Source organism: Adiantum capillus-veneris, chromosome 12 (genome assembly GCF_014529385.1).
Source record: "Adiantum capillus-veneris isolate H3 chromosome 12, ASM1452938v2, whole genome shotgun sequence".
NCBI classification, from domain to species: Eukaryota; Viridiplantae; Streptophyta; class Polypodiopsida; order Polypodiales; family Pteridaceae; genus Adiantum; species Adiantum capillus-veneris.
In genome coordinates, this window is record NC_140942.1 from 146,825,337 (window position 1) to 146,897,425 (window position 72,089).

The following is a 72,089-nucleotide window of genomic DNA, read 5'->3' on the forward strand; positions in this document are numbered from 1 at the left end:
CATATGACATAAGGTGTTTAGAGAAATCCATTACAATGAACGTATGTCGTACCTTGTGTCTTAGAACTTTGATCTTAAGATCCTTGAGCATCCCCATAGGTTTGGCTATGGTACCATTTGCCATCTTTACCACAATGTTAGTAACACTGAGGCGGGGTTTTCCCATGGATTCCCAACAATCTTTTGTAACGATGCTAACTCCCGCACCACCATCAAGAATTCCCTTTATAGTTAATCCCTTGGTAGTGATGGGTAGGGTCGCATTAGACTCGTCGCCTTCAAAATACTGCCCTAATTCGTTAATGGGTACCTCGATCATAGACTCGTGTCCATCTAAGTCAAGTGATTGCACATGATTTTCCTCATCAATCATAATCGAGTCAGGCCTATTTGGTTGCGCAAACTGCGGTAATCCCGTTCGTAGCTCTCAATTAAGGAATGCTCGAAGTGCAAGGAATAACTCAGGATCTCCATACAGCTTTGCTATGATCGTGGTTCGGACCTCAGAAGACATGAAGTCCACTAGTTTGGCAACATTCATTGGCGTTTTGCAGGGTGTAGGTCCTTGACTAGGAACTGGTGAGGATGGAATCTCATATTCCTCAATGGGATCAGGTATTCCTTCGTTAAACATCCTTTCCAACAAGAAGGGTGTATGCTCACTTTCTGATGTCCCGTCCTCACTCCCTTCTTGGATGATACTAGATATGGCTAACGGTCTATGGTTCATGTGGGGTGGATGAACTTGCGTGGGAAACACTGTGTCATGAATTTTGACCTGCATGGGTTTTGGTTCTAGTTTCCTTTGAGTCTCCTCCACTAAACCTCTTAGATGTTTCACCTGCTCAATCTCGTCTACTGGGTTTGGGTACATCCCGATCTTCTTTTTACGATTTTTCCCTTTTTGCCCCTGCGGTTTATCTTGGGGGTCTTGGATTGGATTTGGAAACACCTGTGGTGTTTTCAGAGGCTCTTTATGGTTTTCTCTTATTCGGTTTTCATTTGGTTCCATGTTACGGTTTTCTTTGTCGGTTTTTCCCTTTGTGGTATGGGTTCTAGTCTCCATTGTCTCGATTGAATCTGAATCATCCTCGAGGTCATTCATATACACGGGGTCATCTCCTGTTCCTATGTTTGTTTTGGAACTTGGCTTTGAACTTTCCGTATTCTGTGACTTCTTCCTTCGTGTCTTCTTTTTCTTTGCTTGGATAACTGACGCGGTATCTCTCTCTTCGAGGATATGGCCTGGCCCTTGAAGCATGGACCGTGTAATCGCATAAGCGGGTGCGACGGGTGGTATTGGCGATGTCACACTAGCAATTTCGACCAAATTCAGGGGTGTGATTTTAGGCGCATTTGGGTTATAGGGGCATTGGGCAATCAAGTGATCTATGCCACAACGATTACATGTGAGTATTGGCATTGCAGACGTGCTCCCTTGATTCATTTGCATCTGTGCAGCATTCTTTTGCAGCCTAATAGGGCACTCCGCTACTCGATGTGGTCCACCACACTCGTAGCATTGAAGAGGTGGCCTCCTAGCCTGGGTGTTGATATTTTGACCTCTGGATGCGAGAGCAGCAGCTTGATAAACCGGCTTGACTTGCCCCCAACAATCTTCCATGTAGTATATAGGACACTCTTCCAATGTATCAAGTCCGTAGGCAATACTAGTGTCTATTTCCTCCTCACAGCCATCTGGATAAGCATTTGATGGCTCGCAACCCACTTGGTTCATAGGGGAGACTCTTGGATGCGGGGGCTGCGGTCCTAGCACAGGAGGTGGTAGCGGTGTAGCTTGTACAACATTTTGAGATCTAGGGACCATGTGTTGCGGTAGTTGCTCAAGAGGTGGAGCAGGCATCAATACAGGAGCTCGAGGCGCATCCGTCCAGGCTACAGGTGGTCTATTTGCCATCATGAAGTCGCGGAGCGGAGCGTGGGTCGACTCTCTCTCTCACACACACACAGTGAGCTTACACAGTACAGTACGCAGAGATCTGTTAGAAGGGTTATCTCCCAAATCCTTAGTATTCACAAAGAATATGTTAGCATATACAAAGAGTTAGAGGTAAGTGAGTTAGGCGGGCGGCCGGCCATATCCGCATAAGAGGCCACTTGGGCTTTAATCCCAACAACCTCCCACTTAAAGTCCAATGTGGCACTTTAAGTAACTGTAAATCTATGAACATAAATGTACAAAGATTTACATGGCTGCCATCTATCCAATGCCCAATAACTCACGACAATGCACAAAGCCCTCTCCTGGAAGTCCCTTTGTGAGTAGATCAGCAGGATTGTCCTTGGTGTGGATCTTCAGCAGTTGTATCTGCTTGTCTTCAAGTACTTCCCTAATGAAGTGATACTTCACATCAATATGCTTAGTCTTCGAATGGAACACTGGATTCTTTGCCAATTGTATAGCACTTTGACTATCACAATATAACTCTGGCATATCTGCATTGATTCCCAAGTCTGCAACCAATCTACCAAGCCAAATAGCTTCTTTGCATGCCTCATTTGCTGCAACATACTCAGCTTCTGTAGTAGACTGCGTAACACAATCTTGTAATCGAGATCGCCATGATATGGCACCTCCAGCCAATGTAAAGACATAGCCTGATGTAGATCTCCTCTTATCCAAGTCTCCTGCATAATCTGAGTCAGTGTATCCTCTGACACTCAAATCCTGACTACCATAGCATATGCGCATACTCTTTGTATGTTTTAAGTATCTCATGATACCTTTCACTGCCTCCCAATGTTTCTTGCCGGGATTTGACATATATCTGCTAACCACTCCCACTGCAAATGCAATATCCGGACGTGTAGCAATCATTGCATACATCAAACTACCCACTGCAGACGCATATGGAATCTTATCCATTTCAGCCTTTTCTTCCTCAGACACAGGACAATCTTGTTTGCTAAGTTTCACATATGGTGGCAATGGAACACTCAATGCCTTTCCCTTCTCCATATTGAAACGTTGCAAAACCTTGTCAATATACTCTGTTTGAGATAACCAAATCAACTTCTTTGATCTGTCTCTCTCAATGCGCATACCAAGTATATGACTTGCCTCACCCATGTCTTTCATGTCAAACGATTTTGCCATCTTTGACTTCAAAGCTGAAATTTCTTCCAAGTGTTTGCCAGCAATCAACATGTCATCCACATACAAAATAAGGATCAGCCAACTGCCATCCTTAGCCTTCTTTGTATATAGACAGTGATCGAACTCACTACGTTTGTAGCCTTGAGAAAGCATAAACTGGTGGAACTTATGGTACCATGCCCTCGGTGATTGTTTTAAGCCATAAAGACTCTTTAACAACTGGCATACCAAATGTTCCATGCCTTTCTCAACAAACCCTTCTGGCTGCTGCATGTAAATTTCCACATCTAAATCACCATGCAAGAACGCTGTCTTGACATCCATTTGGTGCAACACCAAATCCAATATAGCAACCAATGCAAGAAAGCATCTCAATGTAGTCATCTTGACCACTGGAGAGAAGACTTCATCAAAGTCAATGCCTTGTTCTTGCTTAAAGCCCTTGGCAACAAGCCTTGCTTTGTACTTTGGCTGACTATCATGAGCGGTGATCTTATACCTGTAAACCCATTTACAAGGTAGAGCCTTTTTGCCCTGTGGTAATTTAACCAACTTCCATGTCTGGTTTTTATGCAGAGCTGTCATCTCTGACTGCATGGCCAACTGCCATTTTTTCGAGTCAACCACTTGTAATGCTTCCTTGTAACAAGATGGTTCTCCGCAATCTGTGAGCATGACATAATTTAGAGATGGCACATAACGATCAGGTGGTTTGGAGACACGCTCAGAACGTCTCACCACAACTGATTCTGCCTCTCTAGCCACTATAGGCTGTTCCTGAGCCTGACCATGCTGTCTTGATGTGCTAGCACTAGGTCCATCTTCCCTGAAGACAACTCTTCTGATCTCCTCTGTCTTCTCTGGCTTAGCGTGAAACTTGGCTTCATTGAAATGCACATCATTGCTACGAATAAGCTTTTTGGACTCAGGATCCCAAAGCCGGTAACCCATCTCGCCCGATTCTCCGTAGCCAAGAAATATACACTTCTTGCTCTTTGGTTCTAACTTATTTCTGAACTCCTTAGGAATATGGCTATAAGCTTCACAACCAAAGACTCTGAGATGCTTATACGAAGGTGCCTTGCCTGTCCATAGCATCTCGGCCACTGCACTCTTATCCAGAACCCTACTAGGAGACCTGTTGATCAAATGGACTGCTGTAGCCACTGCTTCCGCCCAAAATCCATCAGGCAACTCAGCATTTGACAACATGCTTCTGACCTTCTCTTGTATGGTCCTATTCATACGTTCTGCAACCCCATTCTGTGAAGGATTATATGGTGCAGTAAGTTCCCGCTTAATCCCTTTTTCTTGACAAAAGTCTTGAAAAGCTTTGGAAACGTACTCTCCACCATTGTCAGTTCTCAAGCACTTCAGCTTCTGACCACTCTGATTCTCCATCAGCTGCAAGAATGTCTTAAAGACCTTGAGCACCTCATCCTTGTGCTTCAAGAAGTAAACCCATACTTTGCGAGAATAGTCATCTATGAATGTACAAAAGTACGCTGCTCCCCCTAGTGACAAACTAGGCATTGGTCCGCATAGGTCACTGTGTACAAGAGCTAACCGTTCGTCCCTACGATTCCTCTTTGATCTGTGTGGTTCCTGTGTTTTCTTACCATAAACACAATGCTCACAAAACTCGAAATCTTGAAATGAAAAGCCAGGCAAATAACCATAATGAGAAAGTATTTCCATTCCTCTTTTTGACATATGTCCCAACCTACGATGCCACAGTGACACACTTGGCTGCTCAATCACATTAATTACATGGTTTTTAACCTCTGAAACATGTAAAGTGTACAGAGTTCCTGACTTGCTGCCATGTGCTACAGTCATCGAACCTTTGGAGATCTTCCAAGCGCTATTCCCAAAAACTGTCACATAACCCGCATCATCCAACTTCCCTGTACTAATCAAGCTCTTTCGGATTGCTGGAACATGTCTGACATTCTTGAGCCATAAAGAAGAGCCATTCTGAAACTTCAACTGCACATCTCCCACTCCAAGTATGTCACAAACCTGCTCATTGCCAAGTCTGACATAATCTTTAGTAGCCACATATGATGTAAACCACTCTTTGTGCGGAGAAACATGTAAAGATGCCCCTGAGTCGATAATCCAATCACTCATAGCATGTCCATCCTCTGCAGTCAAGAAAACAGAATCAAGATTACTTGTAAGGAAGATGTCACCAGCTGCTATATCAGAATCACTGTCTGAACCAGATCCTGTGACATTCACCTCTTCAATCTTCACTGAACTCTTCTTTTCATCTTGCTCAGAACTCTTTGTTTTGCCTTTTTCTTGTTTCCACTTCGTACAGTCTCGCTTCATGTGACCCTTCTTGCCACAATGGTAGCATTCTATGTCATCCTTTGACTTCGAATCACGAGACTTACTTCGGTTTTGTGCCTTCTTACCCTTCTTCTCTTTAAACTGTTGTCTCCCTCGAACGACCAAAGCACTATTGCCTTTGCCTTTGTCAATGTTCTTCCTGTTCACTTCCTCTGTGAGCAAGCTGCCTTCTACATTGGCACTTGTAAGACCTTCTGGCGCGACAGAATTACTTAACGCTGTACGAAAAGTATCCCAACTGTCTGGCAAAGTGATTAAGAGAAACATAGCCTTCACTGAATCTGGAAAGACTATCTCTTGTGTTGTTAACTGGCTGAAAATTGAGTGAAATTCATTCAGATGATTTGACATGGCTGTCCCTTCCTTCATCTTCAAATCCACCAATTTCTTGAGCCAGTAAATCTAAGAAGCAGCACTTTGTTTCTCGTACATATCACATAGCTTTTGCCATACGCCATACGCTGTAGTCTCTTCTGCTACGTTGAAGTAAACATTTTCTGCCAGTGTCAGCATGATTGTGGAACAAGCTAACTCGTCAAGCTCTTCCCACTCATCTTCAGCCATACCTTCTGGTCTCTCCCCTTTGAGCTTCAGTGGCTTCACTTGTTTTTTCTGCACCAAAACCTGCCAAATCTGCTTCTTCCAGAATGGAAAGTTTGTGCCATCCAGCTTCTTTATGTTGTAAAGAGTCTCACTTTGAGAAGATGCCATATCTGCCAAACTGTTTACTCCTGAGAAAAATCCGGCAGAGTTTCCCCTGTAAACTGGCCTCTGTACACAGTAAACAAGCTATAATCAACAAGCTGAACACCTCTCCTCAGGAACTGTCAGTATTTTTGAAAATTTTTGACAGAGTCTCCCCTGTAAACTGAGCTCTGGGAACCAAAAGATAGCTCAAAAAACAATCATAAATAGCTGACCAGTGACAAATCCTGTAAGCATACACTGTCTCCTCTCTGGGCGATGACAGAACCTGTATCTGTCTCAAGACTGAACCCTGAACAATGCCTCAACGGCCTGACGCATAAGATGCAATCCAGTGTCTACACAAAGTCATACATCCTAAGGGATAAAAGTCGCCGAAGAGGATGCGTGTAGAGGGGAACTCCAGCAACCTAATCCACCTCACACTGGGTAACCCAGCCCCCAGTGCTTGGCTTCAAAAAACCTCACACACGACCCTCTCAGATGGCTCAGCAAACTGCCCAGAACTAGCATACATCCTATAATAGACCAATCACTGTCCTATGACCGCTGCGGCGGTCTGTCTGCTAGCGTGACTCACAACTAGCAGACCCACAATCACAGTACATCAATCTGCAATACATGCCAGTGGTGTCAAGCCGTCGTATGGCCACACCTCCCCTGGAACCTGGCAAGCACAAGAAGTAGCAATGCAGACTGCAATATATATATCTGATGATATATATGTGTACCTGGTCTATAGATGATGCTCTGAAGACGAATAAGTGATGTATGTCGATGTCGATATTGATGTCGACCACCTCCTGCTTGCCAATCTACACAAGACGGATTTCTTTGCGGCTGAAATCTATCTTCTGCTGTAGTGCTCAGAACGAAATTCTGAGGGCATAAACGGCTTCGAAAGTGGGGTAAAACCCCAGGTCGCCTGATGGAAACGCTCCCGGAACGCCGAGTGTGAATTTTCGAACTCCGGATCCAGAATCTGCCGAAAAAGTGCGCGCGCGCGCGATTGCGTAAATCCGCACTGAACCAAGGCTCTGATACCAATTGAAGTCGCGGAGCGGAGCGTGGGTCGACTCTCTCTCTCACACACACACAGTGAGCTTACACAGTACAGTACGCAGAGATCTGTTAGAAGGGTTATCTCCCAAATCCTTAGTATTCACAAAGAATATGTTAGTATATACAAAGAGTTAGAGGTAAGTGAGTTAGGCGGGCGGCCGGCCATATCCGCATAAGAGGCCACTTGGGCTTTAATCCCAACACATCATACGGTTGATCATTAAACAATCCTTAGCTTGGTGACCATACCTACCACATGCGTTGCAAGTTCCATTAAATTTTACTCTAAACGTAGGGCAATCACTAGTGCTATGTGGACCTAAGAAAATGGAACACCATTGTTGCTCCCTTCTTGGATACATGTGACTATTTTGAGGGGGTCGATTATCCTTAAGAGACTCTTGGATTGCCTTGGTGAGGTCTGTCAAGAATGTCTCAAATACCTTTGGCTCATTGGAAATGGGCTTTGCAGTCATGGGTTCATACTCAATGGCTTGTGAGCTAGTGGATCTCGTGTCAGTAGACACCCTCATGCCTGCTATCATCAAGTTGTCCTCTAATTGGATTGCATTGGCAGTGACATCTTCCCAGGTTGTGATACCTCTAATCACTAGTCCATTATAGATTCCTTCATTCCTCAACCCTCGAATGAATCGATCAAGTAGTTGGTTATTGTTGAAGCGCTCATTTACAGGGCAGCGAGAGTTTAAGTGCTTTAGACGACTAATGAAGTCCCTTACTGACTCTCCTTCCTTACGTTCGGCCTTCTGCAGCTGAGATGCTACACCCCAAAGCACACCTTCTCGTATGTACTCCTTTAGAAACAACCTTCGAAGGGTAGGGTAGATTGTTTTCTCGTCCACCCTTAGGGTCCTATACCAATCTCCAGCCTTCCCACTTAATGTCAAGCTTAAGGCATTGCACTTATGTAGTTCGTTGTGTTCCCCTAAGGAATCACATACTTGTTCAAACACTTCAATGTGTTTCCTAGCATCTTCGTCCCCATTGAATTTTTGCGTGAGTTTGGCAATTTGTACTGCCTTACTTCTAGGCTCTCTATCAGATGCGTGACGCATATTTTCCGCGATAGATGGACCTATGGTTTGAGCAAACGCTGCCAAGTCACCTATGTGAGGAGGTAGGGCCGGTGGAGGTACTCTTGGAATCATATGTGGAAGAGGGACGGGTACCGGTCTTGGCATATGTGTGGATGATGCAGGATATGGAACATAACCGGGCATAGGTCCACTCGGATAAGAGCTAGGGAGAAGCACTCGAGGAGCATAAGCAAGTGGTACTATTGGAGGTGTGGGGGCCATGTGTGCATAAGGGGCTAGAGGCACATATGGTCGAGGCCCTATATTAGGTACTACAACACTAGGTAGTGGCACTGCGCTAACCGTAGATGTCATCGGTACATTCTCTGTCAGGCTTATCCCTGGAGTGAGCACTGTGTTTTCCTTAATAGAGGGTTGAGCCAAGTTAGGGAAGCTAAAGTTTTTGCTCGGAGGCTCAGATTGCATAGAGACCCCAGGTGAAATGACGTAAGATGGGTCCATGGGGCTCATTAGAGGAGTCTCCATTTGTGATAGAGTAGGCTGTTGAGCCTTGCTCGTATCCAGAAATCTCATGGGGCCAGTTGAGAGTATATTTACCCCTCGGTTTTGCCTTTCTGATTGAATAATGCCATGGATAACATTACAGATCATTTTCTGTTGATCTTCGATGCTCGTGGCACTAGAGGTGGATTGTACAATCTCTATCCATCCTACATGGTAGGCGTGGCCAGAGTGTAGATCCGTCAACACCTCAGTGTGGAGGTCGTATGTCCAATGATCATTAATGAAAAATCCTTCTAGAGTCGACGTGTTAACGGTTTCTTGTGAGGTAGAAGCAATGTTGCTCCCCGTGGTTTTACTTGTCACCAACGGTACTCTAGAGGGAACTTCTGAAGGAGGCAGCTCAACAGGGCCTTCTTGGTAAGAAGTTGGTAGGATATCCACATGGACACTCTTTGGGGGTGTGGGGTCCACGTGCGATGTGAAAGGAGAGTCCACTTCCCCACCCCCTTCGTGTGCTTCATTTGCATCAGGTTCCGAGCGAGTAGCTCTACCTAATGTTTCCATGAAATGGCTAAACATACTAGTACTAGGCTGTGGAGCTTCGGGAGGTGCATGGCCTTCTCTCTCAGTGTTTTGGGTAGGGTATGCTTCCATGATTTCTGAGTCGGAGGAGGAATCACTAGCGGCTATTTTAGGGTCTTGGGTGGTGCTACCTTGTGTCCCCGCTGAGGGTCTAGAGCTTATCGTGGATGGGTAATGGGTGTCCGTATGAACAAAGGCACTACCAATGTGATCGTGCTCTAACACTCGTCCAGAGCGTAAGTGCATGTGCTTTTGATACCCTAAGGTGTCAAAAAGCTGCTCTAGGAGGCCTTGTGACTAGTTTTTAGCGTGTTTTTTGTTTGTTTTTTTGTTAGATTTTTTAGAGCGTGTCGTGGAATGGGCCGTGTGATAGCTCGAAACGAGCGTATCGGTCAGAGGGTCGTGCCGTGCTTTACAGCCCTCCGTTTGGTCACTCTATGCCCTCGGAATCCCTAAAACTGTCAATTTCCAGTAGGGAACTAGGCCCAAACTAGAAAGTCTAAGGGTGCAAGTGGGAAGAGAAAGGAGGAGAGTGGAGGACTTGTCCCACATCCTCTCATTCCCTCTTGAGGGAGTAGGGTATATATATAAAAGTGAGTCTAGTATATATCTTAAGACTGAGGACTGAGGCTTGGGCCTACGCTTGGGCTTGGGCTTGGGCTTGGGGAAATGATCCCGATCCCGATCTATCTTTTATACAAACTAGCCCGTCCGTTTTAAGAGTCACGTTTTTTATTTCCGAAAAATTTCGCCGCCCGCTTACTCGCGTTTTTATTTCCCGATTTTTTTATTTTTATTTTTTTTTCAGATTTTCTTTTTTTTTAAAAAATAAATTTTATTTATTATTATTATTATTTTTTAAAAATGCAGAAAATACAGAAATTGAAAACGCAGAAATTGAAAATGCAGAAATGCAGAAAATTGAAAAAACGCAGAAATGCAGAAAATTGCAGAAATTGAAAACGTAGAAATTGAAAATGCAGAAATGCAGAAAATTGAAAAAACGCAGAAATGCAGAAAATTGCAGAAATGGAAAAAATGCAAGAAATGCAGAAAATTGAAAAAGCACAGACAATAGCAGAAATTGAAACTTGACAGAAAATGCAAAAAACGCAAAAAACAGAAATCTCCACACACTCCTTCCCTGCCTTTCCTATGATAGAAATTGCACCACAAGGAAGCGTAAAGTGCTAACCGAGCTTAGTGTAGGGCATATCCCCGGCAGCAGCGCCAAAAATGTGCGCTCCTTGCCGCACTGTCGAAGCAAGGGACTTGCCAATACACCGTGTGCGAGCCACAAACGGCTCCAAGCACACAACAAGCCTAAACTAGCAAGCTCAAGGAAGCAAAGGGTGTGTCACTCACCGCTTTACGCTCGCCTTCGTGGTGGATTCCTCGCCGCGATGAAGAAGAAGCTGTAGTCGTGCCGCGCTCAACCGCTTCGCCGCCGTCGTGCCTTCGTAATGCTCGATCGCACACACACTCTCCCTCTCTCTCTCTCTCTCACACACACACACACAAGGAGGTGAAGAAGAAGAAGATGGAGATGGAGCAAGAGCACTCTTCTATTGCACAAATGAGAGAATGAGTAAAAATTAGGTTTAGTTGGCTTTTATATGAGTTCACCCCATTCACACTTGGGCGCCCATGCTTAACCAACTAATCCCTTGAATGTCCAAGTTAAAGTGCGCCTCTCATCGGCGATCACTCTACCTTTCCCTATTGGTCCGACAAGCCCGGTACCTGACTCTAAATAATACAACGTTTATAGATCATAGGGTGTCCGTGTGCCGTGAGGGTTAACAACGGGGATAATTAAAGTTGTGTTTGTTAAGTGTTTTGCTTAGTGCATGAAGCTTTCATCTTCATTGCACTAGCTAGTCTTGAAGGAACACAAAGAATTGTATTGTACAATGTTTCTCTTGATGGGAGAAACCATAATACAAAGCCTTTTGGAGGGGGGACTGGCTCCATGCAAATCCGGTCCTCAACTGTTGTCAATAGCTTAATTTCTCTCTCTTTTGAAAGTATTGTTGATGCTATCTAGCTAGGTGTTATGCTTTTTGTTGCTCTCTCCACCCAAGCACTCTTGTAATTCTCATTAGGAACCTATTCTAATGAAATGCCCACTATGTTCATGCTCATTTCCGCTACACACAAGTTATTAGGCCATTAAATGTTACAGCATGGTTACAACTAGGTGTAGTCTCTTCATGTATAAATCAAGTTCTCAACCTTGAACACTAGTGATGGTGGGGTTGTTTACTACTCCAATTGGAAAACAAGTCAAGGATTTAAACGTGGCTAATACATATATTAGCAAGTTAATTTTATGAAAAGTGAAAAGAGGTACTCTTTAGGGTACATCCTTGTGTGATAACTCGTTTTGAATACTCATGGGTATTCTAAATGGAGTCTACACACAATGATATGATAGGAATCGGTAACACAAGCTGGTTGCAAACGGACAACAATGTGGAAAATCAAGATGTTACTCTTGGTTTCATTGAACCTCCTATGGAACCGTGTTCCGGTCAACCAAAAAGCTGGATCCATGAAGGATGCCACTTGGGAAAACATTAGTGTTCTTACGAAGAAGTTCCACAATTTTGTTTTCAAGGATGAAAACTTTTCTTTAAGGGGGGAGTAATGTCAGGACACTGGCAAGGCCGGACTAGACAAGGGCAGGTCCGGGCTAGGCGGTGTGGAACGGGGAGTCCAACTAGGGCAAAGGGCCAGGGGCTTGCCTATATAATGGGTGGTTGGGTGGTGGACTCTCAGGCTCTGGCTTCCCTTGTCTTACATGGTAGCCATCCAATTTTTTGAATTCTGTGCTTCATCAAAAGACACAGGTTCCTCAACATCATGTAAGCTAGACACATCCAAAGCATAACAATCTGATGCATAAGATGCATGGAGAGAGCCTGAACAAGTATGCCTAGACAAAGGTGCATCCAATTTACTATCGCGCAATGTATGCACCAACCATTTTCTCTAGCCTACTCATTTTCTGCCCTTTCCTCATCAAGTATATCATGTACATTTGCATCAGTAATAGGCTAATCTATAACATTTTTGGAAACCCCCATAGGCTGTACATTTGCCTCATTGGAATTCACATTCAAACTTCCACAACTGAAAAGAGGCAACAAAGTGACATAAATGTCCTGTGAGCTTACATTACTGTCTCTAGTACATGACAGCAATGGCTGAACAGAATCTTCCACAAACACTACATCCCATGAAACCAGAACACACTTTGTTTGCGGATGATACAACCTGTAACCTTTGCTTTCAGCACAAAGTGACATAAATGTCCTGTGAGCTTACATTACTATCTCTAGTACATGATAGCAAGGGCTGAACAGAATCTTCCACAAATACTACATCCCGTGAAACCAGAACACGCTTTGTTTGCGGATGATACAACCCACAACCTTTGCTTTCAGCACTATAACCAACACAAATACATTTGACAGCCTTATCATCCAATTTTCTACATTGTGTTTGTGGCACCAAAGCATATGCCAAACAACCAAAAACATGCATGTGCTCAATAGAAGGCTTTCTATCATGCCATGCTTCATATGGAGTAATAGATTGCAAAGCTTTCATAGGACACGTGTTATGTACATAAGTGGCACACATGATGGCCTCAAGCCAAAAAGAATGCGGCAAAGCTTGACTTTTGACCATACATCGTGCCATTTTCGTAATGTGACCTGTTTTTCCTCGTAGGTAGCAACACCATTTTGCTGAGGCGTATAAGGAATTGTACATTGGTGTTTTATCCCACAACTAGCCAGAAATGCATTAAATTCATGAGACATATAATTCTCCCCTCTATATCAGAATGGAGGGTTCCCATAGTACATTTTGAGACATTTTCAGCCATAGCAAGAAATTGTTTGAAGCACATAAAAACTTCGGACTTCGCTTTAAGCAAACATACCCATGCATGCCTAGAGTAATCATCAATGAAAGTAATGAAGTAAAGGTAATTGCCCAAGGATGGAGTTTGCATGGGCCCACAAAAAACACTATGCACAAGCTGCAATCTACATGTGGCCCTAACTAAACCATCCTTTGGAAACTTCGAACGTTGATCCTAGGTAAACAGAGTGCATCAACAAGTGTGAAAGAACTGCCATTTGCAGCAATAAGCACAATCTTTCCAACTCTCTGAACCAGATAAGAGGCATTGTTGGCACAAGTGATTGAATTCCCATGAGGGACAGACTTGAGAGAGGTGAACAATTCACGATGTGAGGTAATGTGCTTTGTAGCACCAATGTCGAAATACCACACATGTGAATCTACAGCAACTGACATGCATGCATCATGGACAATAGGATTGTAAGTGCACTCTACACTAAAAGCCCATTCTACATCAACATCAGCATCACAGTCTCCTTTCACAGAAGACTCAACAATGGCTGCATTTGTAGTGGAACCAGCATTTGCGGTGGAACCACCTCTTTCTTCTTAGCCTCTTTGGCCTTCAACTTAGGACACTGCTTAAACAAATGATCATTAGCTTTACAATAATGGCAACGCATCTTTCTTCTGCCCTTATCACAAGAAATTTCCAAACGAATTGCTACCAGAGAAAGCATTAGGAACATGTGATTTTTCACTCGTAGAAGAACCATAAGAAGTGGCTACATTGCTGTTACCACCTTTTCTTTGAGAAGCAATAAAAGCATGTTCAATTGCACGTTGTCTAGTTCTGTTTTTCTGGAAAGTGACTCTTACAACAACAATGTGCACAATGCATCACACTTGACAACTTCAGGATTTCCTTGGGTCATAAGTCTCCAAGTACTAGCAAAAGTCTGGTAAGAATCTGGTAAGGCATCAAGAACAGTCTGCACAAGGGAACTCTTTGAAATGACTTCACCTGCAAAAATAAGTTTCTCATTGATATCCTTGACACCAGCAAGGAAAGTGTCCTTATAATCTTCCTCATGAATAATCTTCGACTCTAGCTCTTTACGCAGCAATGCAATTTTTGTCTCATTGCAACTTGCATAAAGACCAGCCAGAATATCCCAAGCCTGTTTTGCTGATTTTGCTGAACGAATGTGAATGGTAATGGTGTGCTTCATAGAAAGCGCAATCAATGCATAAGCCTGTGCATCCTTTACATCCCAACAAGCTTGTTCTACCGTAGGCAAAACAACTCTAATAGAAGCAATCCTTGTAGCAAGACCTACCACATCCTCAACATCGCCTACATCCTCAGAACCAAGACGTACATCAATGCCCTGCACAATATTCCAGATGATCTTCGACACAAGAACATGTTGCATCATGTAAGCCCACATAGGGTAATTGTCCCCATCCAATCTGTCCTCAGCAGCAAACATCTTGAACACGCCATGGAAAATGCATGCACCTGATGTGAAAACTGCCCGAAATGAGGAAAAACTGAGTGAGACTAGCACGTGCTATATAGCACAACCCGCAGTAGACTGTATGGGACATGTTATACAGTATTTGGCACTAACAAAAATTTTGCACAAAATGACAAAACTGTCTGTGCAGACCTGGCTGTAGAGGAAACGGAGGCCGAAATGAGCCCCAATCAAAAATCTAAGCAAAATAAGCTCTACGAGCTTACCCAAATTTTTTGTCGACCTGCAAACGCTTGCCAAAGCTCACTAAAATCGAAGAAAATGAGTAGGCGTGTGCTGGAGCTGCTGGCGACTAAGCCCGGGAGGATGTAACCTGCTCTGATACCAATTGTTGGAATTAGGGTTACAAGAAAACACACACAGCTTGGAGAAGACGAAGGAAGGTCAAGGCACACAATAGAGAGTGTATTTCTTAGTGTGCAATGAAAAGATATATAACCCTAGAGTGATGGGCATATGTACAATGCACGGGGGGAAAAACCTCCTAAAGAGGGAAAAAATGCCGCGGCGGTCCTAGTGTGTTCACACACATCAGTATCACATGTATATGGTAATAGTATTCTTCAGCAAACAAACTCAACCATTATCATAACTATGCTATATAGTGTATTACGTCCCCCAAAACTCAAGGAAGATTAGCTTTATGTTATACATTCCACTGATTTAAAATTGCATTTGGATATCAAGAAAGCCACCAAAAAAATCATCAAAGTGCTAATGTTGGCAAAAAACGAGGTTCATGCAATTCTTGTAAGTTGGTCATAACTTTCAATTTTAACACTTATTTCTCCCTAAAACAATTAGAACATGTTGAGAACTACGAAGGGTTATCATCTAGCAATCTTAACCTCACAAACATGAAGTTTAGAGTGGTATAGTTGCAAAACTTTGAAAAAAAGCCAAAAACAAGACCCAGTTTAGGTTCAAAAATGTCGTGCAAGAGTAAGGTTAATGGTGAGATCAATATTCCAAAAAAAAAGTCAAGTTTTTTTTAGCTCATAAGGCAACTTTGTGGATATATAGCACCTTGAAATTCATTTTCATACTCTTCAAATAATTCAAGCAAAATGGTCACTTAACAAGACACAAAAGTGTCCAATGACATAAAAGTGTTATGTTACCATGACAATATCCCACTTTAATATACTTGGTTTGATAAATTAATGATCATTTTATTCCTTTTAAGTGACTCTCTTTGTAGATATTTTCAAGAGGCTACACTCAAGTAATTTTTTCAACAAGCATACCATCGGACACTTCTAGAAGACAAAGCTCTTTTACTTGTCTACATTCTATTATAAGCTATAAAACCAATTATTTCTAATGTCATGGCTTGTACTTACATTGATTGGGACCTCTACTGAGATGATTTGTTCTACAATGACTTACATGAACTCAAGTGATTTGGGATGATTGTCAATGCTTTCACATACTTCTACGCCAAGTCATTCCAATTTTGTATCAAATAGGTAGTAAATATTTTGTTTTTTTATGTCTTGTCTCGTCTTTTGGTCACATGCACATAGATCTGTCAATTTATACAGTTTGTAAATGCTCATATTGGTGTAGTTTTTTTGGTTTAGGTAATACTAGTTATTCGTGCAGATACGTCGGTTTAGGCAGCACGATTGCAGATTTGTTGATTTAAACAGCACACAAACCAGCTATAAATTCACTACATTAAACAGTATTAAATGTAGATTCACTGATTTAAGCAGCATTAGTGTAGATTTGTTGATTTAGGTAGCAAGTCTCATTGGTGTAGGTTTGTCGATTTAGGAAACACCGATCACAAAATCATACTGTGATGATTGGCCATCATTGTCCTTAGTATGATTTTGTTAACCCAGCCATATAATAAAAGTGATTTGAATTTGGAGTTATATTTGGCTTTGGTATATAACGATTTCCTATCAAGACAGTGTTTATGAAATTGGATTTCAAATTTGTGAGAATTGATTCACTAAATGATGAATGTAACCAATGATATTCGGATAGTGGGCCAAGTTTTTGTCAAAGCAAGAGTTAGTTTGCTCGATCACCTCACTCTTCATGGCAAGCCCTGTCTCTTCCTTTATCATTACACCACAACTCTGCTATAACGCCCCACTGTTAAAGAAACTATCCTTGCAAGTCATAAAGTACAAATGACATTTGCAAGCTTGTTATCTACAACAACCGTCTAGCAGCATCGAGTTGTCGTGGAACTCAGTGTTCCATGTGAGGTGAAAGCGGATTGAGGTGCATGACCATATCATTGATCGCAGAGAGAGTCTTGCTTGCAACATCGACCATAGGTATGTGAGGCGGTTGTAGACATCAAATGAGTAAGATTCAGAGATCTTCACGGAGGCCCCGATAGAAAACAAGCTCAAGCGATTTTGAGCTATGCTTGGAGTACAAAAGATGGCGTTGCTCTTGAGGGGGAGTGTTGAAATATCAAGCTCAAAACATGGTGTGCCTGAATGAATTCTTGCCTACATTTATCACTAGTATGAAATAGAAGCCTGCAGGCAAAATGATCATCGCCAGTGTCACTACGAGTGGAGTTCGCCAGCATGGTCTATGTACCAAGAGTTATTTCCATTTATCTTGCCAACTCACTCACAAGTGGATTTACAATGACGGTTGTATATGGCCTATTATTATGTTGAATTTTCTATGTAATCTTATGATAGTTTTGGGTGGTGAAGAAGAAGCAACAGCTTTGAACCTCCATCTCCATTGGGTGCTCTATTGGCTGTGTGTGTGTACACTCTGTAAAAGTAACTTATTACTTTATTAAGTGTGGACTTCTTTCCACCTACCTGTATTCCCAAAGTCCTTACACATAATTCCCACATGGACCCCTTCCACCTATGTAAGTCTCAACATGTGTCTATTCCCACCAACCTATAATTCACATGTGATGGATAATCCTCACTCCCTCAACTTGTATATAAATCCCATTAGCTTCTCTCATTTGCAACAAGGTGTTCTTTCTTCATTCAAGTGCAATATATTGTCATTGCTCTATTTCTACCTTGCACTCTCTTATGTCTTGACATTAGCATATTAATCAACAATGATATTAATCACATTTAAGTTAATCTCTAAGTTCTCACATGGTATCAGAGCGATAGAACTTAAGGTTAGTTTTTCTAATTAGCGCTAAGAGTATTCCATCTCTCTAGCCCACACTCGAAGCCTCACTCTCCATTCTTTTCAAGGAATCAATACCTCGAAAGATGGCCGAGTTAGCCTCTTCATCTTCCGCATCCACCTACAAGCCCTACTACATTATCGACAAGCTTAACGGCACTAACTACCATTTGTGGAAGATTTGGATGGAACTCTACCTCACGCAGCTACAACTTTGGGACGTCACGTCACGAGTCGAAGAGCAACTTGACCACCCCAAAGACCCTGAAGACAAAGATTCAACATACTTCTTCGACACCTGTAATACTTGGCATAGTAGAAACAATAGTGCCAAGATGGCAACATCGGCAAGTTCAAATGGTGAAAAAGCTAACTACTGCTAGCGCCATTTGGAAGTTCTTCAAGAAGAACTATGAGCACACTGACCTCGTCTACCAAGTTTCCCTGATCAAGAAATCGGTAAACACTACCATGCAAGAGGGTCAGTCACCCTCCAAGTTTTTGGAGACGTGGCAAATACTTCTAGATGAAGTACTTATCTCAGGGCTTGCCATCCCTGAAGAGCTTCAAAGTATGCTCTTATTGGCTTCTTTACCTGCATCATGGAGAGACTTTATCACTACACAAGCCACCACGACTAACTTGCAGCTACAAAATCTTGTAGCCAAGATCCATCAGGAGGAAACGTGTCATAATAATCAATATCTAATTCTCCTAAATGATTTTCTCATATTAAACTGATCATTTAATGTGGGGAAGTGCCAAGGGAGAAAAAGCTAGAATATTGGTTAAGTTAGCAGACCGGCCACAGTAGGGATCCAAAGGAGGGAAAATAGGGATCCAAAGGGGGGGCCATCTGCAAAAGAGCCATGTGAAACAACGGGCTAAAAAGACCCTAAGGTTCAGCCCATTAAGACTTCCAAAATGCTAAGGTTCCAAAATTCAAAGGTTGTGTCCAAAGGTTAACCTTAGGGAAAATTGGATGCTTAGTGTGTACCCAAAAAGTCTTTCTGCATCCCTACATGGGAGGGGGCGAGCCCCAAAGCTAGGGGATGAGAGAGAAAACCACACACACACACACAGGCTCCCTTTACACAAAGGGAATGAGGGACACATGTCAGCTCCCTAGGCCAGATGCCCACAAGGTATACCCAATTCCTATTGGAAGACCCTTGAAGTGGACCAATGAGAATTAGGCTAGAGTAAATCTAGTTTAATTAATTTAAAAACATGTAATAAAAGAAACCAATAAGAATTAAGTGTCCTAGAAGACTATTGGGCAGTCTCCCAAGGGGTCCAATGAGCATTCAGGAGCCCCATGGCTTGCCTGATTCCTATTGGCCAGGAGGCAAAGGGGTCCAATGAGAGTTTAGTTTAATTATTTAATTATCTAAAGCTCTCACAAAAGGGGAAAGGGGGACACATGTCAGAAGGCTATCACTTATGCTGCTTAATCCCTATTGGCTTGACCTGGGGAGGTCCAATGAGGCAAAAGCCAGCCTAACTTAGCAGCTAGGGCTCGCCCAAGAGAGAGGGGGGGCTGATTTTTGCTTGGCATTCACTCTCACATTCTCACACTTGACCATGTGTGAAGGGAAAATACTCTATCTCCTCCCAAGCTTTAATGGAGAGCTCATCACCTACTCCAAGCTTGTGAGATAGAAGCCTACATCAACACTCTCTTGGCATGTGGATGCAAATCCAACCAAGAGCCAAGCTTCAATGCATGCTCATCTTCTCTACCAAGCTAATTACTAAGCTAAGCTATGCTAATATGAGTGATTATGTGAGGAGATGTACTTCTTTCTCGTAAGATACTTCTTTTTCCTCTCAATCTACTCTCATACCCTGCTAGCTCTCACCATCTTCGAAGGTGTGTGAGGTCTTGGGTCTGAGAACGGGGATAATTCAAGTTGTGTTTGATTAAGTGTTTTGCTTGGTGTATGAAGCTTCCATCTTCATTGCACTAGCTCGTCTTGAAGGAACACAAAGAATTGTATTGTACAATGTCTCTCTTGATGGGAGAAACCATAATACAAAGCCTTTTGGAGGGGGGACCGGCTCCATGCAAATCCGGTCCTCAACTGTTGTCAATAGCTTAATTGCTCTCTCTTTTGAAAGTATTGTCGATGCTATCTAACTAGGTGTTATGCTTTTTGTTGCTCTCTCCACCCAAGCACTCTTGTAATTCTCATTATTAAATCAACTCTAATGAAATGCTCACTATGTTCATGCTAATTTCCGCTACACATAAGATTTTAGGCCATTAAATGTTACAAAACGCTTCACGACCACACTAGAAACTCGCAGAAGTCCACAGCACCTGTCACTATGACAAGAAACTCATGCCCTTACAATGGCAAGAAGCCTCAACATTCGGGCCCTCCTCGACAACACAATAATTCTGGAAGAAAGTCGCAATTTCAAAGCCACCACAATCACCAAAATTCAAAGCAATGTGCCAACTGTCATCGCTTTGGACACCTCACAAAGGACTGTCGGCAACCATGCAATCAAGGTAATCGTCATATCTCTCACCCTAATCTATATCCTTCTTACCCTCAAGGGGGGACATGCCATGGCCAGCCATCTCCTTTTATTTATGGTCAAGCTCATTATGCTGACATATCTACTTATGATAGCCCATCTTATCCTTTGCAACTATATGCCACCACTATAGCTACTTCATATCCCAATATATGGCTACTTGATACAGGCGCCACCCATCATATGACATATCACCTACACTGGCTATCCAACATCACTTATCTAGAACACCCTCTAGAAGTATGCCTCGGTGATAATAGCATCCAACTCACCAAAGCCTATGGAGATGCTGTCATTCACCTACCTAATGGCCTACACACCACCATTTCTCACGTATATTATGTCCCTGGTCTCAAGAAAAATCTCATCTCTGTCACTGAGCTAACCGACAATGGCATCATCATCAAATTCATGCGAGAAGGCTGCCACATTTCGGCACTAAACAAAGATGGTCAGTATGTCACACTTTTGGTCCCCAAAACTGGGCGTCTTTATCCATTGGGTGACTCGTCGCCTGCACATGCATCTACATCATCCATAAAAACACAAGAGAACACACTCAAATGAAATTATAGACTAGGACATATTTCTCAACATGTTTTGCACCAACTCACTCATCGCCAACTTGCACTAGGTCTTCCCAAGCACCTCACTCACCTCGGGGGGGTTCACTATGTGTAAAACTACCATATCACGTGTGTTCAAGACATGTTTGTAAAACCCCTTATCTGTGAATTTTATTAAGAATATAATGTACCCTTTTCTTTTCAAATCTGTAATTTTTTTTCAAATTTGAAAAAATATTTCCCTTATGTATATATATTTCTGTAAGTTTCAAGAACTTAAAATACCCTTCTATTGAACTCACGTGATAGGTTACATTTTTTATTAGGTGACCTCCCCGTGTCACTCACATCACACTTTGTGAGGACTGCATTCTTGCTAAAGCACATCATGTCCCATTCCCCACTTCATCATCACGAGCCACTGCACCTCTCAACCTCATCCACTCTGATGTTTGTGGCCCATTACCCGTCAACTCCCTCACTGGAAATAAGTATATGCTTACTTTTATAGATGATTTCTCAAAATACACAACTACTTACTACATGGGCCGAGAAATCCTCAACCTTCTCTCATTTTTGCACATTCAAGGCTTTAGTTGAGACTAAACATGGCTGCCACATTAAAACTCTCCGCACGGATCATGGTGGGGAATACACTTCTCATGCATTCAAAGATCTATGTCTTTCTGCTGGTATTCGACATGAATTCTCCATCACCGAGCACCCACAACAAAACGGTCGTGCCGAGTGCAAGAATCGCACACTATTTGAAGCTGCTCGTGCCATGCTTCTTCAAGCTAGCCTCCCAGACACCTATTGGGAAGAAGCTACCACCATTGCGTGCTACATTCAAAACCGCATTCCATCCACCCGCAATCCTACTACTACACCCTATACCCTCTGGCACGGTCACCCACCTCATCTTGGCCACCTTCACATCTTTGGAAGCATTGCATACCCACTTGTGACGCAACCTTTATCAAAAATATCACCACGTGCTCAACGCACAACTTTTGTCGGCTATGGTGATCGCTTTGGCATCAAGGCATACCGCCTCTATATCCCAGACCATCACAAGTTTATCTTTGCCCGCACCGTCATCTTTGATGAAGAATTCATCATCTCATGCAAATTTTCTCCACCATTGCACCCTACATTCTCATCACCAGTCCACTCTTCTCATCAATCTTTGTTGATGGCCTCACCCACACACACACCCATGCAAATTTTCCACCCTTCTGGGCACAATATTGAGTCTCCCTTCACCATCCAAAGGCCTTTCCTCATTGCCCATCCACCTCCTCGTGTCCCGCATTCTCATGCACAGCCAATCAACAACACTCTTGCACCACCTCTTGCACCCATCTTCTCACAGTTGACACCATCACCAATACCGTCCATCCCGACTACCACTACTTCCATCACACCGCAGACACTCGATGCTCCACCTCGTGAGCTCCCATCACCTTCGCTTCCGGTCTCACCTTCACAATCGCCATCTTTTTTCCGCAACTCCCACGAAGCCTTGCCAGGTACTCCCATCCTAGCAGATGTCGACGAAGTCAAGCCCCATAGCTCTACTTCTGCCACCTCGCCATTGCAACACACTTTGGCTATACACTTGGATCAAGCCGCCTCTAGCTCGCATGGTCGTACCCGCTCTCTTCGCGAGATCTATGAAGCCACCAATTTCTCTGTTGTCCTCAGTGATGAAATGATTCTTGAACATCCACCAGAGCCTCTTGAAGATGCCCTTCCCCTCTTTGTTCTCGATGCCCTCGCTTCTAGCGAGAGTAAGGAGTGGCATGCCGCCATATTGGATGGACTCCAAGCCCTCAAAGAAGCTAACACTTGGGAGCTTGTGCCACCTCCTAAGACTCATAACATTGTCTCTTGCAAATGGCTATTAAAGAAGAAATACCACCCCAATGGATCAGTTGATCGCTACAAGGCACGCCTTGTCGCTTGCGGCACTCAACAACAAGGTGTGGATTACTTTGACACCTATTCGCCAGTACTGGGTATAACTGCATTTTGGCTTCTTATTGCACTTGTTGCTAAGTTTAATCTTCTTTTACATCATCTTGATATAAAAACTGCCTTCTTACATGGCTTGCTCCAACAACTCATCTATATGCTACAACCTCCTCATTTTGAAGACCCTCACCACCCTGATTATGTATGTAAATTTCATAAGCCTATTTATGGCTTAAAACAGTCTGCGCGAGAGTGGTACATCCGCATGCACCACTACTTGCTCAAATGTGGCTGGGAATGTCTTATGGCAGACAACAATATCTACATATGGCAGACCTCTAAAGGCATGGCTATATTAGGCCTCTTTGTGGATGACATTCCTCTCCTTGGCACATCAGAGTACATGTTGCTACAAGCAATTGATTACATCTCTCATGAATTCCCAGTAACCGACAAAGGACCTATGACTTATTTTCTTGGCATTGAAGTCATAAGAGATCCAGCAGGTAAATTTATCCAATTATCCCAATCCAAATACATTGAAGAACTCCTCCTCTTCTATGGTATGTCTGCTTCAACCCTTGAGTTTACCCCTTTGCCTGTCAAGCACAAGCTTGCTCCTGAATTTCATGATTACACTCACATTGATGCACTCTACTGTCCATCCTTTCATTTTTAAAAATACTGCGGACAGTTACGTTATCTTATCTCTTGCACCCGTTTCGATCTTTGCTACACATGCCATATCCTCTCTCGCTCTATGTCAAAGCCTTGTAAAGTGCACAAGCAAGCTGCAAAGCACGCCCTTCGTTACTTACGCACCACTCAACAGTATACCCTCACTTACTATTACGATCCCTCTAGCCCCATCTCTATTTCAAGATATGTTGATGCCAACTGGGCTGGCGACGACCCTCGATGTTTTTCTACAGGGGACTATGTCTTCACTTTGGCTGGTGGTCCTATCTCTTGGCAAACCAAACGAAAATCTTCTATTGCAAGTTCTTCTACTAAAGCGGAATATGTTGATGCTGCTCTTGCCTCCCGCGAGGCTCTTTGGATCTCTGAATTGATCAACGAATTGAAGCTACCCTTCAATATCTCTACTAATCCAATCACTCTTTTTGGTGATAATCAGTCTACCATCGCACTTACAGAATCACCTTCCTTCTCATCCAAGCTCAAACACATTAAGATAAGCTTTCATCTCTTGAAAGAATTAGTCGTAAATGGCTTTATCAAGCTAGTATATGTTCCAACTGCAGAAATTGGGCAGACTTTCTCACCAAGTTTGAGTCCGTCACTAAATAAATAGCCTCATCTCGTAATTTGAGTTTGATCCCTACTGGATGAACTTCTCATTGAGGGGGGATAGCATGTATCTATGACATGGCTACTTCACAAAGCTTTTTTTGTTCATCAATCTCAATGCGTTACAACGAGAAGTTCACCCTTAAGGGGGGATGTAAAAGTAACTTATTATTTTATTAAGTGTGGACTTATTTTCACCTACCTCTATTCTCAAAGTCTTTACACTTAATTTCCACATGGATCCCTTCCACCTATGTAAGTCTCAACATGTGTCTATTCCCACCAACCTATAATTCACATGTGATGGATAATCTTCACTCCCTCAACTTGTATATAAATCCCATTAGCTGCCCTCATTTGCAACAAGGTGTTCTTTTCTCATTCAAGTGCAATCTATTGTCATTGCTCTATTTCTATCTTACACTCTCTTATGTCTCGACATTAGCATATTACTTAACAGTGATATTAATCACATTTAAGTTAATCTCTAAATTCTCACACACTCACACGTGCACTTGCTTGCGTCAGGAGCTCAAACTCTCTCCTTCTCTCTCTCTCTCTCTCTCTCTCTCTCTCTCTCCAAAGTCCTTCACTAAAGAGTTGATATTGCTCACACAGATAACGTATAATATCTACCATACTAGAGGTCAGCGGAAACCACGGCCATGGTTAAGTATCGGCGTGTAGGTGGAGGAACACCTAGTTTATGGGGGAGCCAGCGCAACTACTCACACCTTGCTCGGAAGGGCGAGCGTGCAACGCAGTGGTAGAGGCGCTCTCTCTCATTGGCCAGCTGCTGAGTTCGATTCTGTGTCAGGTGCGTGTTGATTCTGCTTTTGGTCAACCGGTTCTGGCCGTGGGAGGTGGCTGGGGAACCGGGAGGGGTTGCTTGCCACGATGGCAAGCGCCCCGATATCTATCCAACCACTACAGTTCCCAATTCTGCGCTCTTGAGGTAAGGGATAAGGAAAACTTGATAGAATCTCAACTATTACAGCAGATTAGGCCTTTACAGTTATTTATCTTTAAGGGAAATAGGCAACGGGTAGGCAGCTAGAAGCATATTTCTTGTAAACTCTCAAGCCAAGCCACTGAAAATACATTAGAAACAACACTCTTGGAACTATACATAGTTACATTGTACTCAATGTCAGTGAAAAAGAGACATGGAAGCTTCAAAGAGCCTGGGTGGGTTATGTTCAAATGGAAAAGAATAATGGGGTAAAATTCAAGGTGGTGGGTTGGCAGAAGCTAATTGGGATTGCTTGCAATGGGCAATGGCTCCTTGAATTGCAGTGTGAAGATCAGGGGTTGCCTTGTTGACAACAGCAAGGAGGCCACTATGGTGAGGAGAGGACCTCATAGAAGCGGGGCAACTTGCAGCAAACCCCACTTTCTTATTGCTGCTCTTCATTAATATTGCTTTCGAAGAAATCGATGCTGGGAGTCCCGACGCTTCCCCTTGCATGGGGTATAAAGTCCCCTCATATAAGCTCCCATTCAAATTAGTACCCATGTTTATGGTATTTTTGTTACCATACTCTGGCCTCCTCACAGGTGATTTGGCAAGAGGTGTTGAGCTTAGGCTCTTGGCTTTCATCACTCTGTAGATATCCATCTTATCTTCTTCATTCATCATCCTATTGGCACTCTTGCTCATGTTGCTCTCTAGCTCCTTGTAATTTGGGACTAGCTTGCAATTAGCATTAACAGAGAGCTTTGTGCCCTTCTTCATTCTATCGATACACTTACTCCAACTCTCCTTGGCATTCCACACATTGCCCTGTACCTTCCCTTTCGGCTCCCGCTTCGATGTCACCTCTCCTGCACTATCATCAAAGCTAGCTTCCTGCCTCCCCCCGCTTCTCAAACAGTAAATAGTTCCTGCTACTTGGTGTTCTTCACAATCATCTCTTACACCAACAGTGGCTTTTGCAGGCTGAATATTCCCTTTCTTCAATGAGCCTTCTCTGCTTACAAACTGAAAAGTGTTGGCTTGCCACTCCCAATCATGGCCTACACTCCGCCGATATCCGCTCGTTCCGGATTCGCCCATCACACCTGGAAGCTCTTTGAATGTGAAAATTGGCCTCTTGCCCTCTGTAGAACTATCATGGCTTCCAACATCACTTCTTCCATCATCACCCCAAAGCTTGGATGCCTTTCTTAGACCAGTGAAGAGGCCCTTCCAGCTCCATCTTCTTGAGTTCAATCTTGATACAGCCGGTGGCGGTTTACCATGGTTGAGTCCACCGCGGCCATGATTGGGATTTGCACTCGAACTGAACTCGCCCATTATGTCGCATAATTCGCTCTGATTAAAGCTGGAATTAACAATGCTGGGATGAATTCCCTTGGAGAAGTTGTGCAGAGCTTTCTTCTCAACGTGTACAGTACCTTGAACACAAGCATAGTCATGGTAGCTTCCATTAGAACACCTAGATGAGCCACTACTGTCCCTTGAAGAGTCCTTCTCTGTAGAGCTCCAATAAACGTTGCTATGATGGGACCGGAAGCTCGAGGAGCGCGAATCATTCTGAAAGAGATCGAATGTGCCATCCAGCCGGCAGGGTCCATCATGGAGTGAGAAATCAGCAGAGAGTCCCTCCTCATTGGCACGTCTCTGCATTAGAGGAGCATTGAACATCAATCCACCTTGTGAGGGACGATAGTGCGGAGGGAGAGTACTGATCTCTTCATTGTAACATCTTGTAAAGCAACTTTTCTCATTATCAAGTGATCCGAGAGAGGTTTCGGATGGACCCGCTGTGCGGGAAGGCCTTTGATTAAGAGACTGCAAGCTCAAATAATCTCTAAGATGTGTAGATAAGGATTTTCCATTCTCACCATGAACTTCGTCCAATTTTGGGCCTGCCATAATTGGTTGCAGTGATTGAAGCTTTGGGCTCTGCTGCAGAGGCAGGATCTGGCCTTTGAAGAAGAGTTTGTCTGCGGAGGCCGCCTCTGTTGATTGCAGATGAATTAAGTCATCTTTCTTCAACATATCATGAGACATGGTGAATTCAAAGTCCTCATGGGAATCCAAGGACTTCTGCAGCCAGCTACTCCCCCTTGGGCTGTTCAAGCTTCGATGGATCGCAAGATCCATATCAATGTACAAGGACTTGAATTTGATGTTGTGGTCATCCAGCATACATATCTTCCTTGCTGTTGGTGAGAGGTTTTCCATGGCCAACCCACAAGACGATCACATGAAGGCTAGGAGTGACGTAGAGCTAGCTATTCATGGCTCATCAAGGAAACCCAGTCCTGCATGGAAGGAAGCAAAGGTTTCATAATTAGGCTAATCAGAGAATCTCACATTGCAGATAAGTAGGAGCTGCATGCTTCATGGCTTGGAGCAAAAGCAGGCTAAATACTCTTACCTTATTCATGAGGGTAAGAAAGCTTATTCATGATTGTAAAAGATAGAGCTGAACTGGCCAAATCAAAGGGGTAAAAAATGGTTTGCTTACAAAATTAATGTTGTAGCCGAAGCAAAGAATGCACTGCAGAATAGCTTGAAGCATGGTCATCCCCAAGCAAAAGATAGTGCCCAAGAGAGATGCTAAATTCCATGAGCATTGTCCAAGTATACATCTTGATATATGTACAAACAAACACTGGAAAACAAGGAAATCCTTTATGGGAGCTGATCCTGTGATGGCATTTGTATATATACAAGAGCCTTGTGCAAAGCAAGCTCCAGCTTCCAACCTACACCCACGTGCATAAGTACTCTAAAGCACATACAAGATTCCAAACTATAGAGCAAGAGAAACTTCTTGCGCAACAGGAAAAGTGCCCTTTTTCTTTTGGATCAGCATTTGCAATTAGGTGTGCTGTATGCATGTTGAAGGGGAGATCCTGGTACACCGAAGAGTGGACATGACCCATATTTATGTCTAGACATGGACCAAGGCAAGGACCAGCCGTGCGTAGCCAAAACCATCAGTAGCTGTACACTCAAGAGCCCACTCGCCCCCCCCACTCCCCCCCCCAACCCCTCCCCGCCTAGAGCACTTGCACTCGTGGGGTCCCAACCAGCAATATTATGCATGGTGCCCCATCCCCCTTTGTGACACAGCAACACATTATATGCCTTGCTTAACCACATTGCTAACCCCACATTGAAGCATATTGAACCGCCAATGCTGGCCACTTCTTTTCACCATTAATTTTCCCTCTTCACAAATGCTGGTTCCCAACACCGCTGCAGCCTAATTGAAGAGGCTCTCCCAAGAACAATTCTTAGAAGAAATAAGAACAATTAACAGGAGAAAATACACTATCAAGGTATAAGCTCGGCTCATTATCAAGCTTTTAGGATGCTATAGGGAATATATATGGCATCCTGGAACATTCTTAACGACATTTGGGTTCCAAGATCTTGCCTTGACTTGGATGGGCAGGGCGCCGGAACCGGCACCCGACACTCCCGCAACTGGAGGGGTTACCATTTTGGTCACCAATCCGCGGTGCCATGTGGATCGACGGGGAACCATCGATCCCTCAATCTGCCCATGTCACTTACAGTCTAGGCTAAACTCCCTGGTGGTAAGAGAGAGAGAGAGAGAGAGAGAGAGAGAGTACTATTCTTTTGACCTACCTTTCTTGGCTCTTATTTCCAGAGATCTCAAGTCACCAATTATCTATAGTGTGTTCCTCTCATCAACAGTGTCCTTTGTGTTTTTTTGACCTTTTGAAATGTAAGGATGCATCATGCACTGCTTTTCCATTTTTCCCTTAAAGGGTGAGGGTAACATTAAGGTCAAAAAACCCCACACATTCAAGTTGGCACTGTGCAAGCCTCCATAGGTCATAACCACTTGAAAGCTACAAGAAAAGAAAAACATGGGTGGTCGTTGAAGCATGCATTTATGTGTGTCTATCATCCCCCCCCCCCCGCCCCGCCCCCCGGGGGCCCTCCCCTTTCCTCTGATGTGTATAGGAACAAAATTGAAGTGCCCCTTTCCATTTTATACTACTATGCATAACAGAACCACCTCAGCCCCTACTTTGTCTCAAGGAATGTTCAATTATGGAATGTGCAGAAAACAACTTCTTTTCTTGCCTAAGAAAATGGAAAGAACTTCATTTCCTGCAAAATATGCTCATTATTGTGAAACAAGGTGAAAAGTCCGAGGAGTCCACTATGAAAAAATTGCATATAGCATGTGTGAACAAGAGATATTTAATTTTCAAGTATTATATATATCCCTTATGTATGCAGTTTTGTAAAAAAAAAAAACTAGCCCTTATGTATAAGAATTTTAACTTTCTCAATTAAAAAACCCTTTATGTAAGTACGTTTTTCTGTAAATGTGTCTAATTATATTGTTCGCACGTGCTATCTTACATAATTCCTAGTGGACGTCCCGGGGTGAAAAAAGTCACAATGGCCTACATCAGAGGCTGAGAAAGAGTGTGTGTGCAATGCTTAGCTAAGGTCTCTCTTTTAAGGACAAGGAAGACAAGAGTTTGCCATCATTAGCTTTTCATGTGGCACTAATCGACAAGCTTTATCAGACGGTCCATAATTGCTCTCATAGTTCAACAATTTATTATGTATGCCCAAAAAAAAAAAATGCCACCTTTCGAATGCTGTTAAGGTGGTCTTCAAAATCTTGTCTTTGGCAAAACAAGATTAGTTACCAGTACTTTGCAAAGCAATTTGTTAATGAGTCATGGCCTCTACTCCCATCAGTCATTCTCTTAACTTTTGTTTAAGGGATTTGACAAAAGTCAGTGTGTTCAAGTGAGAAAGTTGTTCTTCTTCTGTTGGCCAAGATAAAGGTTGGTTGGCCCTCAACTACTTGACTAAATTTTTTGAGTGAAATTGTACTATATTGTAATTCATCATTCCCCTCCTTACAATTGGTAAGCCTAACCTCTAGGCTAAGTTCAGAAGATTTCCCCTATTTGAGAGCATGAGGTGGGCCCCCATGCACATGGTATTGATTAGCCTTGGATTTTAAAGGCCTTTCGACCTTTTGTGGAGATGGCAAGTAGAAGCCCCTCTTTTCTCATAAAAATTTATGTGTGAGTCTTGTTTTTCTTCAAAAATAAAATAAAATGTGGTGCCTTTATTGAATTGAGCTAGTAAATTTGGAAGGATGGTTTTGGATTTCTCTTGGGTGAATTTCAAGAGTCAAGCTAACGGTGATGTTATTTCCAAAGAAACTTTCCTGGGATTAAAAGAAAACAAAAGGGCATAGTGGAAAACTTCTTGGCTTTTCCCCACGATTTGTTGCTTTTTACAAATTACACCACATTATTGAAAATGCATTAGAGTTTTTTAGTTTAAAAACGAGGTTCTGTATAAGTATATCTTTTAAAATAAAACTAAATGTTGGTTTTTTGTGAACTCATGGACTCTCCGCATGAGTGAACAAATTGAAGATAATGGGTCCTTTTGGGCAGCTTGTGCACTTGATGGAGGACCAATCAATAATGACCCTAAAGCCGCTAAGATGTGTGATGAGGCCCTTTTACATAGTCCACAATGTTAATGGAGGCCCAATGAATGATTAGCTCGATGGTTATAAAGTAATGATGTTTGATAGCTCGATGGTTGTTCCCCTAGCATCTCTACGTACATAAGTTACAGTATTTGAGATGATGGATTTAGACCGCTTGAAAAGTCTACGTTGAAATTTGCAATAAAAACTTTAACGGCACTATGTTGGTAAATTCGCCTCCTTTTTTTAATGTACCTAGTCAAAGCATGCATGCATGTATATACGTCTCTTGTAAATTGTTCTATGCTACTTTTACACTGGTGCAATGCAAATCTGCACATTACCTCATGACTAGTGATCGATATGTTTGCTTCTCTTGAGTCTTCACCTATGAAAAAGATTTTTCAGATGTGCTAACTACTTCATGTACTTCACAAAAGGAGTTGGAAAAAAAAAATGTACTTATCTCTATTATAATCAGGAAGAATTTTCTATTAATTTCTTATGTGAAAGTTTATGGTTAAGGTTTAGTGTAGCATTTATAATGAAAAATTAGAGAGAGCAATTAGAAAATGCTCAAAGTAGAAAACTAATAATAATACTTGATAATTAAGTGATTAATCGACACTATAAGAAAGTATGTACAATGTGTGGTCACTTTAGTCCTAGAAGCATAGGTGCACCTCTCAAGGGTCACTAGCATCTTTCTCAAGGGTCAAGGGGTATCTCCCTAAGACCAAGACTTGCTCCACAAAAGGGGAGTCGATTTTTACAAGTGGGGGTGACTGGGAATAGGTTTAGACTTTCGTGCAGCTCACCATGCCATGTATGTTGGGCCATGTGCCCCCACATGCTTACAAGATGACTAAACTACTGAGTGTACAAGAGGTAGTACCCATAAAGGTAGGAGAGGTCTGGGCCAAAGGCCAAAGGCCATAATTCCAACAATCCTCCCCTTGAAATTTGGACTATGTTGAAAGAAGCTAGATCAATACCCATTTACACGTAGGCTAGTAGTCACACAAACCGGATAGTCATGCAGACAGCAGTCACACAAAGTTGGTCTAAACTAATATGGCATCTTGGATGCCTAAGTATCCTCCCCTCAAACGAAGAAGGCATAGAACCATCCATATCCTCTACAACACATTAGTAAAGTTTCAATAATGGTCAATGGTGGTACAAATGTTAGGACGTTTTGGAGGGCTTCTTAGAAGGGAAAGAAAAAAGAACTCCTTCAATGAGAGAAGAGCCAATATAAAAATAGGTTGTTAATAACAAAAATATGAAAAAGGTGCGATCAAAAATCCTTGCGAACGATCACCTTTTCATTTAGCAAGAGTGTCTTTTTCATGAGGTGGGTTCTGCTTATTCAATATTGGTTTCATCATCAATAAAATGGAAAAAAATCCCAAAACCGTTTAATAGTGGTAGAATTTCAAGCTTTTGATACTTCCATTGCGTCTAGCACGTATAAAATTCTAAAAAACGATTGTCTACTCGCCACCTTCTTACACCCGTAGAGGGAGAAAAGGCCCAAAAACCCCCGAAAAGGGATTTTTGTTGAATGGCACACAAAGGCCATCCCAAAAATTAAAGGGGATTTTGTCAAATGGCGCGAAGAGACCATTCTAAAAGTTTAAGAGTTTTTTGTTGAATAGCGTGCAAAGTGGGATGGCCTTTGTGCGCCATTTGGAAAAAAACCCTTTTTAGGGATTTTTTGGTCCCTTCTTCCTTTCTAGTGTCAGAACGAGAAACGTAGACAACTGCTTCTTAGGTTTTTGGGCGTTTTAAACGCAATGGATGTGTCAAAAGGTTCAAATTCTACCAGTACTTGGCAATTTTAAGAAGTTCTTTCATTCTATTGATGACAAAATCCATATTGAATGAGTGACATCCATCTCATAGAAAAGAAACTTGTATTGAATGAAAAGGTGACCGTTTTCAGAAGTACAAAAAGTTGGGTTTACTTTTTAGAATGTCTAGTTGATTTTTGGATGTACTCAATAAGTATATGAATATATTTTTGGAAAATCTTAATAGAATTTCTTACAAGGCCCTCTAAAAGGCCTCCGAAATGTCATAATGGTGACCATAGACAGGCATAGACAACATAGAGAGGTCGTAGTGGCCAAATTACAATCTGCTAGTGCTTTGTGTCTTGGCAGGCAATATGATACTTAACACTAGATTGGTAACATAACACTTTCATCTCATGGTAACCAAGCAACTTTCTAGAATTATTGGAAGAGATAAAAATTGATTTTTGAAGTGTTCTATATCCAAAGTTTGTGCTATTAGCTTAAAAAACTTGGCACTTTTTGGACATATGGATTCCACTATTACCTTGTGCTTGCAAATGATCTTTAATTGGAGTGTTTTTTATTGACAATATGTCTACCTTTAAAGGTGTGCACATGCCACAGTGACTTTTTTGTTTATGATGATATGGAATACGTAAGTTGCATCCTCCTAGCCATAGTCATTAACATCATTGCCAGCACGTGCTTGCTCACATTCTTTGATTTAAGTGAGCTTTGGTGAGAGTCAGTAGGTCAAAAAATTCTTTGAGAGACCTTGTAGAGCTTGGTTTTCTTGAAATTTTGATTTGGACTCATTTCGGCCTTCGATTCCACTACAGGCAGTACTACACATGCAGTTTTGTCCTTTGTGCAAAATTTATATCGATGCAATTTTCTGCACAACAGGTCCCTTACAATCTTCTTTGGGATGTTCTATAAAGCACATGCTGTCATAATAACTAATATCTAATTCTCCTAAATGATTTTCTCATGTTAAACTGATCAGTTAATATGGGAAAGTGCCAAGGGAGAAAAAGCTAGAATATTGGTTAAGCTGGCAGACCGACCACAATAGGGATCCAAAGGGGGGTGGGGGTATCTGCAAAAGATCTATGTGCAACAATGGGCTCCAAAGACCTTAGGGTTTAGCCCATTAAGACTTCCAAAATGCTAAGGTTCCAAAATTCAAAGGTTGTGTCCAATGGTCAAAGGCTTAGGAAATCGGATGCTTTGTGTGTGTCCCAAAAAGTCTTCACAAACTCCTACATAGGAGGGGGCGAGCCCAAGAAGTAGGGGATGAGAGAGAAACACACACACACACACTCACAAGCTTCCTTTGTACACAAGGGGAAACAGGGGCACATGTCAGCTCCCTAGGCCAGATGCCCACAAGGTGTACTCAAATCCTATTGGATGGCCTTCGAGGTGGACCAATAAGAATTAGGCTAGAGTAAATCTAGTTTAATTAATCTAAAAAAAACTTAATAAAAAGACCAATAGGAATTAAGCTCTCTAGAAGACTATTGGACAGTCTCCCAAGGGGTCCAATGAGCATTCAGCAGCCCAATGGCTTCCCTGATTCCTACTGGCGAGGAGACAAAGGGGTCCAATGAGAGTTTAATTGCATTTATTCATTACCTAAAACGCTCACAAAAGGGGAAAGGGGGACACATGTCAAAAGGCTATCACTTATGCTCCTGAAATCCTATTGGCTAAGCCTAGGAAGGTCCAATGAGGTGCTAGCAAGAGCAATTAGCAAGAGGGGCCGACCAAGAGAGAGGGGGGGGGGGTAATTTTTCAAAGGAATTATCCACACACACCCACACAAGCTCATGTGTAGAGTAAGAAGACTCTCTCTCTCTCTCTTCTCAAGCTTTAATGAAAAGCTTATCACCTACTCCAAGCTTGTGAGAAGGGAGGCCTACACCAACAACTCTTGACTTTGTGATGCAAATCCAACCAAGAGCCAAGCTTCAATGCATGCTCATCTCCTCTACCATGCTAATTACTAAGCTAAGCTATGCTATTATGAGTGATTATGTGAGGAGATGTACATCTTTCTCGTAAGACTACTCCTTCTTCCTCTCAATCTACTCTCATACCCCGCTAGCTCTCACCATCTTTGAAGGTGTGTGAGGTCTTGTGCTACAGTCGGGAGCGTAGAGAGCCCTGCAAAATACTCAAAATAGTGCATAGCAAGACATAAACGACTAATTCTACGTACTTGTCGACTCGCAAAAATCCATAATCGAGCACAATACGAATAGAAAGAGACAGAGAGCGGGAGAAAGCAAAAGAACATGCGTAGGTGCACCTCCTAGAGCGGAGTGCTATGCTTGCACGGTGAGGGAGGAGGGAGGAGAGAAGAGAAGAAGACACAAGCACTGGGTGACCATTTCCCTCTTGCACGTATTTAATTTATAGATTCTTGAATGGTCAAAGTGAGTACAAACTGGCCGGTCGGTCATAAATGGCCAAAGCTCATAAAGAGCACTTGAATAATAAAATATACATAAAACATGATATTCTTTTGCAATAGCTTAGCTCGTCAAGCCTTTTCCACCTGTCACAGCTGCAATAAATAATAATATATCAATTCCATAACATACCTCTCCGTTGGAAAGCAACTGTCCTCAGTTGCGAAGATAAAAATCTGCAAACAATACTAGTCAAAAACAGTGATTAGTATGTTGTGTCAAAAACATCACATAATAAAAGTTTTTTTTTTTTAATTGAAACTAAACAACATTAGCTTATGCCTGCCGTCATCCACATACTACCTATTCTAGTGTCCCAATATACCACTAGAATAAGCAGTATATGTCATACCCTGATGAATCAGGATATCAGTGGTCACACTCATCATTAATCTCATATTGTCAAGTCTCATCACATGAATACTGCCATGATAATCATCAGATACCAAATCCCGATCCAATTCCAATTTCCACAATATAAGTCCAAATCCAAATCACTTTTATTATGTACCCGGGTAACAAAATCATACTAGTTATAGTGGTGGCCAACCACTGCAGCATGAATTTGTGATCGGTGTTGCCTCATCCGGCGAGTCTACACCAATAAAGCGTGCTTCCTAAATCGGTGAATCTGCACTAATGCTGCCTATATCGGCGGATCTTCATTTACCATTGTGAATTTGCAATTTGTCAGTGTGCTGCCTAAATCGTCGGATCTGCACAGATAATTGGTGTTGCCTAAATCGGCGAATCTGCACTAGATGAGCATTGACACACTGCCTAAATCGGCGGATCTGTGTGCTTGTGACCAGTGGACTAGACAAGGCATAAAGGAGAAAAAATAGTTACTATGTTGACATCGCAGTGCAGTATATCAAGGCACTTACAAATTGTTGTGCACTATCCCAAAACACCGTGGCTCACATGAGTAGCTGCAGGGCTTATTGACAAATCATCTTGAGGGTACATTGCATCAAAATTATATGAGCCAGTGTGTTTGTGGAGAGAGATATGATCGTAACTTGCATAGTGTTAGCACTTTGATTCAACAATCGCAAAATAAATTAAATGAAGCTGCATTGTTTTTCATGAATGACATATTGTACGAGAGGATTAGTATACTGAACCAAATAAGTACCAAGCAAAAAGGGTTAAAATAATTTTGCAAAACAAAGAGAGGATTCATGTAAATGGTATACTGAAAACACTTGCATCCTTCTTCTTTTTTTCGACACACCAGAGGGCCCACAGGGGGAGGTGCTTATCCCTTCCAAATATTAGCCATGTTACATGGTCGGGCAAGGGCCGCGTACCATCGGGCAAGAGCCACGCGTAGGCATCACCATGGCCACCTAATTGATGCACCACATGCTGGGAACGACGGAGAGAACTCGTAGCAACCAGCTAGGAAAACACTTGCATCCTTAATGGTGTGCTAATTACAATAAAGTCGAAAATGGGGTAGTTCAGGTGATGGTATGGAGCCGTAAAATTGCGAAAAAATAAAAGAACATAAGGTTTGCAGGATTGACCAGTGCAAGCAGTAAGTGCAGAATGAGCCATTTAAAGAGGGCAACTTTGAATAAACATCCCCAAAATTTATACAAATTTCAACTATGGATATGTGTGCATAACAGTCAATAACATCAAATGATGAATGAACATTAAGTGATGAAGGAGTGGTACGTAGACGCTAGAGGTTAAATGACAATAGGTTGCTAGCGATGAATACAGACCATGATCCTTATGTATGTTGTTGGACAACAAGCACTGTCGATATCAATAGAACACACTCATATTTAATAGTGTATATATATATATATATATATATATATATATATATAAAATTATTGTATTATTATTCAAATAGATGTTGTAATTGTCAAAATTACAACATTATTGATGTCAATGACCAAAACATAACAAGGTGGTCGGGGGTTGTGAAGAGAGAGAGAAAAATGAAATGAAATGTTGCACGAGCAGTGTTTAAAATGCGAAAATTACCTATTAAAACAAAGTGAGATAGTCCTTATGGATCTAATACAATGTCTAGGTACGAAAATAGACAAAAATCATTGTCGTCGTCGTAAAGTTCCATAGATGCTCGGCATTGGGCGTTATCGCAAAAATTATTGCATTAGTCATGGAAGAGCTTCTGGCAATGTCCACCGCTATAAGTGGTCATATTGGGAGGGGAAAGAGAGAAAGAGAAATGAAATGAAATGTTATATGAACCTGCTGCAAGAGGCCTACGGGATCAAACTAGTATAATCCTTGTGGATCTAAACCAATGCTTGGTGACGAAATTAAAATCAAGTAAAGTGAAAGACTGACGAATTAAAAGCTAGCATCATCATCATCAATGTCCAACAACGCATTGTCGAAGAAAGGATTACAGCGGTCGCTTAAGAGCTCTGTGAATGTGTGCCTCTGGAGGGAGTCGTAGTGGGGGGGGGGGGGGGGGGGGGGGGGGACAGATAAAGTGAAATGAAATGAAATGCTATATTACGCGTCTTCAAAAAGCCAAATTTACATATGTTGTGAAACTGATACAATCAGTGTGAATCTACTCCAATGCTGGGGTACAAATTAAAACGAAGTAAAAGAACAGTAAAATTTATTTGTTTACTTTAGATCAGCAGCATCGTCATCTTCGTCGGGTCAATGCTTCGCAGAATGTCCGTTTCTGTACCCAGTCGTCCCGGGAGCGATAGAGAGAGAGAGAGAGAAGGAGACGGGGGGTGGGGGGGGTCGTAAGCATTCCTGAAGAGTTTAGACAGTGTCTTCCTAATCAGCATGCACATAAAATAGATGCTGCTCTTGTATTTGTCTGGAGGCGCCACTGTAGCAGACGAGGGGGAGAGAGAGCGAGGGAGTGGGGGATTGGTCAGTGTAGAGAGACAGAGAGAGTCAGATGGGGTGTTGGCGCGAACAGTAAATGAGTAAATGCATGGCCTTTGATGAGAACTGAGAGAAAGAGAGCGAGAGCGTTGTTTGACAGGCTCGCCGTGATGCTGAGTTCATTAGGTGGATTTCCTTCCTCTTCAATGCGAGCTCTTTTCATAGGTTTCAATGGGTCAATACGACCTCTCATTTTCTGGGAGCAAAGAGACAATGGAAGGAATGCTGATGTCAAGACAAAGCCTGAAAATCCTTACTAGATAGCACTTCAACCAGGTAACATCAAAATCCACATAAAATCTGCCCTGCCATCTGCTCCTATGTGGGAGCTACTTGTATCTTAAGCAACAAAACCTTGCGCTTCAGTCTGGTGTATGACAAAAGCAGAGTGTCTCTTTGAGAAGACCGCATGATTAGATGTCATACCAAATGATGCTCAGAAACCATGCGGATTTCTGCCACAGATCAATGAAGCAGACAACAACCAGTTCTGTGAAGGAAGCTCACCTTCGACATAGATATGCGGCTTCGAAAAGAAGCAAAATCATTCGTGGCGGGAGTGAGCTTCCAAGTACCCCTGTGATTAAATTTTAATGTCTCCGTTGAGGGATCGATCCCAGTAGGGGGTACCCGGCTGCATGCGCAAGGTGTGGTAGAAGTGAAGGTGGGTGTGCGGAGTCGAAGTGAGCTAGAGATAGAGGTTGTGGGCATCACGAGGTCCTCAGAACTACAGCCGCCATTGATTGCTCGGTGGTGCGCGCCATGCGGGCCCAAAGGTTGGCGGCAACTAAGAGAGAGAGAGAGATTGAGCGAGCGAGTTGCATGCTTTTGAGAGAGAGAGAGAGAGAGAGAGAGAGAGAGAGAGAGAGAGAGAGAGTCGACGAGGACTGCCAGAAGTCACATGCGGTGTAGTCGGGCTGGTGGTGTGCATGGCAAGGCACACAGCTGCGCCATCAGTTGAGAAAGAGAGTGTATGGTTACGAGCTGGCGCCGCCATGCAAGAAGGGGAGAGAGGTACTACTTAGTGGGCACCTGAGAGATAAAGAGAAACTGGTTGGCACCAGTTGGGCCGCTGCAAAGCAGTGGCAGAGCGGAGAATGCATGCATCTCGCTTAGTGGTAGGTGAACGAGAGAGAGAGAGAGAGAGAGAGAGAGAGAGAGAGAGAGAGAGAGAGAGAGAGAGAGAGAGAGACTATCTATTTGGTTGAGGTTGGCCGACGCCATGCAAAAGTGATTGTGTGTGTGTGTGATAGAGAGAAGCCGGCTCAACTGAGGGTGCTGGTCGCATATGCAGAATTGAGGATGTAAACGTCAAGTGTGTGTAGGTACACAATATTCCTAGTTCTCTCAGGATTGCATGCCGTTAGGGTGTGCGTACTATGGGAAAGCAGCCCACCGGTCTCTAGAGAAGGAACAAAAGTAGGTATAAAAAGAAGAACCTATTGCGTAGGTCTGATTCCACCAGTGATCATGATATCGAGCTAAAACAGATTAACACTAGGTTGGTAACCTAACAGGACATAAAAGTGTCCTTTCAAGGTTTTGAAAAAAACCTCCAAAATCATAGTAGATCCATTCATTTTGTAAAATCCTTTCATGAGGTTATAGTTCAAGGCCTACTACACATAGAAAAAATAAGAAACTTGTAAAATTTCTCATCTTTTGGTCACACCAAGCCTCCAAAGTTGATGGACCAGTACATTTTCATCAAAACAGTCATTTCTTATGTTTTGTTGCATAAAAATAAGATTAGGGATTTTTGTAGGACTTGAGATAAATTCCCTAGTTAACTTCAATGGGTTGGTGATTAGAACACATGATTGCATCTCACTCACTATTTTTTGTTTTGCCAAAAGAAATAGGTACAAAAAAGTTGAATTTTTACCATTCTGCAAACCTATCATCAAAGTTTCTATAGCCACGCTCAATACAAATAATATATGCATGTTTTCTTAGTTCCCTATTGTGCTTTAGGTTGATAAGGAGCCATGGAGCATGTCAAAAGAATAATACATCTCTTACCAAGGGGAATCTTGGGGACAAAGATGAAGTGCTAAATACAGCAAACATGAAAAAACTGGGTTCAACATTATGAGTTGTAGAATCCCATAGAAAATATTCAATATCTAGCCAAGTTTGATCCTTATGACTAGATATGGTTACTACCTACAAAATGCATATAGTTTTCACAAGAAACTAACAATACTGAAAAAGCTATACTTGATATACTAGAATGTTTAGTTTTCTTCTATAATTGAAAAAATCAACCATCGTTGTCTACTATGCAAAATAGGGTATTAGGTGCCCCAAAACTCAAGGAATATTAGCTTTATGTTACAATATGCGACATAGAAAATCAAAACTGCATTTGGATATCATGAAAGCCACCAAAAAAAACATAGAAGAGCTAAAATTGGCTAAAAAACAGGATTTGACAATTTTTGTAATTTGGTCATAACTTACAACTTTAACATTTATTTCTCCCTAGAAGCATCAGGACATGTTGAGGAATACTAAAGATAGTTCTCTAGCATTCTAGACCTCACAAACATGAATTCTAGAGTGGTATAGTTGCAAAAAGTTGAAAAAAGCCAAAAATAGGACCCGTTTTTTCACACAGTTTAGGTTGTGAAATGTTGTGCAAGGACAAGGTTAAAGATGGAATTGATATTCCAAAAAAATGTCAAGTTTTTTTCAGCTCATGAGACAACTTTCTAGATAGATAGCACCTCAAAATCCATTTTGAAACTCTTGACATAATTCAAGGAAAATGGTCACTTAATAGGACATAAAAGTGTCCCAGGACATAAAAGTGTTCCATTACCAACCTAGTGTTAAGAACCTTTGCAAGTTCGCCATACATAGAGTATGTATGGGCCTTCATCTTACTCGAAGTCTCTGAGGAAGGGCGAGAATGGTGAATAAAAAGAAGTTGTGCCTGGATCACGCGAGTAGCACTGTCGAGTTCGGAGACAATGGCACGTAGTCTCTATAGCACCCAATTCTTTGAGCTGGAGACGGAGTTCTTCAAGCTGTCCCAAAAAGAGACTTCTCCCTTCTCCTTACAATCTCAATCAAGCCCCTAATCGGGGTGGTCTTGGTTTTAAGTCATCGCAGCCTACAAAATCTCATTCTACTCTCCAATTACTTCTCCTACTACTCTTCTTCGTCGTCTACTATACAGATCCTATGACGATATTTATCGTGCTTATTAATATATATATATATATATATATATATATATATATATATATATATATATATATATATATATATATATATATATATATATATATATATATATATATATATATATATATATATATATATATATATATATATATATATATATATATATATATATATATATATATATATATATACGTTAATATTGTGTAAACTTTGCTCATAGTATAAACTTGTCGTTCCAATTGTCTGATTCAGATATCTTCCACTAATTACGAGTTAATAAGGAATTAATGCCAGATTTTTATAAAAACATAAAAAATAATGTAAAACAAGGACATAGAATTATAAATTTTGAAAATCAAAAGGAAACGAGAGCACTTAGCTTTTGGTTATCCGAATCTGCAATCTCGGGAACGTAGCCTCGGCTCTGATACCACTGCCACAGTCGGGAGCGTAGAGAGCCCTGCAAAATACTCAAAATAGTGCATAGCAAGACATAAACGACTAATTCTACGTACTTGTCGACTCACACAAATCCATAATCGAGCACAATATGAACAGAAAGAGACAGAGAGCGGGAGAGAGCAAAAGAACATGCGTAGGTGCACCTCCTAGAGCGGAGTGCTATGCCTGCACGGTGAGGGAGGAGGGAGGAGAGAAAAGAAGAAGACACAAGCACTGGGTGCAATCTCCTCCCGTGCAAGAGTGACCATTTCCCTCTTGCACGTATTTAATTTATAGATTCTTGAATGGTCAAAGTGAGTACAAACTGGCCGGTCGGTCATAAATGGCCAAAGCTCATAAAGAGCACTTGAATAATAAAATATACATAAAACATGATATTCTTTTGCAATAGCTTAGCTCGGTCAAGCCTTTTCCACCTGTCACAGCTGCAATAAATAATAAGATATCAATTCCATAACATCTTGGGTCTAAGGCCGTAAGGGAATTGATGTTGTGTCTGATAAATGTATTGCTTAGTGCTTGAAGTTTCCATCTTCATTGCACTACCTAGTATTGAAGGAACACAAAGAATTGTATTGTAAAATGTCTCTCTTGATGGGGGAAACCATAATACAAAGCCTTTTGGAGGGGGGACCGGCTCCATGCAAATCCGGTCCTCAACTGTTATCAATTGCTTAATTTCTCTCTCTTTTGAAGTATTGTTCATGCTATCTAACTAGGTGTTATGCTTTTTTTTCTCTCTCCACCCAAGCACTCTTGTTATTCTCATTAGGAATCTATTCTAATGAAATACTCACTATGTTCATGCTATTTTCTGCTACACACAAGTTACTAGGCCATTAGATGTTACATTGGTATCAGAACACAAGGTTTCTCTTTTCTTTCTCAAGAAGGGAGGTCATCAAGCTAGCTATAAATGGTTGGTATTATTAATTGCATGTGAGTAAGTAGAATAGGGATTTTTCAGCCTTGTAGTGCACCTGCCTTTGTGCAGTTAACGGGGCATCACTGTCGAGAGCTATGGTCTTAATAGTGGAGTCCTAAGGGGCTTGCCTACGGCTTAACCACTATTGAGCTATTAGAAGCTTGACAGGAGTCGGTGTTGTTTTGGTGTTGAACGACCCTCTCTTCTATTCCTTGCAATTAATGGTATTCGAGCCACAAGTACAGTAGCTTGAGTGATTTTTCTAAATGGGTAAAGAGGAGTAGCAACTAGGGCTTGAAGTGCCAAAGTACACCTAAAACGTTTGCACCTAAAAGTTGTTAGAATGGCTGATAGTAGTAAAGAGAGTGAAATTATTGTTGCAAACTTTGATTTTGCTAATGAGCAGGCTACTAATGATGTCCCAATACTTGTTAACTATCTTGCTTCTAGGTTTCAACAAGCCATGGGCAATCCATCTCTCCAAAGTGTAGTGCAACGGCAGCTTCGTGCTCATGGGATTCTCCAAGCTCCCCATCATGACAAGAGAGCACCTAGGAATCCTCCTTGAAAGACTTCCAAAAGAGGTCTCTCTCCCATTCGGGAAGAAGAAGAGGATCCATATGAAGGGCTCAAAAATTTGCTCCTTGATAACGCATCTCCTTCTCAAAGGAGAATTCAAGAGTCCCCACCGAAGGAATGAGAAAGAAGTGAGTCTCCTGCCACCTCGGTGGAGATGGTTCCACGAAGATGGCAGGCTAAACACTCTCCATCACCTCCAAAATGGAGAAGACCATCACATACTTCTCCACACCCTATTTCAAAGAGGGATGACAAAAAGCAAGAGAAGAAAAAGGGGAGAAAGAGGACACCCTCTTCTCCATCTTCTTCATCCTCTTCCTCTTATGAAAGTGATGGTCAAGACAAAGAAGATCAAGGCAAGAAAAAGGTGAGAAAGAGGTCACCCTCTTCTCCATCTTCCTCAAATTCTTCACCTTCTAAAGAAAATGCTGGTGCAACCTTTGAACCATAAAAGGGAAGAGGCCATAGGAAATCCTATGCCGCGTGGAAGACGTCGTCCAAGCTCAAGAAGTTCAAAGAGGGAGGGAAGAGCATATCTTTTCTTACCTACGATGGCACCTTTGGTGCTACATACAAAGTCTTGGCCTTTATCCAACAGTTCGATGCGGCGTTTGAAGATGAGGGCTTCACGGAGTCCTCGAAGCTATACCATGTAGCTATGCACTTTCAAAAGCCCGCTAGACAATAATGATCTAGCCTACGGGCCAACAGTGAATCTCCACGAACATGGAAAGCTTTAAGAGCTTCCATTATGAAGCAATTTTTGGCCACCAATGCCAAAGACAAAGTACTCTCTGAATGGCGAAGCTTGAAGCTCTCTCCCTACGAATCCATTCACAAATATGTAGACAAGTTTTGGGACTTACAACTCAAAGCCACTGTCTTCAAGAAGTTGGATTTTGGATTTTGGAGAGCAAAAGCAACAATTTTGTGGGGGATTAACTGAAGAAATGGCAGAGTATGTCAACTCCCAAAGGCCACGCACCTTATCGGCGGTTATACACCATACTATGGTGGCTTCTCGAATCAATTTCCAAACAGGGGCTAAAAGAAATTTTAAGCCCACGGAAAACAAGGGTTCCAATGAGCCTAAGGGGAAGGACAATGTCCAAAAGTCTCCTAAGGGCAATTCCAACAAAGCTAAAGAGAAGGAAGTTTACAAAGGAAAAAATAAACTCTCTCCTTAAGAGCTTGAGCGTTATCGCAAGGATAACCGCCGTTGTTAAAAGTGCGGCGAGCAAGGGCATGCGTACCACTCTTGTCCCCAAAAGAACACCTGCCATGAGCCTCCTAGGGCTACCTTGGTCGTAATCCTAGAGGAGGAAACTCACCACAAAGGATCTCCTCTATGACATGCTTGGGGAAAGGTAAGAGAACATGATGCTTTTATTCTCTTTGACCCTGGTTCTACTCACAATTTCATATCCACACAAGCTTACAAGATGGGAGATGTCCTACCCACCAATGGTGCTTTCAAGGGGCAAGAAGCTTTAGACACTCTCTTAATCGGGAAATTGAGGCTCCATGTCCAAATCTATGTGGACAAAGAGGACTTATTTATCTCTCCTCTCAAGCATGAGGATGTAATCCTAGGGGCACCATTGTTTGATCGAATGGCTGCCAATGTTAAATTCCCTGAAAGGAGAATGTCCTTTAGGTTCAGGGGAAAAAGATATGTACATAGATGCCAATCAAATGGGTAACACCATACCCATTGTACATACACAAGCTTTCAATAAGTCAATAAAGAGCTCTATTTCCGTGTACATGATTTTTGTTAAAGACTCTCAAAATGAACCTAATGTTTTAGCAAAAGAAAATATACACAACCAAAAGGAATTAGAGTTATCCAATTTTTTCAAGGGGTTTCAAAATGTCTTTATTGACGACATCCCTTGTGAGCTACCTCCTAAATGAGGCAATGATGACCATGCAATTCAACTTCTTCCAAGAAGTTCACCACCTAACAAACCTCCTTATACAGTTTCTCAAGCTCAACAAGAGGAGATTATTGTTACCATATACATGTGGTAGTGATGTGTGTGAACACACTAGGACCGTCGGGGCATTTTTTCCCTCTTTAGGAGGTTTTTTCCCCCGAGCATTGTATATACGCCCATCACTCTAGGGCTATCCATCTTTCCATTGCACACTAAGTAACACACTCTCTATTGTGTGCCTTGAGCTTCCTTCATCTTCTCCAAGCTGTGTGCGTTTCTCTGCAACCCTAATTCCAACAATTGGTATCAGAGTAGGTTGCATCTTCCCAGGCTTAGTCGCCAGCTGCTCCAGCACACGCCTGCCCACGTCTCCGATTTCAATGAGCTTTGGTGAGCGTTCGCAGGTCTGCTCAGATTTTTGATTCGGGCTCTTTTCGGCCTCTATTTCCACTACAGGCAGTATTGCACAAGCTATTTCGTCATTTTGTGCAGAATTTCTGTCAGTGTCGTTTTTTGCATGACAGGTGCCTTATAGTCTTCTACGGTTTGTGCTATATAGCACATCATGTTCCCGCTCCATTTCTTCTATTTTTGGGCAGTTTTCACAGCAGGTGCAGCATTTACCATGGCTGACAACAACAACACTGATGTGTTCAAGATGTTTGCTGCTGAGGACAGGTTGGATGGGGACAATTACCCTATGTGGGCTTATACGATGCAACATGTTCTTGTGTCAAAGGGCATCTGGAATATTGTGCAAGGCATTGATGTACGTCCTGGTTCTGAGGATGTAGGTGATGTTGAGGATGTTGCAGGTCTTGCTGCAAGGATTGCTGCTGTTAGAGTTGTTTTGCCTACGGTAGAACAAGCTCATTGGGATGTTTATGTGTAGTCTCATGCATTGATTGCATTGTCTGTGAAGCGCACCATTGTTCCTCACATCCGTTCAGCAAAATCTGCAAACATTCTTGGGATATATTGTTGAGATGTCGAGCTCTACACCTTGAGCTGGCATCCACTACGGGTCTTGGCCGCTTACGGCATTTACTCACTGGTGCGTTAGGTGACCGACACAGAGGATCTCTACCAGTGATTCTACAGTTGGACTACACTTATAGTGCCAGCCTAGTACGCTTCTAGCGAGTTCACACTTAGTGACCGCATGTACATATGTGCTACTTTTCAACTTTAGCACTTAGTCATTTTGTACTCTCTTTTCTGTGTAGAAGAAGAAGCTTTCCATCTCTGTGTGCTTTGTGCTTGTCTTGTGTAGCTCTCTTGCATCCTCATTCTTTACATGGTATCAGAGCCTGGTGTAGGCAAGAGAGGCTAAGAGAGCAAGAGCATCACAATCCCTTCGTTCGCAATCCACGACCAGGTTTTTCGCACAAGTTTCTGAACAGGTCTCCAAAGTGCAATATACAGAGATTTACTGTACAAGTACAATGGTTGTATGTACGTTTGATTGTGGACACTCGTTGAGTGTAGAAAGCGTTACAGGTACCACGATAGCAGGTTCAGCAGATTTGCAGGTTTTTGCAGATTGCAGCTATTTTGTCTTAGTGCTTCAAGATGTCTGACGGTTTCAGTCAGATTGTTACTGAGAAGCTTGAGAAAAATAACTACCCTACATGGAAGTTCAGAATAACAAATTTCCTAAAAGGAAAAGGTTATTGGGACTATGTAGAAGGAGACAATGAAAAGGAACCACAGATTCCCGAGGCAAATGCTACAGCAGAACAAAGGAAAGCTTTGAGGGATTGGCAACAAGGCCAGAGCAAAGTGATGTATTGGCTTTCTATGAGCATCACAGATGGCATGATGGGCTATCTACAGGATGCTGAAACCCTCGCCATTGCATGGAGAAACTTAGGCAGAGTGTTCGAGGTGAACACCAAGGCCAGGAAGCTTCAACTAAAGTCGGAGCTAAATCAGGTTAAGAGAAACAACCTCTCAATCAATGATTATTCCTTGAAGATCAAGAGTATCATTGAGGCTCTTGGATCTATTAAAGTCTCAATGGAAGACGATGACATTGTCCGTGCATGCTTGGATGGTCTAGGAGATGAGTATGTACATATTAGGTCTTCCATGAATACAAGAGACGACATCCCCGTGTTCCAAGATTTGATTTCTATGCTTATACTTGAGGAGAAGAATCTTGACACATCTTCTTCTCATGGCAGAAATAATTCTGAACAAGCCTTCTATTCTAACTCCAACAGAGGTAGAGGTAGAGGTCGTGGTCAAGGCCCAAGGGGTTGCAGGGGCCAATTTCTGGAAGGTCAATCAAATCAAAACAATACAGGTGGCAGGGGAAACCAGTCTCAAGGCAGGGGGAGTCAAAGAGGTCGTGGTGCAGGATCAAGCAAGCAGCAACATACTCCAGATAGCAGAGAATGTTGGACTTGTGGTGAAAGAGGTCACATGTCACGTGACTGTCCAAAGGGAAAAGCAAGTGGAAAGAGACAACAGGGCAACTATGCATCTACTAGAAGAGATGCAGATGACAGCAAAAACGAGCACATGTTTGTTATGCAGCATGTAATGAATACAATGACTACAGAGAATTCCACCCAAGATAATGTTTGGTATGTGGATTCAGGTGCCTCTAATCACATGACGTCTCGTGGAGAGTGGTTTAGAGATATGCGCAAACCAGATGTGTCAGGCTATGTGCAAACAGAAGATGACACAGCTCACCCCATTGCTCATGTAGGGGACATACCTCTAAATACGAAGAGTGGGAAATCAAAGTACTTAGCAGATGTACTTCATGTCCCAAACATTACAAAGAATCTTGTTTCTGTTGGACAAATGGTTGAGCAGGGTTTGCAGGTTCACTTCAATCCAAATGGTTGTTATGTAGAAGATTTCCATAATGGCTGTAAGCTGATCACAGAGGGAAAATGTGTGGACATAATTTTTACGCTGAATGTAGACATGCCTGAGGTAAAAGCTGCATTATTTGCACAGGGCACAGGTGTTGTGGCTGATGTTGACATTTGGCACAAACGCATTGGCCATGTCAATGAGCAGAGATTGCGCAACATGCAATCAAAACAGATTGTAAAAGGTTTGCCCAAATTCAAGGTGGATGGTATGCATAAAGTGTGTGCAGCATGCTAGTTTGGAAAACAGTCAAAGGGCTCATTTCCACATGAGCGCAATGTATGTAAAAAGCCACTTGAGGTGGTGCACACAGATGTTTGGGGTCCAACCGATACTGCAAGTATACATGGTTGCAGGTATTATGTCTCTTTCATTGATGACCATACAAGGAAAGTATGGGTCTACTTCATGCGTAACAAAAGTGAAGTGTTTGGTCACTTTCAAGACTTCAAAGTCATGATTAAGAAGGAGACAGATATGCAAATCAAGACATTGAGGTCAGATGGAGGGGGGGAGTACTTCTCCAATGATTTTTCATATTTTCTGCGAATGCATGGTATACGCAGGCAGTGTACATGCAGATATACTCCACAACAGAATGGGGTCGCAGAAAGGAAAAACAGGCACATTGCAGGGGTTGCACGTGCATTGATGAATGAGAAGAACATGCCTGATCATTTCTGGGCTGAAGCCGTAAATACAGCTGTGTACATTATGAACAGGACACCTACAGCTGCGGTGCATGATGTAACACCTGAGGAAAAGTTTACAGGTACAAAGACTGATTTGGCACACTTGAAAGTGTTTAGCTGCATAGCTTATGTGCATGTACCAGATGAGTTGCGTAGGAAATTGGATCCTAAAGCAGAGAAATGTATTCTTGTGGGATATTCCCTTGAACAAAAGGGGTCCAGGTGCTACAATCCTACTACACGAGAATTACGAGTGAGCAGAGATGTAGTCTTTGATGAGATGAGCAGCTGGTACAGTAATGCACATGGCACTATTGGGGCTGATGTAAAAGATGATGTGGTTGTACAAAATGTGAGGCCACAGTCACAGGTTTTGAGTGGACCACAAGAGTCCTCTTCTCGTGGCTCTGTTGAGAAACCATGGAATGGTAGACTACGTACGTAGGTTACTCCACCAACAGGTACAGGGAACGTATCACGAAAAGGAAAGGAAAAGGTTGATGAACCTCCCTTTATGGCTGATGCATCATCAGGTTTTTCACATGTAGACATGGATTCAGATGGTTCTGAACAAAGTATTGATGAGGAATTTGGAATTCCGGCTGTCAGGACACCTAGTGTAAGGAAAGTACAAGAAGATGCTAGAGGGCAAAGGATTGACCCAGGACCGCGCAGATCTAATAGAGTCAGAAATCCAGTTCAGAAATTGACTTATGATGGGTATCTAGCGCATCACCAAGCCTACATGGCTAAGGTGATACAAAATGTGGAGCCCACATGTTTTGAGGATGCATTTGGAAATGTGCATTGGGATGATGCAATGAATGAAGAGATGGCTGCATTGGAAGCAAATGACACATGGGAGTTGGTGCCATTTCCAAGTGGAAAGAAAGCTATTGGCTATAAATGGGTGTATAAAACCAAGCATAAGGCTAATGGTAACATTGAGCGTCACAAGGCAAGGCTGGTCGCAAAGGGTTATGCACAGACGTATGGCATAGACTATGAGGAGACCTTTGCTCCAGTGGCAAAGATGACGACTGTGAGAGCTGTCATAGCAGTGACTGCATCTAGAGGATGGATTATGTATCCAATGGATGTAAAGAATGTCTTCTTGAATGGTGAGTTGCAAGAGGAAGTGTATATGGATCAGCCACCTGGTTATGTCGATCCAGGTTACCCAGATTATGTATGCAGACTTCTCAAAGCTTTGTATGGTTTGAAGCAGGGCTCTAGAGCATGGTATGACAGGATTGCCAAGTATCTTGTCAGTATTGGTTTTAGGAGAGCTCATGCTGATCATTCACTCTATGTACGTGAGAGTGATGTGGGGATTGTGGTCATTACCATATATGTAGATGACCTTATTATTGTTGGTGACAATGCTATGGAGATTGACCATGTGAAGGGTCTTCTCAAACAGGAGTTTGAAATGAAAGATTTAGGCGAGTTGCGCTACTTTCTTGGCATTGAGGTGATCAGGACTCCAGAGGGTGTATGGCTATCACAGAGACAGTATGCTTTGGACATGTTGTCAAAGTATGGTATGGCTGATTGTAAGCCAATTTCTATTCCCTTGGATGTGAATGCAAAGCTGAGTGTAGAGAAGGGTGATGTTGTTGAGGATGTCAACATGTACAAGAAGATTGTGGGTAGTCTAATCTACTTGACTATCACGAGGCCAGACTTGAGCTACACAGTAGGCTTGGAGAGTCAGTTCATGCAGCTTTCGAGGAAGCCACATTTGGATGGAGTATGACGCACACTTAGGTATGTGCAAGGTACTCTTGACTACGCATTGTTCTATGCAACAGATGCACCATTAGCATTGTATGGGTATACAGATGCAGATTGGGCAGGTAGCATTGTTGATAGGAGATCTACGAGTGGCTTCATGTTCTCTTTTGGGAGTGTTGTTGTTACTTGGAGCAGCAAAAAGCAGCCTACGGTTTCTTTATCGAGCACAGCGGCCGAGTACAGAGGTGCAGCAGTTGCGGCGTGCGAGGTAGCTTGGTTACGCGCATTACTTGATGACTTGGGAGTGCAGGTGGACCAACAGATTTTCATCCATTGTGACAACCTCAGCAGCATGCAGTTGTCTACGAACCCAGTGTTCCATGCCAGGACCAAACACATAGAGGTCCATCACCACTACGTTCGAGAGCGAGTGTTGGCGGGCGACATTGACTTGGTCTACGTCAGCACAGAGGATCAGATAGTGGATATCTTTACCAAGGCCCTCGGAGCTGAGAAGCTTCGATGTTTCCGGACTATGCTTGGACTCTGCAACATGCAGAGCTCGAGGGGGAGTGTTGAGATGTCGAGCTCTACACCTTGAGCTGGCATCCACTACGGGTCTTGGCCGCTTACGGAATTTACTCACTGGCGCGTTAGGTGACCAACACGGAGGATCTCTGCCAGTGATTCTACAGCTGGACTACACTTATAGTGCCAGCCTAGTACGCTTCTAGTGAATTCACACTTAGTGACCGCATGTACATATGTGCTACTTTTCAGCTTTAGCACTTAGTCATTTTGTACTCTCTTTTCTGTGTAGAAGAAGAAGCTTTCCATCTCTGTGTGCTTTGTGCTTGTCTTGTGTAGCTCTCTTGCATCCTCATTCTTTACATATATTGGCTGGTCTTTATGCAAGTCGCAATGAAGCTAAAATTGCTTTGCTACGTAAAGAGCTAGAGTCGAAGATTATGCATGATGAGATGATATGGACACTTTCCTTACTAGTGTCAAGGATATCAATGAGCATCTTATTTCTACAGGTGAAGTCATTTCAGACAGTTCCCTTGTGCAGACTATTCTTGATGCCTTACCCAATTCTTACCAGACTTTTGCTAGTACTTGGAGACTTATGACCCAAGGAAATCCAGAAGTTGTCAAGTTTGATGCATTATGCACATTGCTGTTGCAAGAGTCACTTTCCAAAAAAACAGGGCTAGACAGCGTGTAGTTGAATAGGCTTTTATTGATTCTCAAAGAAAGGGTGGTAACAGCAATGCAACCACTTCTTATGGTTCTGTTGCAGGTGGCAAAACTTTTGTTCCCAATGCTTCTGCTGGCAGCATTTCGTCTGGCAATTCTGGTGATAAGGGCAAAAAGAAGATGCGTTGCCATTATTGTAAAGCTAATGATCACTTGATCAAGTCGTGTACTAAGTTGAAGGCCAAAGAGGCTAAGAAGAAAGAGGGTGGTTCCACTGCAAATGTTGGTTCCACTACAAATGCAGTCATTGTTGAGTCTTCTGTGAAAGGAGACTGTGTTGCTGATGTTCATGCAAAATGGGCTTTTACCGCAGAGTGCACTTAGAATCCTGCTGTCCATGATGCATGCTTGTCAGTTGCTGCAGATTTACATGTGTGGTATTTGGACAGTGGTGCTACAAAGCACATTACCTCACCTCATGAATTGTTTACCTCTCTCGAGTCTGTCCCTCATGGGAATTCAGTCACTTTTGCCAACAATGCCTCTTATCCAGTTCAGGGAGTTGGAAAGATTGTGCTTACTACTGCAAATGACAGTTCCTTCACACTTGTTGATGCACTTTATGTACCTGGGATCAAGAAGAATCTCTTGTCTGTATCCGCACTTGCTAAACTTGGACTTGTAGTCAAATTTGTGGATGACAGATGTACAGTTCATGATCTCTGTTTTGGTGATGAAATTGTTGCATTTGGCCTTTTGTGTCGTGGGCTGTATAAGCTCACTTTGTATGACAAGTGTGGACAAAATTTTGCAAATGCTGTTGCAAATTCAAGGGCTATTTCAGATGCAAAACTTTTGCATGCACATTTTGGTCATCTGAATTTTGACAGTTTGCTGCGTTTGCAGAAATCTGATATGGTTGCTTCTTTGCCGCCTCTTGAAGCACCTTTCAAACATGTTTGTGAAGGCTGTATTTTGGGTAAGATGCAGCGTTCTAAGTTTCCAAAGGATGGTTCAATTCGGGCCACATGCAGATTGCAGCTTGTGCATAGTGATGTTTGTGGGCCCGTGCAAACTCCGTCCTTGGGCAATTACCTTAAATTTGTTACTTTCATTGATGATTACTCCAGGCATGCATGGGTATTTCCGGTTCCGAAGTTTTTATGTGCTTCAAACAATTTTTGGCTATGGCTGAAAATGTCTCGAAATGTACTATGGGCACCCTCCGTTCCGATCAAGGGGGGCAGTATATGTCTCATGAATTTAATGCATTTCTGGCTAGTTGTGGGATAAAACACCAATGTACAGTGCCTTATAAACCTCAGCAAAATGGTGTTGCTAAGAGGAAAAAGGATACTTTTATGGAAATGGCACGATATATGGTCAAAAGTCAAGCTTTGCCGCATTCTTTTTGGCTTGAGGCCATCATGTGTGCCACTTATATACTTAACATGTGTCCGATCAAATCTTTGCAGTCTATTACTCCATATGAAGCATGGCATGATAGAATGCCTTCTATTGAGCACATGCGTGTTTTTGGCTGTTTTGCATATGCTTTGGTGCCACAAACACAGTACAGAAAATTGGATGATAAGGCTGTTAAATGTATTTTTGTTGGTTATAGTGCTAAAAGCAAAGGTTACAGGTTGTATCATCCGCAAACAAAGCGTATTCTAGTTTCACGGGATGTAGTGTTTGTGGAAGATTTTGTTCAGCCCTTGCTGTCATGTACTAGAGAGAGTAATGTAAGCTCACAGAACATTTATGACACTTTGTTGCCTCTCTTCACTGGTGGAAGTTCGAATGTAAATTCCAATGAAGCAAATGTACAGCCTATGGGGGTTTCCAAAAATGTCATAAATCAGCCTATTACTGATGCAAATGTACATGATGTACTTGATGAGTAAAGGGTTGAAAATGCGTAGGGCAGAGGTATGCCAAAATGGTTGGTACATACATTGCATGATAGTAAATTGGATGCACCTTTGTCTAGGCATACTCATTCAGGCTCTCACCATGCATCTTATGCATCAGATTGTTATGCTTTGGCTGTGTCAAGCTTCCATGATGTTGAGGAGCCTCCATCTTTTGATGAAGCATGGAATTCAAAAAATTGGATGGCTGCCATGCAATCAGAATATGATGCACTTATAGAAAATAACACATGGACTTCATGTGATTTGCCTCCTGGCAAAAAGGCCATTGGTACGAAGTGGGTGTACAAGTTGAAACGCAAGCCAGATGGTGAGATCGATCGCCATAAGGCTCGACTTGTTGCAAAGGGTTATGAACAGCAAAAAGGCATAGATTATGAAGAGACTTTTGCTCCCACTTGTCGTATGACTACTGTGCGTTTTTTATGTGCATTGGCAGCTCATTTTGGTTGGGATGTACATCAATCAGACATTTTTACTGCTTTCTTGAATGGGGACATATTTGAGGAAGTTTATGTAACGCAGCCTCGCGGTTTTGTCATAAAAGGACAAGAGGACAAAGTGTGCAGATCTAAGAAGGCTTTGTATGGGTTGAAGCAATCTCCTCGTGCTTGGTATGAGAAAGCTGACACTCATTTGGTTAAACGAGGATTTCGTAATAGTCCAACAGAAAGCACATTGTATGTAAAGCGTGAGGGTGATGTACTTCTCATTGTGGTTCTTTATGTCGATGATTTGTTGATCACTGGACCAAATGAGAGAAATATTGCTGAATTTAAGGCTGATTTGAATGCTACTTTAAGGATGAAAGATTTGGGGTTGTTGCATCATTACTTGGGTATACCGTTTAAGCAGTGTGATGGTCACGGTATTGCCTTGTGTCAGAAAAGTTACATAGAGACATTGCTATGTAAGTTTGGACTTGAGGATTGCAAACCCATTGCCACTCCCATGGAAACAGGTTTGAAATTGAGTCTACATGATGCTGGCATTCCTTCCGATATCACTCTTTACCAAACTGTTATTGGGTGTCTCATTTATGTATGCAACACGAGGCCAGATATTCAGTTTGCAGTCTCACAGGTCAACAGATTTATGCATAGCCCAAGGTCTAAGAATTGGCAGACTGTCAAGAGTATTTTCCACTACCTTAGTGGCACTTTACATCTTGTCTTGTTTTATCCCAAGGGGGGATCATTGCCGCCAGACTTACATGCTTTTTCGGACTTAGATTGGGCTGGTTGTTTTGACACGTGAGTGTCCACAAGTGGTTTTTGTTTCATGCTTAGCAATTCATGTATATCATGGTTGAGAAAGAAGCAACCTATTGTGTCCACTTCGAGTTGTGAGGTTGATTATAGGGCAATCTTCACAGCTACGGTTGAGTGTGTATGGCTCAGACGCCTTATGGCTGATTTGGGTGTTGGACAGGACACTGCCAACACTATCTACACTGACAGTCAGAGCGCATTGGCAGTTGCGAGGAACCCAGTTTTTCATGCTCGCACAAAGCACATTGAGGTGCATTACCACTATGTCAGGGAGAGGCTCTCAGCAGGAGAGATCAATTTGGTGCCAACACAGGACAACCTTGCAGATCTTTTCACAAAGGCATTGTCTCGTGAGAAGCTTGAAGCTTTGGTCTTACTCCCCTTTGTGGACTGATCATGTCCTCAGGGCATGGCACTTCCCTTTACTCATGTGCCAGCTCTCGTTCACCGCATCACTCCAAGGGGGATCTGTTACCATATACATGTGGTAGTGATGTGTGTGAACCCACTAGGACTGCCGGGGCATTTTTCCCCTCTTTAGGAGGTTTTTTCCCCCGAGCATTTTATATACGCCCATCACTCTATGGATGTCCATCTTTCCATTGCACACTAAGTAACACACTCTCTATTGTGTGCCTTGAGCTTCCTTCATCTTCTCCAAGCTGTGTGCGTTTCTCTGCAACCCTAATTCCAACAATTATGCGGCAAGTGCATGTGGTAGTTGAGAAGGGCATGGTTAGGCCTAGCTCATCTCCATTTTGTTCTCCTGTGCTACTAATGCAAAAGAAAGACGTCACATATCGTATGTGTGTCTACTATAGAGCACTAAATAGGATCACTATCAAGAATAGGTTTCCCGTTCCACAGGTAAAAGACCTATTTGATAAGCTACAAGGGTCCATCTACTTGAGTAGGATTGACCTAAAAAGTGTCTATCATCAAATAAGGATAGTTGATCAAGACATTGTAAAGACTGCATTTCACACTACTTTTGGACTTTATGAATACATTGTCATGCCTTTTGGCTTGACCAATGCACCAGCCACATTCAACCGCTTGATGGAGAAGCTATTCAAGCCTCACCGAACCTTTAGTAGAGTGTTCTTTGATAATATCATCGTCTACTCTAATTCATTAGACGAACACAAGCAACACCTTCAGATAATATTTCAAGTTAAGAGAGAATAAACTTTATGTTAATCAAAAGAAAAGTGAATTTTTCTTACAAGAGATTTAGTATTTAGGTCACATTATCTCTCAAGATGGCATCCAAATGGATCCATCAAAGTTAGAGGTAATAAAAGGATGGCCTAAACCAAGGAATCTTCATGAACTAAGAAGCTTTATAGGTATGTGTGCATACTATAGACGCTTCATAGAAAAGTTCTCACTAATAGCAGAACCATTACATGACCTAACAAAGAAAAATGTTAGGTACACATGGTCTGCCAAGGAGAACAATGCTTTTGAAAAGCTTAAAGAAAAGCTTATCTCTCAACATGTGCTTACACTACCGGATCTCTCAAAGCCATTTGAGGTGCAATGTGATGCTTGTGGTGATTGCCTTGGAGCTGTTTTGCTCCAAGAAGGGCACGCCATAGGCTATGAAAGTCAAAGGCTCGACCGTGTTGAGCAATCTCTAGGCATATATGAAAAGGAACTCCTTGCAGTTCTACATGCCTTAGACTCATGGAAGCACTATTTATTGGGGACTCCTTTCATTTTGCGAACGGATCACCAAAGTTTTAAGTACTTCATGACGTAGACCAAGCTCTCCGACAAAAAAATGAGGTGGGCCAACTTTCTTTTGCAATTTCATTTTCATATTGCTCACATTGCTACAAGCATAATCAAGTAGCCGATGCACTCTCAAGACGTCCGAAAGTGAATGCGGTTTCCATAGCAACTCACAATGATCTATCTTCTATGATAGATGAGTATGCTATTGATCCTGATTTTAGAGATGTGATTTCAACCCTTTCACTAGGGAAGAAAGAGGAACCATTTACTTTACAAGATGGTTATCTTCTCTATGCCAATAGACTATGTGTTACTAACTCACTCCGTGAGAAAGTAATGTATGAATCTCATGCTCCTCTTTATGTGGGGCATAGAGGGATTGAGTCTACCCTAAAGGGGATTGAAACCCATTTCTATTGGCCTACCATGAAAGCAAACATACAAGAGTATGTTTCTAAATGTGTGGTATGCCAAAAGACGAAATTTGATAGAGGGAAGCAACCTGGATTGCTTCAACCTTTTCCAATCTCTGATTCATCATGGGAGAGCATATCCATGGATTTTATCTTTGGATTTCCTAAGTCTATCCATGGGAATACGGGAATATGGACGATAGTGGACAGGTTTAGTAAACAAGCTCATTTTATACCTGTCAAAAAGACTATCAAAGCCCATCAAATGGCAACCCTCTTCATTTCACAAATCTTCAAGTACCATGGCTTTCCAATGTCTATAGTGTCGGATAGAGATCCTAGAATGACCAATAATTTCTAGAAGGGTCTCTTTGAGAATTTAGGAACAAGGCTAAATTTCTCTTTGGCCTATCACCCGCAAACGGATGGCCAAAGTGAAATAGCTAACCTAACAACTGTCAATGTAACGGAAGTAGATCAAAGATCCCAATGGGAAAAGTACTTACCCTTAGTGGAGTATGCCTACAATAACACTGTACATACTTCCACGGGAAAAGCACCTTTTGAGGTAATTGAGGGAAGATCAAAAAGTCCCCTACTACTTAAGGTACACGGGAAGATCTTTGCTGCAGATGAGTATAACCAAGACCTACAAGAATCTCTCTCACACAGCAAAGACAAAAGGCTGCTACTGACAAGCACAAAAGAGGCCAAGTCTTTAAAGAAAATGATTGGGTCTTACTCAAATTTCCCAAGGCTGCATTAAGGCACATGACAGGCAAGAATCCTACGAGACACCAAAAGTACTATGCTAAGTTAGCAAAAAGGTACTATGGTCCCTTCCAGATTCTTAGGCCAATCAATGAGATGGCCTATCAACTCAAGTTGCCCAACCATTGGCTCATGCACAATGCTTTTCATGTGAGCCTATTAAAGCCTTAAAAAGGAGAGCCACCTCAAGAACCTACTATTGAAGACCCACCGGAGATCGAGGACCAACAAGAGGTGTTGTAGCCCGAGTCAATCCTCCGACATGAAGACAAGTTACTAAGAAGAGGTAAGATCATCCAATAATATCTTATTAAGTTAGAATTATCCTTTTGAAGATGCTAGATGGATGCAAGGCATACAATTAAAGGATAACCTAAACCTTGTCAATGCTTAGAATGCTTCTCAAGAGTAAGCAAATATACAAATGTTAAAAGTGAACAAAGTTTTTGTCTTATAAGACTCTCTTTTTCTTTATTGTGCACAAATGTGAAGTAGTATGTATGCTTAGATCAAGTTTGCGGAGACGACGTCTCCCAAACACCAAGTAGAGCTTGTCACTCTACTATGGAAGATTGATAGGACTAATGTGCAACATGCTTGCGGCAGCTTAGGCTCTCAAGCGTCAAACGGACTAGTCATCCATTCTGGAATGATGTCGTAGGGTAACATAGGGATCCTCTGTCCGCTAGAAAAAGGACTAATAAATATGGTTTATCTTCTCTACCCCATAGTCGAGGACGACTATGATTTCAAGAGAGAGGTAAAAATGTCATAATAACTAATATCTAATTCTCCTAAATGATTTTCTCATGTTAAATTAATCATTTAATATGGCGAAGTGCCAGGGGAGAAAAAGCTAGAATATTGGTTAAGCTGGCAGACCGGCCACAATACGGATCCAAAGGAGGGAAAATAGGGATTTAAAGGGGGGCCATCTGCAAAAGAGCTATGTGCAACAATGGGCTCCAAAGACCTTAGTGTTCAGCCCATTAAGACTTCCAAAATGCTAAGGTTCCAAAATTCAAAGGTTGTGTCCAATGGTCAAAGGCTTAGGAAATTGGATGCTTTGTGTATGTCCCAAAAAGTCTTCACAAACTCCTACATAGGAGGGGGCGAGCCCAAGAAGTAGGGGATGAGAGAGAAACACACACACACACACTCACAATCTTCCTTTGTACACAAGGGGAAAGTGGGACACATGTCAACTCCCTAGGCTAGATGCCCACAAGGTGTACTCAAATCCTATTGGATGGCCTTGGAGGTGGACCAATGAGAATTAGGCTAGAGTAAATCTAGTTTAATTAATTTAAAAAACACTTAATAAAAGAACCAATAGGAATTAAGATCTCTAGAAGACTATTGGATAGTCTCCCCAAGGGGTCAAATGAGCATTCAGCAGCCCAATGGCTTGCCTGATTCCTATTGGCCAGGAGACAAAGGGATCCAATGAGAGTTTAATTGCATTTATTAATTACATAAAGCGCTCACAAAAGGGAAAAGGGGGACACATGTCAAAAGGCTATCACTTATGCTCCTGAAATCCTATTGGCTAAGCCTGGGGAGGTCCAATGAGGTGCTAGCAAGAGCAATTAGCAAGAGGGGCCGACCAAGAGAAAAAGGGGGGGCTGTTTTTTCAAAGGAATTATCCACACCCACTCACACAAGCTCATGTGTAGAGTAAGAAGACTCTCTCTCTCTCTCTCTCTCTCTCTCTCTCTCTCTCTCTCTCTCTCTCTCTCTAATGGAAAGCTTATCACCTACTCCAAGCTTGTGAGAAGGGAGGCCTACACCAACAACTCTTGGCTTTGTGATGCAAATCCAACCAACAGCCAAGCTTCAATGCATTCTCATCTCCTCTACCATGCTAATTACTAAGCTAAGCTATGCTAATATGAGTGATTATGTGAGGAGATGTACATCTTTCTCATAAGACTACTCCTTCTTCCTCTCAATCTACTCTTATACCCCGCTAGATCTCACCATCTTCGAAGGTGTGTGAGGTCTTCGGTCTGAGACCGTGAGGGAATTGATGTTGTGTTTGATAAATGTATTGCTTAGTGCTTGAAGTTTCCATCTTCATTGCACCAACTAGTATTGAAGGAACACAAAGAATTGTATTGTAAAATGTCTCTCTTGATGAGAGAAACCAAAATACAAAGCCTCTTGGAGGGGGGACCGGCTCCATGAAAATCCGGTCCTCAACTGTTGTCAATTGCTTTCTTTCTCTCTCTTTTGAAGTATTGTTCATGCTATATAACTAGGTGTTCTGCTTTTTGTTGCTGTCTCCACCCAAGCACTCTTGTTATTCTCATAAGTAATCTATTCTAATGAAATGCTCACTATGTTCATGTTATTTTCTGCTACACACAAGGTACTAGGCATTAGATGTTACACATGCTAGAGTTTCCTATTTTCAGGAAGTTCTCACATCAAGTGCAGTCACTCGCCATTGTTGACATCAACATATATGTTTTCAATATGCTTGCTACTGAGGGTAAATTGGATGGGGATAACTACCTAATGTGGGATTACATGATGACACATGTTCTTGTGTCAAAGGTCATTTGGAATGTTGTGTAGGGCATTGAGGTATATCCACCTTCTGTAGATACAAGCTTTGTTGAGGATGTTGCAAGTTCTTGTGGCATGTCTATTGCTACTAGAGTTGTTTTGCCTACGGCTGAGAAATCTTTTTGGGATGTTAGGGATGCCTAGGCTCATGCACTAATTTCATTATCTATGAAGTGCACTATTAATTTCCACATTTTCTCAACTAAATGAGCAAGCTGCATAAAGAGCTAGAGTCAAAGATTATGCAAGAGGAAGATGATATGGACACTTTCCTTGCTTGTATCAAGGATATTAATGAGAAACTCATTTCTACAGACAAAGTCATTTTTGACAGTTTACTTGTGCAGATTGTTCTTGATGCATTTTCAGATACTTACCAGACCTTTGCTAGTACTTGGAGACTTATGGCCCAAGAAAAACCTCAAGCTATCAAACTTGATGCATTATGCACATTCTTGTTTCAAGAGTCACTTTCAAGAAAGAACGTGGCTTAATAGCGTGCAATTGAATAGACTTTTGTTGCTACTCAAAGAAAAGGTGGTAACAACAATGTAGCCACTTCTCATGGTTCTTTTGTGAGTAGCAAATCACATGTTTCTAATGCTTCTCCTAGTAGCACTTTGTTTGGGAATTCTGGTAAAAAAGAAAAAAAATGATACATTGCCATTATTGCAAGGATTATGATCACTGGATAAAGTAGTGTCCTAAGTTGAAGGCAAAAGAGGGCAAGAAGAAAGAGGTTGGTTCCACTACAAGTGCGCCTATTGTAAAATCTTCTAGGAAAGGAGATTGTGATGCTAATGTAAATGTAGAGTGGGCATTTAGTGCAAAGTTCACTTATGACATGTCTATACATGATTAATGTATGTCACTTGCTGCAAATTCAATGTGTTGTACTTTGATAATGGTGCTCTACAACTCATATCACTTCACATCATGACTTGCTTACTTCTCTTGAGTCTATCCTCATGTTAATACAGTCCCTTGTGCCAACAATGCCTCTTATCCGGTCAAGGGAACTAGAAAGATTGTGCTAATTCATGTGCCGTTCTTTCACACTTGTTGATGCACTTCATGTACCAAGGATCAAAAAGGACCTTTCGTCAATTTTTGCATCTGTGGGAATTGGTCTTGTTGTCATGATCTCAATTTTGGTGATAATATGCATCTGCCATTTTGTGCCATGGGTTGTATAAGCTCACTTTGTATGAAAACTGTGGGAAAAATTTTGCAAATGATATTGTGGATTCCAAAGCTATTTTGGATGCAAAACTTTGCCATGCATGTTTTGGGTATCTAAATTTTTCTAGTTTGCTGCATTTGTAGGAATCTAATATAGTTCCTTCTTTGCCACCTCTTGAAGCACCTTTGAAGCATGTTTTTGAAGGTTGTATTTTGGGTAAGATGCAACATTCAAAATTTCCAAATCATGTTTCAGTAAGGACTACGTGCATAGTGAAATTTGTGGGTAGTATGCAAACTCCATCCTTAGGCAATTATGTTATCATATACATGTGGTAGTGATGTGTGTGAACACACTAGGACCGCCGGGACATTTTTTCCCTCTTTAGAAGGTTTTTCCCCCGTGCATTGTATATATGCCCAGTCATTCTAGGGCTATCTATCTTTCCATTTCACACTAAGTAATGCGCTCTCTGTTGTGTGCCTTGAGCTTCCTTCATCTTCTCCAAGCTGTGTGTGTTTTCCTGCAACCCTAATTCCAACAATTGGTATCAAAGTAGGTTGCATCCTCCCGAGCTTACTCGCCAACAGCTCCAACACACACCTGCTCACTTTCTTTGATTTTAGTGAGGTTTGGCGAGCGTTCGCAAGTCGACAAAATTTCGGCCTCATTGCGGCCTTTGTTTCCACTACAGGCAGTGCTGCACAAGCTATCCTTGACACTAGAAAGGAAAGCATGCATCATGGACAGCAGGATTGTAAGTGCACTCTGCGCTAAAAGCCCATTCTGCATGAACATCAGCAACATAGTCTCCTTTCATAGAAGACTCAACAATGACTGCATTTGTAGTGGAACCAGCATTTTCAGTGGAACCACCCTCTTTCTTCTGAGCCTCTTTGGCCTTCAATTAGGACACGACTTGATCAAGTGATCATTAGCTTTACAATAATGGCAACGCATCTTCTTTTTGCCCTTACCAGAATTTCCAGACGAAATGATGCCAGTTCGGAACAAAATTTTTGCCACCTGTAGCAGAACCATAAGAAGTGGTTGCATTGCTATTACCACACTTTCCTTTCTAGTTTCAAGGATATCAATGAGCAACTTATTTATGCAGGTGAAGTCATTTCAGACGGTTCCCTTGTGCAGACTGTTCTTGATGCCCTAACAGATTCTTACCAAACTTTTGCTAGTACTTGGAGACTTATGACCCAAGGAAATCCTAAAGTTTTCCAGTTTGATGCATGCACATTGTTGGTGAAAGAGTCACTTTCCAGAAAGAACAGGACTAGATAGTGTGCAGTTGAATAGTCTTTTATTGTTTCTCAATGCACCCACTTCTTATGGTTCTTCTACAAATGGAAAATCAATTGTTCCTAATGCTGGAAGCAATTCGTCTGGAAATTTTGGTGATAAGGGAAAAAAGAATATGCGTTGCCATTATTGCAAAGCTAATGATCACTTGATCAAAGGAGTGTCCTAAGTTGAAGGCCAAAGAGGCTAAGAAGAAAGAGGGTGGTTCCACAGCAAATACTGGTTCCACTACAAATGCAGCCACTGTTGAGTCTTCTGTGAAAGGAGACTATCATGCTAATGTTGATGCAGAATGGGCTTTTAGTATAGAGTGTACCTATAATCCTGACGTCCATGATGCATGCATGTCAGTTGCTATAGATTCACATGTGTGGTATTTCGATCGTGATGTTACAAAGCACATTACCTCACATCGTGAATTGTATATCTCTCTCGAGTCTGTCCCTCATGGGAATTCAGTAAATTGTGCCAACAATGCCTCTTATCCGGTTCATGGAGTTGGAAATATTGAGCGTACTGCTGCAAATGGAAATTCTTTCACACTTGCTAATGCACTTTATGTACCCGGGATAAAGAAGAATCTCTTGTTTGTATTTGCACTTGCTAAACTTGGACTTGTAGTCAAGTTTGTGGATGATAGATGTACAGTACATGATCTCAGTTTTGGTGATGAAATTGTTGCATCTAGCATATTATGTCGTGGGTTGTATAAGCTCACTTTGTATGACAAGTGTGTGTAGAATCTTAAAAATGCAGTTGTGGATTCAAAGGGTATTTCAAATGCAAAACTTTGGCATGCACGTTTTGGTCATCTGAATTTTGCCAGCTTGCTACATTTGTAAAAATCTAATATGGTTGCTTCTTTGCCGCTTCTTGAAGCACCTGTCAAACATATTTGTGAAGGCTGTATTTTGGGTAAGATGTAGCATTCTAAGTTTCCAAAGGATGTAGGTAGAATTTTGAAAATGCAGTTGTGGATTCAAAGGGTATTTCAAATGCAAAACTTTGGCATGCACGTTTTGGTCATCTGAATTTTGCCAGCTTGCTGCGTTTGTGAAATCTGATATAGTTGCTTCTTTGCCGCCTCTTGAAGCACCTGTCAAACATATTTGTGAAGGCTGTATTTTGGGTAACATGTAGCGTTCTAAGTTTCCAAAGGATGTTTCAGTTAGGGCCACATGCAGGTTGCAGCTTGTGCATAGTGATGTTTGTGGGCCCATGAAAACTCCGTACATGGGAAATTACCTTTACTTTGTGACTTTTGTTGATGATTACTCTAGGCATGCATGGGTATTTCCACTTGAAGAAAAGTCCAAAGTATTTATGTGTTGTAAACAATTTCTTGCTATGGTTGAAAATGTCTCAAAATGTACTATGGGCACCCTCCGTTTTGATCGAGGGGGGAGTATATGTCTCATGAATTTATTGCATTTTTGGCTAGTCATGGGATAAAACACCAATGTACAGTGCCTTATACGCCTCAGCAAAATGGTGTTGCTGAGAGGAAAAACAGGCCACTCATGAAAATGGTACGATGTATGGTCAAAAGTCAAGCTTTGCCGCATTTTTTTTGGCTTGAGTCCATCATGTGTGCCACTTATGTAGTAAACAGGTGTTCTACAAAATCTTTGCGGTCTAATACTCAATATGAAGCATGGCATGATAGAAAGCCTTCTATTGAGCACATGCACGTTTTTTATTGTTTGGCATATCCTTTGGTGCCACAACACAACGCAAAAAATTGGATGATAAGGCTGTGAAATGTATTTTTGTTGGATATAGTGCTGAAAGCAAAGGTTATAGGTTATATTATCCACAAACAAAGTGTATTCAGGTTTCACAAGATGTTGTGTTTGTGGAAGATTCTGTTCATGCCTTGCTGTCATATACGAGAGACAGTAATGTAAGCTCACAAGCCATTTATGACACTTTGTTGCCTCTTTTCAGTGTGTGAAAGTATGAATGTAAATTTCAATGAGGCAAATGTATAGGCCTATGAAAGTTTGAGAAAATGTTACAGATCATCCTATTACTGATGTAGATGTACATGATGTACTTGATGAGGAAAGGGCTGAAAATGAGCAGGCTACAGGTATGCCAAAATGGCTGGTGCATACATTGTGTGATCATAAATTGGATGCACCTTTGTCTATTCGTACTCATTCAAGTTCTCGCCATGCCTCTTATGCATCAGAGTGTTATGCTTTGGATGTGTCTAGCTTACATGATGTTGAGGAACCTCTATCGTTTGATGAAGCATAGAATTCAGAAAATTGGATGGCTGTCATGCAATCAAAATATGATGCACTTATATAAATGACACATGGATGTTATGTGATTTTCCTCCTTGAACAAAGGGCATTGGTACAAAGTGGGTTTACAAGTTGAAATGCAAGCCGGATGGTGAGGTTGATTTCCATAAGGCTTGACTTGTTGCAAAAGGCTATGTGCAGCAAAAAGGCATAGATTATGAAGAAAATTTTGTTCCCACTTGTCGTATGACTACTGTTCATTTTTTATGTGCATTGGCAGCTCATTTTGGTTGGGATGTCACATCAATCACACATTGTTACTGCCTTCTTGAATGGTGACATATTTGAGGAAGTTTATGTAACACAGCCGCACGGTTTTTGTCAAGAAAGGACAAGAGGACAAAGTGTTCCAGATGTAAGAAGGCTTTGTATTGGTTGAAGCAATCTTCTCGTGCTTGGTCTAAGAAAGCTGACACTCATTTGGTCAAAAGAGTCTTTTGTAATAGTCCAACAGAAATCACATTGTATGTCAAGCATGAGGGCGATGTACTTCTCATTGTTTTCCTTTATGTTGATGATTTGCTAATCACTTGTCCCAATGAGGCACACATTTCTCAATTTAAGGCTAATTTGAATGCTACTTTCAAGATGAGAGATTTGGGTATGTTGCATCATTACTTGGGCACACAATTTAAGCAATGTGATGGTGGTATTTCCTTGTGTCAAAAAAGTTACATAGAGACATTGCTATGTAAGTTTGGACTTGTGGATTGCAAACCTATTGCCACTCCCATGGAAGCAGGTTTGAAATTGAGTCTAGATGATGTTGGTGATCCTATTGATGTCACTCTTTACAAAACTATTGTTGGCTACCTCATTTATGTATGCAACATGAGACCGGATATTCAGTTTGCAATCTCACAAGTCAGCAAATTTATGCATAGCCCAAGGTCTAAGCATTGGCAGTGTGTCAAGAGTATTTTCCGCTACTTGAGTGGAACTTTACATCTTGGCTTGTTTTATCCCAAGGGGGGATCATTGCTACCAGACTTACATGCTTTTTTGGGCTCATATTGGGCTAGGTGTTTTGACATGCAAGTGTCCACAAGTGGTTTTTGTTTCATGCGTGGCAGTTCATGTATATCATCATTGAGCAAGAAGAAACATGTTGTGTCCACTTCTAGTTGTGAGCCTGAGTACAGGGTAGTCTTCACAACTATGGTTGGGTGTGTATGGCTCGGACGCCTTATGGCTGATTTGGGTGTTGGATAGGACACTGCCAAAACTATCTACAGTGTGACAGCTAGAGCGCATTGTCAGTTGCGAGGAACCCAGTTTTTCATGCTCGCACACAGCACATTGACCACTATGTCAAGGAGAGGCTGTCTACAGGAGATATTAGCTTGGCTTATGTGCCAACACAATACAACCTTGCAGATCTTTTCACAAAGGCATTGTCTCGTGAGAAGTTTGAAGCTTTCTTCAAAGCTTTGGGCTTACTCCCCTTTGTGGACTGATCATGTCCTCAGGGCTTGGCACTTCCCTTTACTCATGTGCCAGCTCTTATTCACCACATCACTCTAGGGGGGGATTTGTTACCATATGCATGTGGTAGTGATGTGTGTGAACACACTAGGACCGCCGGGGAATTTTTCCCTCGTTAGGAGGTTTTTTCCCCCTGCATTGTATATACGCTCATTCATTCTAGGTCTATCTATCTTTCCATTGCACACTAAGTAATACACTCTTTGTTGTGTGCCTTGAGCTTCTTCTCCAAACTATGTGTTTTCCTGCAATCCTAATTCCAACAAATTACCTACACTTTTTGACGTTCATTGATGATTACTCTAGGCATGCATGGGTGTATCCACTTAAAGATAAGTCCGAAACGTTCATGTGCTTCAAGCAATTTTTGGCTTTGATTGAAAATGTCTCTAAATGTACTATGGGCACCCTCTCTATCCACATCATCAAACGGAGTGTATGTCTCATGAGTTTAACACTAGTCTGGTAACCTAACAGGATGTAAAAGTGTCCTTTTAAGGTTATGGATTTTTTTTCCAAAACCATAGTAGATCCACTCATTTTGAAAAACTTTTCATGGGCTTATAGTTTAAAGACTACTAATATAGCAAAAATGAAAAATTTGTAAAATTTCTCATGTCTTGGTCACAACAAGCCTCCAAACTTGACGAACCAGTGCATTTTGCCCAAAATAGCCATTTTCTTACGGTTGATTGCATATAAATAAGAGTGGGGATTTTTGTAGGACATGAGATAAAATTCCCTCTTAACTTCAATGTGTTGGTGGTCAAAACATATGGTTACTTTTTCCTCACTATTATTTTTGGGGCAAAAAAATAGGTGAAAAAAAGTTGCATTTTTGCCATTATGTGGACCTATTATCAAAGTTTTCTTAGTTCCCTTTGGGCCTTTGGATCTAAAAGGGACCATGGAGTGTGTCAAAAACATAATGGATCTCTTACTAAGTTGAACCTTGGGGACACTGATGAAGTGCTAAATACAACAAACATGCAAAAATTGGGTTTAGCATTATGACCTCTAGAATCCCATAGAAACTACTCAATATTTTGGCAAATTTATAGTTTATGATTAGATATGGTTACTACCTACAAAATACACACAATTGGCCTAAGGAACTAGCAACATTGAGAAAGCTACACTTGCTACACTAAAATGTCTCGTATTATTCAGCAAAAAAACTCAACCATCATCATGTACTATGCTATATAGCATATTAGGTCCCCAAAAACTCAAGGAAGATTAGCTTTATGTTTTATATGACACTTAAAAAATCAAAATTTCATTTGGATATCAAGAAAGCCACACAAACAATCATGAAAGTGCTAATTTTGGCCAAAACAAACAACATTAGGCAATTCTTGTGATTTGGTCATAACTTTCTAGTTCTCCCTAGAAGTGTCAAAACATGTTGAGAATTACAAAGTCTTATCCTCTAGCAATCTAAACCTCACAAACATGAAGTTTAGAGTGGTATAGTTGCAAAAATTTGCAAAAAAAAAAACAAAAACAGGACCCATTTTTTCACACAGTTTAGGTTCAAAAATGTTGTGGAAGAGTAAAGTTAATGGTGAGATCGATATTGCAAAACAAATGTCAAGTATTTTCATCTCATAAGGCAACTTTGTGGATATAGAGCACCTACAAATTCATTATTTCATACTCTTCAAATAATTCAAGAAAAATGGTCCCTTAGCAGGACACAAAAGCGTGCAAGGACATAAAAGTGTCCTGTTACTAGTCTATTGTTAATGCATTTTTGGCTAGTCATGGGATAAAACATCAATGTAAATTACCTCAAAAAAATGGTTGCTTACAGAGATGGCATGATGTATGGTCGAGAGTAAAGCTTTGTGACTTTTTTTTTGGCTCAAGGCTATCATGTTCACTACTTACGTACTTAGAAATTTTCTTACCAAAGCTTTGCAATAAATGACTCCTTATGAAGAATGGCATAATGAGAATCCATATGTTGATCACATGAACATATTTGTTTGTTTAGCTTTTGCTTTGGTGCCACAAATGCAACACAAAAAATTGGATGATATGATTGTTAAATGCATCTTTGTTGGTTACATTAATGAAAGAAAAGGCTATAAGCTATAACATCCGCAAACAGAACGTATCTTGGTTTCACAAGATGTTGTGTGTGAGGAAGATTCTGTTCAACCTTGGTTAGCATGTATCGCAGTAATGTCAGCTCACATAGCATTTATGACACTTTATTGCCCCTTTTGGATGGTGGAAACTTGAATGTATATTCCAATGAGGCAAGTATTTAGCCTATGGGTGTTTCTAAAAAGGTTACGGATTAGCCTATTAATGATGTAGATATACGTGATGTACTTGATGTGGAAAAGGGTTGAGGATGAGGAGGCTAGAGGTATGCCAAAATGGCTGGTGTATACTACGTGTGATAGTAAATTGGATGCACCTATGTCTAGGCATACTCAGTCAGGTCCTTGCCATGCATCTTATGCGTCATATTTTTATGCTTTGGTTATTTCTAGTTTATGTGATGAGGAAGAACCTCTTTCTTTTGATAAAGCACAAAACTCAAAAAATTGGATGGATGACATGCAATCAAAATATGATGCACTTATAGAAAATGACATGTGGAATTTATGTTCTTTGCCTCTTAGCAAAAAGGCCATTGGTACAAAGTGGGTTTATAAGTTGAAATGTAATTCGGATGGTGAGATTGATCGCTACAAATCTCGACTTGTTGCAAAAGGTTTTGCACAACAGAAAGGCATAGATTATGAAGCTACTTTTTCTCCCACTTATTGTATGACTACTATTTGTTTTCTATGTGCATTGGCACCTCACTTTGTATAGAATGTACATCATTTAGACATTGTTACTACTTTCTTGAATGGTGATGTAGCCTCGTGGTGTTGTCAAGAAAGGAAACGAAGATAAAGTGTGCAAATTTAAGAAATCTTTATATGCGTTGAAGTAGTCTCCTCATGCTTGGTATGAGAAAGCTTACACTCATTTGGTTAAAGAGGCTTTCGTAATAGTCCAATTGAACGCACTTTGGATGTCAAGCGTGAGGGTGGTGTATTTCTCATTATCGTTCTATATGTTAATGATTTGTTGATTATTAGTCCAAATGAGACACACATTGCTAGATTCAAGGCATGTGTCAAACAAGCAACATAGATATTAGGGAAAATTTGGACTCACAAAGGGGCCTTATAAGGAGTTTGACTTCCTCTCTCATATTCAAAACGGGCGTGCAGTAAAATTTTTGCAAATCAACACTAAACATGGCGGAGATTTGACATTTATAATCTACTCTTAAAGCTCTTTCTATTGATATATAACACGCCATGAGATTCTTCATATTTTGAAAGATTCTATTTTTTATTCTCTTGTGATGTGACAACTCCGTCTAGAATCTAGAGAATCAAAAATAGAATCTTTCAAAATATGAGGAATCTCGTGGCGTGCTATATATCAATAGAAAGAGCTTGAAGAGTAGATTCTAACTGCCAAATCTCCGCCAAGTTTAGAGTTGATTTGCAAAAATTTTACTGCACGTCCATTTTGGACATGAGAGAGGAAGTCAAACTCCTTATAAGGCCCCTTTGTGACATCCCATGAAACCAAAATACGCTTTTTTTGTGGATGATACAACATGTAACCTTTGCTTTCAGCACTATAACCAACAAAAATACATTTGACAACCTTATCATCCAATTGTTTTCGTTGTGTTTATGGCACCAAAGCATATGCCAAATAGCCAAAAACACGCATGTGCTCAATAGAAGGCTTTCTATCATGCCATGCTTCATATGGAGTCATAGATTGCAAAGCTTTCATAGGACACCTGTTAAGTACATTAGTGGCACACATGATGGCCTCAAGCCAAAACCAATGCGGCAAAGCTTGACTTTTGACCATACATTGTGCCATTTCTGTAAGTGTTAGGTAAAGGCGGTGTGCCTCACCATGTTTTGCCCATGTTCGTCGTCCAATGTCCGACCGCCCACATATATCTTCTTATTCTTTATACATACAAAGAATAAGGAGCTCTCACTTAGATTCTCACACTGTGCTCATATAGTGAGATTTGGGAGCTCCACCCACATCCTGCGTTCTCTCTCTCCCCCCTTCTCACTCTCCACACACGCACCGCATTTGCGCACTCACAATTGGTATCAGAGCTTTGGCAACGACCGCCCACATTTATCTCCTTATTATTGATACATACAAAGAATAAGGAGCTCTCACTTAGATTCTCACATTGTGCTCATACAATGAGATTTGGGACCTCCACCCACATCCTGCGTTCTCTCTCTCCCCCCCTTCTCACTCTCCGCACACGCACACGCACCCGCATTCATGCACTCACAATTGGTATCAGAGCTTTGGCAACGCGCGTGTGTTGGCTTCTCGATGAGACGTAAGCGACGGAGCTCGGCTATGGCGGCTTGAGTTTGGCAGTGGTGGAGGGATCGAGAAAGCTTCAAAGCTTTGTGAGAATGTAATGGGAGTGTGTGAGCTCACTTGAGAGTGATGTATGCTCTTGTGGAAGCTTAGAAAGGAGTGTGGAAGATTGTGTGTAAGTAAAGGTGTTGTCCTAAAAACTATGTACACATCAGCACTTTTTTAAGATTCATTTTCTCCTTATAGAATACAGATCTGAGAATTCTGCCGAGGCTGCCCATTCGTTTTGATGTGGTTGTAATCTATAACTTTGTAGAAGAAACTTTTTGCAAATTCCTCCGTTTTGCTGATATTCAGCTCAAACTGACTGTATACAGAAATTGCAGGTTTTTTGTTTTCACATAGTGTGTGAGTTTGATACACTTTTGGAAGCACGACAGCAGGTGCTCGAAGTTAGGTGCATGAATGTTGAGCTGAAGATGCAATTCCAACTTGTGCAAAGCTTGAGGTTTGAGGGTTTTTTGGTAGATTTGGGCAACGAAGTACAAAGGTGTTTACACACAATCAAAGTGGTCTCTTGAGAGACACAATTCTTTCACAGATTTTCACAAGATACTTTGACAGTGATTTTGTGCTTGGATTCATGGTCTTTGCGGATGGTTTGCATATGGTGATGGCACATGGTTGATGCCCATTATACATGCATTTTGGCGAGCACTTTCAAGTGCCGGTAAGCTCTGTTGAGAGCATTGTTTTTGCATTGATCAAGTTTTCGGATTGCAACTCTTTTGGTGCTTGCTTATGCGCGGTCACTCCGTTGACGTATGTTGAGTGCAGATTTCCATTGTATGTGAAAATGTGGAGCCATTTTGGCATTTCTACTCATTGGAATTGAGTAGTGTTATGGTTTATGGTAGAGATTACTTCAGTTTTGGCTTAGTTTTCAAGGGAAACTCTGTCAGATTTTTCCCAGATTCTCGTCATGGCTTATGCGTGTTTGCAGTTTTCTCTCTAATTGTATAGTGGTCGATGTATTCTCACTTTGACAGTGATCAAGTGTTTACTCTCACTTCGGACAGGTTTTGTCAGTTTGGACA

The 72,089-nt window shown here is 41.7% G+C and overlaps 1 protein-coding gene across 2 annotated transcripts; it reads right to left on the reverse strand.

The window, feature by feature from the left end:
- Positions 1 to 25,397: 25,397 nt before the first annotated feature.
- On the reverse strand, positions 25,398 to 28,299 carry LOC147446650 (uncharacterized). 2 transcript variants are annotated; one of them, XM_086525838.1, is made up of 2 exons: positions 27,733 to 28,299; positions 25,398 to 27,616 (listed from the first exon to the last, which is right to left on the reverse strand). In XM_086525838.1, exon 2 carries the CDS (start codon positions 27,534 to 27,536, stop codon positions 25,575 to 25,577), a length of 1,962 nt encoding a protein of 653 aa, XP_086381964.1. In that variant the 5' UTR covers positions 27,537 to 27,616; positions 27,733 to 28,299; the 3' UTR covers positions 25,398 to 25,574. The 2 variants fall into 2 exon arrangements, with proteins under 2 accessions (XP_086381964.1, XP_086381963.1); XM_086525837.1 differs by having other exon boundaries at positions 27,823 to 28,298.
- Positions 28,300 to 72,089: the final 43,790 nt, after the last annotated feature.

Excerpts from the sequence above, each read along its gene's own strand:
- LOC147446650 (XM_086525838.1), bottom strand. The coding sequence starts at position 27,536 with ATGGAAAACCTCTCACCAACAGCAAGGAAGATATGTATGCTGGATGAC.